Below are 72,089 nucleotides of genomic sequence, written 5' to 3'. Positions count from 1 at the left end.
CCGAAGTTCAAATGAAACCTTTTAAATCTTAAGTTCTTCAATTTCAACACCTTTTAAAAATATTTAATAAGCAAACTCAATCTCGCTCCCTCTCAAGGAAGACAATTAACATAAATTAATAACAATATCAACAAGGCATGATGTGAGCCTAAAACTACCCGTACATAGGGAAGCACACAATAATTTAGTTCACCTATGGGTTAGTTCCCTCTTACAAGGTTAGAAAGGAGACTTACGTCGCTCCGAAGTTCCATAACCGGTTTCCAAGCTCTTCAAACAACTTGAATCGATGCACAACGCTCCAAAACTAGCCAATGATTATGCAAACTCATTAATATATACTCAAATACTCAATATATACAAATTTATAACAATTTCTAACCTTGATCGAAAAGTCGATGAAAATTACCCTCAGGCCTACGTGCCCGGATTCCAAAAATTTTCGAAGATAAACTTTACCCATAACCTCACGAACTCAAATATATAGTTTATTCTCAATTCCATGCCCAATTTCGTGGTCCAAATCCAAAAATACCGAATTCTAGGTCTTCTACCCAAAACCCCACAATATATACTAATTTCCATGTTTAAATCCTTATACAAACCATGTATTCAACTTATAATAAGTGGGAATCACTTATCTTGGCATTGATGACGAAGAATGAGCTCCAAACTCGCTCGAAGACCGACTCTCATGGAGAAAATGGGGTGAAAATTAGCCAAGCCCTCATTTTTTAAAGAACACACTGCCCAGCCCCGACGTTCGTACCTGCGGTGCCTTGACCGCATCTGCGGTCCCGCACCTACGGAAATCCCATAGCAGGTGCGGCTCCACCTCGGCCCAACATTCTCGCACCTGCGCTACTCTCTTCGCATCTGCGCCTTCGCAGGTGCGGACATACCCTCACACCTGTGCTCCCAGACTCTTCTCTCACTCTCGCACCTATGACACACCTCCGCATCTGCGACCTCGCAGGTGCGGACAACCCTTCGCACCTGCGGTCATGCCCAGCTTTGCCCAAACCGCACCTGCGACCATGGGCTCGCACATGTGACCTCACACCTGCGGCCCTTTTTGTGCAGGTGCGATTACATCGGATATCAGCTGTCTAATCTTTCCTTCCAAGTCCAAACTCGATCCGTTAACCATTTGAAATCCACCTGAGGCCCTCGGGACCTTAACCAATTATACCAAAACGTCCCAAAACACATTACGAACTTAGTCGAGCCTTTAAATCACATCTAACAATATCAAAACTACGAATCACCTTCCAATTCAAACTCAATGAACTTTTAGAACTTCAAACTTTTACATTCGATGCCGAAATCCATCAAATCACGTCCGATTGACCTCAAATTTTGCACACAAGTCACATTCGACATTACGGACCTACTCCAACTTACAAAATCAGAATCTGACCCCGATATCAAAAAGTCCATTCCCGGTCAAACTCTCCAATAACCTTCAAATTTCTAACCTTCACCAAATGACCCCGAAATGACTTACGGACCTCCAAATCCATTTTCGGACGCGCTCCCAATACCGGAATCACCATACGGAGCTATTCCCAAACTCGGAATCCCAAACGGACGTTGATAACATTGAAAGGCACTTCAACTCAAATTAATGAAATTCTTCCAAAATGCCAACTTCCATAATAGGCGCCGAAACGCTCTCGGGTCCTCCAAAACCCGATCCGAACATACGCCCAAATCCGAAATCATCATACGAACCTGCTGGAACCTTCAAATCCCGATTCTGAGATCGTTTATGCAAAATTCATACCTTAGCCAATTCCTCTAACTTAAGGCTTCCAAAATTAGAATTTTCTCTCCAAATCAGCTCTGAACTTCCCGGAATTTAATTTCGACCATACGCACAAGTCATAATACTTGAAGTGAAGCTGCTCATGGCCTCAAACTGCTGAACGATGCGCTAGAGTTCAAAACGATCGGTCGGGTTGTTACACTTGAGTTGTAATCCATTCGGTTAAACTAAGTTATAGGGATTTAGAGATTTTAGCTTTAGGCAATTCAGTTAGGCTTAAATTTAGAAAATGATAAGGATTTCATTAAATATGCTAAAATTTTGGGATCCTCATTCACTGATTTCCGTACAGAGAGAGAAGAGAAAGGAGATTTTTTAGGGATACTACCATATTTGTAGGGTGGCTTAACAAAGCTGGATACTCATTGATTTTTTAAAACATAAATACAGTTGTAAAAAACGTAAATCAAATAATAGTTGTAGATAATGTAATATACTCTTATAGAAGTTGTAGTTATGAAAATTTCCCCTAAAAATAACGACGACAAGAATTAAAAAACTAGCAAATCAATAAAAAGACCATATGAAGTTTTTTACACGCTTGATCATTTTTTAACTATTATTTTTAAAAAATAGCATCATTTATTGTTTATTCCATAAAGAGCACTTTATTTTCATTATTAGCACATTATAAAAGATAAGTTCAACATTTAATAAATTAACTGACTCACTAATCACGGAAAGCACTTTTTTGTCGATGTCCATTCTCCCTTTCTAACATTCATCTTCTTCACTCCACTTTTGAAAATCTAATGCATATGTGAATGCCACCTAAATTCAAGATGTATTGATTTATACATCTTTTATACTTTGTATATCAAGTATCACTTTAATTCAGAATGTATTTTTATGTATATAATTTTTGTATATCTATTTGTGAAGTACCATCTTATTTTAAGATGTATTGTTTTATGTATATTTCAAATCTATATCTACATATTATTAAAAGGAGAGGAAAATCCCTCTGCTTAAGCCAAGTGACAGCCTAGAAAAAAGGCACATGGCATAACTAGTTAATAATTAGTTATTGGTTATTATTTTTGAATTTAAATATTTATAAAATAATAAAATAAAATATTTTATAATAAAAAACGAAAATTAAAAAAAAATTGTTCATTTAAATTGGAGGGTAGTTTCAAGTTAAAGTTTTTAAATTATTTTTTTTTTAAATCTAAAATTACAAAAACAAAGAAAAAATGCCAATTCAAAACTTCTTTGGTTTTCTTAATAATTTTTGTTTTTCTTTTAAAACTAAAAAGTTTATTTATTCAAAAAATATTATTGAGAATAATAGAATAAAATATAAAATATATATCTTCTATTATATTATTAAAATAAAGTAGCATACAAAAATTTAAATAAAGTAATATGCTAATAAAATTTTCTATTAACAATGCAATAACACTAAACATGGATAATATAATAAAGAAAAATACAAAACAAAAAAGTTATTTGATTCCTATATAAGTCTCTTTAATTTAATAAAAATTTTATTCATTAAAATTAAGATAATATTATTGAGAACAATAGGATAAAATTTAAAATAAAAAATATTTCAAGAGTAATAAAATATATATCTTCTATTATATTACAAAAAGAAAGTATAGTAGACAAAACTATTAAGAAAAGTAATATGCTAATAAAAATTTCTATTACCAATGTAAAAATACTAAATATTGGATAAGTATAACAAAGAAAAATATAGAACAAAAAAGATATTAATGACTATACAAGTCTCTTTAATTTAATAGAGATTTTATTCATTAAAATTCAGACAATATTATTGAGAACTTTAGAATAAAATTTAAAATAAAAACAGTATTTCAAGAGTAATTAAATATATATCTTCTATTATATTACAAAATAAAGTAGTAGACTAAAATATTAAACAAAGTAGTATGCTAATAAAAATTTCTATTAACAGTACAATTATATTAAATATTGGATAATATAATAAAGAAAAATACATAACAAAAAATAACTAATTGACTATATAAGTCCCTTTAATTTAATAGATATTTTATTCATTAAAATTCATATAATATTATTGACAACAATAGAATAAAATTTAAAATAAAGAATATTTCAACATTAAAAAAATATGTATCTTCTCATATATTACAAAATGAAAGTGTGCAGACAAAAATATTAAACAAAGTAGTTCGCTAATAAAAATTTCTTGTAACAATGTAAAAATACTAAACATTGGATAATAGAGTAAACAAAAATATTTAAAAAAAGAGTTAATCAATGACTATATAAGTACCTTTAATTTAATAGAGATTTTATTATTGGGTATATCATATTGATAAATAAGATGACAATCAAAATTTATTAAAGTAATATGATCTAATATGTTCAAACAAGTCCGATCATAATTTAATTTAATTAATATTAACCACGCATCGCGCGGGTACGACTACTAGTATATTTTATATGTCAAGTGCCATTTTAATTCAGGATGTATTTTTTATATATACTTTTTTTTGTATATTTATATGCCATCTTAATTAAATTTAAGATATATTCTTTTATGTATATTTCACATATCTAAGTGTCATCTTAATTGAAGATGTATTTTTTATTTATATTTTATGTGATAATTTGTAATGACCCGCCCGGGCGTTTTGAGTATCACAGTCCTGTTCCCCCATTTACTGCTCAATTTATGCCTTACAGTTGATTTATGACTTATCGGGTTAGTTGGTTCGGGTCCGGAAGGATTTCTGAGTGAAATGAGACACTTAGTCTCATAATTAAAAATTTAAGTTGAAAAAGTTGATCGGATATTCACTTATGTGTAAACGACCTCGTAATTGAATTATGATAATTCCAATAGTCCCGTATGGTTATTTTGGACTAAGGAGCGTGTCCGAAAAATTATTTGGAGGTCCGTAGTAGAATTAAACTTGAAATGACGAAAGTTGAATTTTTGGAAAGTTTGACCGGGGGGTTGACTTTTTGATATCGGGGTCGGAATCCGATTCCGGAAATTTGAATAGGTCCGTTATGTCATTTATGACTTGTGTGCAAAATTTGAGATCAATCGGACTTGATTCGATAGGTTTTGGCATCGAATGTAGAAGTTGGAAATTTCATAATAGACTAAAGTTTCAAGTGAGTTCGCATAAGATCTAACTTCAAATGAGCATAACTCTCATGATACGAAGTGTTATATGGTTTATTACTTATTAAATGAAAGATCTTTAAGTCTAGTTTCTAACGCTTCAAACCGTTTGTCATTTGGATATTCCTACAAGAAGTAATGACCAAATTACCAAAGGCTGAAAAAAATGATATTCTGCGGCAATTCTGCGACCATTATGTGATCGCAGAAGTGGTTATGCGACCGCAAACTGGTCGCAGAATGGACCAGAACAGCCCAGTTCTGGGCACCAATTTTTGCGACCATTTTGCGACCCGCATACCCATTATGCGGTCCATTATGCGACCGCAGACTTGCTTTCGGAAGGTTAAATTTTCTATTTTCATAACCCGACCCCATTTTGATAAATAGGCTTTGGGACTCATTTTGTAACGACTCGGCCGGTCGTTTTGAGAATTTAAGTCCCGTTCGGTGGCATAAGGCTCTGAGCAGCTTCGTATTATGTGTATTAACTTGCGTGCGTGGTTGATATTAGTTATCGGCTGATTCAGAGTGATTTGGGACACTTAGTCCCTAAAACAGAAGCTTAAATCTTAGGATTTTGACCGTAGTCGGAACTGTGTGAAAACGACTTCGGAATGGAGTTTTGTTGGTTCTGTTAGCACCATTGGGTGATTTTGGACTTAGGGGCATGTTCGGATTGTGTTTTGGAGGTCTGTAGCTCATTTAGGCTTAAAATGGCAAAAGTCGAATTTTTAGAGATTTTGACCGGTAGTGGACTTTTTGATATCGGGGTCGGAATCTGATTCCGGAAGTTGGAGTAGGTCTGAAATATTGAATATGACTTGTGTGCAAAATTTAAAGTCATTCAGACGTGGTTTGGTAGGTTTCGGCATCGGTTGTAGGAATGTGAAGTTTCAAGTTCTTTAAGTTTGAATTGGAGGGTGATTCGTGATTTTAGCATTAGATGATATGATTTGAGGGCTCGACTAAGTTCGTATGGTGTTTAGGATTGGTTGGTATGTTTGGTTGAGGTCCCGGGGGCCTCGGGTGAGTTTCGGGTGCTTAACGGATTAAAAGTTGGATTTGTGTTGCTGCTGAAGTCTTCAGGCATCAGGTATTTTCGCACCTGCGGTGGAGAGACCGCAGGTGCGAGATCGCACGTGCGGAGAGGCAAGCGCAGAAGTGAAAAAGTGGAGGAGTGCCAGGGGTCGCAGGTGCGAGGTAAATTCCGCATCTGCGATGCCTGCAAATGCGATGGAGCAATCGCAGGAGTGGTGAAGGAGCGCCGATGCGGACATGGGTTCGCAGGTGCGCACACGCAGGTGCGACCCTTGGATCGCAGAAGCGGATGCTGAGTTTTGAGTGGAATCCACACCTGCGATGGGAATTCTGCAGGTGCGGTGACGCATGTGCGAAGGCAGGTCCGCAGATGCGGTTTAGCTGGCAGAAAAGGGGGCAAAATCAAGTGTTTGATTCATTTCTTTATTTTTGGACTTGAGAGCTTTGGGGTAACGATTTCTAAGTCGTTTTTGGTTGTATTTCATTAATCTATAGTTGTTTTCTTCATTAAATTTCGGGATTGGATTGAAAATTTAGGAAAAATGGGAAGAAGTTCTTCAACTAAGATTTTTGAGTTTTGATTGGGATTTAAATATCGGATTTGGATAATTTTGGTACGAGTGAACTCGTGAGTGAATGGGTGTTCGTATTTTGTGACTTTTACCCGATTCCGAGACATGCGCCCAGGTCGACCTTTTAGGATGGATTTCGGAATTTTTAATAAAACCTTGATTTCATTAATTTGATTAGCCTAAAACCCGATTCCGAGATGTGCGCCCGGAGTCGGATATTGGTGGGAAAGGCATTGTGACCGATTGTTTGAGCTTGGTTCGAGGTAAGTATCTTTCCTAACCTTGTGTGGGGGATTTTCCCCTTAGGATTTGAGTTTTCTATGCTGATTGTAGTCTATGTACGCGAGGTGACGAGTGCATGCTCGGACTTATTTGTGAAAAGTTGGCCTTTTAGGATTCTTAGGTCCTTATATTAACTGAGTATGAAGTTGTTCTTGATATGATTAAGTTCCTATTTACTAGTTTCACCTCTACATGCTTTAATTAGAATTAATTGTTTTCAGGATTCACTCTTATTGCCTATTTGACTCTTATTTGACTTAAATGAAGATTTTACCTCCTCTATTGTCATGCTATCTTTTCATAACTGCTTATCTTTATTTGGAATTATTATTATCTCATCCTATAATTTGTTCAGTCTTTATTGAGGTTATGATTATCTTTCCGCTGCTTATCCTTAATTGAATTATTGAATATCCTACCACATTTCCTCAACCTTAAAAGAAGTTTTAGATATCCCACATCTTAGTCGACTTATTTTATTTAGATTTATTTGACTCATGTTAGCTTCCCTGTTGTTGAAATGTATATTGTGGGACCGTTGCTACATATTAGTTTTTCCCTTGTTGAGCTGATAACTTTATGCCTAGCATTCTTTACTGTGGTTATTCCTTGCGAATTGGTTCTACCGTTTCTTGTGATTTAAAGTTCTTGAGTTGATTTACTTGTCGTACTTTGTATTATTGCCATTGTTGATATTGTACTTGTTGTGGTGATGCACGAGGTTTCTTCCGTGCGGTTATTGTATAGGGTTGCACGAGGTTTCTGCCGTGCTATTGTTACTATTGATATTTGCACATGCGGCGTGACAAGACGGGATATGTATATATATATATATATATATATATATATATATGGGTTGCGCATGTGGCAAGACAAGGTAGGAACATTGTTATGCACGTGTGGCAAGACAAGGAGGGCACTTACTTTATTACTGCACATGTGGCGAGACAAGGTGGGATGTGTCAGGGATTGATTTGTGGTGATTTATGGACTGGGGGCATTCTTGTTGTTGATATTTGTGTAGTGGTATACGTACCTATGTGAGTTTTATCTTGTGAAAGCTGTGAGAAAATATTCTACGTGCTATCCGTTCTTTTCCCTTATGCTTATTTACTGATATGGACTAGGTAGGACACTTGCACAAGCATACACGTAGTTAAGCACTCTTATCGGATAAGAGGTGTTCTTGATATTGTTGAGCATAGATGCTCACCCTTGTTTACTTGCCTTCTATGTGAGAATGGCTCTATTGGCACGTGAGTCGTCAGTGCGGTTATGAGGTGTTATGAGGGCACATGATGCCAAGTGTTAGGGTTCAGGTATTGAGACCCATGAGTTGTGATTTGTTCGAGGTTCGGTACCTCGTGGAGTTGTTGACTAAAACCTGATGTAAAAGTGGTTGTAGTTGCTGAGTTATTACTTGTCCTTGCTGTATTTGTGATTCCGGATTTAGGTTGTGTTCCATTCACTTTGTCTGTGTCAATTTCATGATATTCCGCTGATACTTGTTGTTTCCTTCCTTATTGCCATTACTGTATTGTGAGCCATACTGCATAGTCTTTATGTAGACATCATACTTCTGTTGTTTATATACTTATACATGTTCAGTTTATTATACCAGTGGGTGTCTTGACTGTTCCTCGTCACTACTCCACCGAGGTTAGTCTTGATACTTACTGGACACCGCTGTGGTGTGCTCATTCTACACTTCTGCATATTTTTGTGCAAATCCAGGTACTTGTTCGTTAGCTAGCTGTGTGAACTGTTGTTGTGGAGACTCAAGGTAAACCTGTTACTGCGTTCGCAGGCCTTGGAGTCACCTTCAAGTTTTTGTTTTGCATTGTTTATTCTTATTTCTGGACAGTTGTATTTAGAGGTTTTCTATCAAACACTCTGTAGAGCTTATGACTTGTACTACCGGTTTTGAGAATTGTAAGAGATTTCTATTTAACTTGTTAGATGTTATTTAAATAATGTTGTTTCAATTAATGTTACGATTACCTAGTCCCTAAGACTAGGTGCCATCACGATACCAAACGGAGGGAAAATTGGGTCGTGACACATTTTAGAGCAAAAATCTGACATTTTTAGAGAGAAGGGAGAGTGTTCTAGAAAGAGGAAGAAGCTCAAGTGCTTTGTTCAGCAAGATCTTGTTCAAGCTTTGAAATCTAACAAGGAAATATCACAAGATCTTCACCCAAGAGGTAAGGTTCTAATCCCTAATCTTCAATTTCGAGTTTGGGTAAATATGAGTGATTAAGAATATGATTCTTGGATGTAATAGTATTATTTATACATATCAATAAGGTTTATGGAAAGATTGTTGAGTTCAAATGGGTAAAGATTGGGTTGAAAATGGTAAAAATCTTCAATGATTTTAATTGAAGATTTGAGGGTCGAGTTGATATCGGAATTTGGTAAAATTTATATGGTTAGACTCGTGGTTGGATGGGCGTTCAGATTTTTATAACTTTTGTCGGGTTCCGAGATGTGGGCCCCACAGGTAAATTTTTAGTGTAATTTCGGATTTTGTGGAAAAATTAGTATTTTGATATGGAATAAATTCCTATAATTTGGGTTGACTGAATCAAATTAATTGTGACTAGATTCGAGCCGTTCGGAAGTTGTTATGTGCAAAATGGAATTTCTGGAGCATTGTTTAGCTTGCTCGACATCGGATTCGGCTTGTTCTAGGTAAGTAACTCTTCTAATCTTGGAGTTGAGGGTATGAACCTTGAATATACATATTATGTGAATTGTTTGGAGGTGACGCACATGCTAGGTGACGGGCGTGTGGGCGTGCACCATAGAAATTGTGACGTAATTGTTTCGTGGAATTTTGTAGTCAAATAATCTTGGCATTTTCCATGCAATTTTATGTGTTAATTGAGCTGAGAATCATATTAAAAATCATGTTGAGGCTATGTGCCAGTATTATTAGGACCCACAGAGGTCATATTGCTGGGAATTATTTGTTTTAAATTGAAAATTCATACTCAGTCATATTCATTTCATTGTATATCATATCTCAATCTCTGTTGTTATTTATTGATACATCATATCATCATTTTCAGGCTATTTTCATGACATTGTGAGCCTGAGAGACTGGAGAGATTAATGACTGAGTGAGGCCGAGGGCCTGATTGTGAGGATAATTATGGGATCGGGTTTCACGACGCAGCAGGCCATATTGGCTTTATTATAGCACATGAATTGTCCGTGCGGATACAAATATTGATACTATAGCACGTGAGTTGTCCGTGCAGCACGTGAGTTGTCCGTGCAGATTATAGCGCTTGGGCTGAAGGAGCCCCTCCGGAGTCTGTACACACCTCCAGTGAGTGCAGGTTCCTACTGAGTGTGAGTGCCGAGTGCCGAGCGATTGGGAGGAATGAGTGACTGTGAGGACTAAGTGACTGGGAGGACTGAGTGACTGTGAGGACTGAGTGACTGGGAGGACTGAGTGACTGGGAGGACTAAGTGAAATTATACTCTGAGAGTATGCATATGGTTTTATCACTGAGTTGCATCACATTGACATGCACATTTGACATACAGGCATAGAGATGCAATTTTCTCATGTTGTACGGTATCAAGTCATTCATGACTTATCACACATATTGGCATAGTGATGCATTTTTCACTGGCTATCTGGAAAGGAAATGAAACATCTTACTTATTGTTGAAGGTATTTTTGGGGAAAATCACAGTTTTCAGACTTACTCATATTTTGGTGATTTCAGTGAAAAGAATTGAGTTTTACTATTATACTTGAAAAGAAAATGTTTATTTTCTGGAACTGTGAACGAACTGAGCATTTTATTATTGAGTTATTCTTTGTGTTGCCTCAATTTTATTGTTATGAGATTTTTTTTCTGGATATTGGTGTGGACCCGTCCTTTGTGTTAGCTCATCACTACTTTCAACCTAAGGTTATGTTTGTTACTTATTGAGTACATGGGGTCGGTTGTACTCATACTACACTTCTGCACCTTGTGTGCAGATTTATTTTTTATGTTGATGCTACTGTACATGGCGGGAGCTGGATCTGAAGATGTACCTGCGTTCCAGTCATTGCTGCCTTTTATTCATGGTAGCTTTAGAATTTTAATCTGTTTATGTATATTTCGAACAGATGATGTATTTTTATTTTATACTAGCTTTGTAAATTTTAATCTTAGAAGCTCATGATTTGTACTACCAGTCCTTGGGGAGTGTATTAGAGTCAGTTATATATTAATGAAATTGGATAGTTTTTAATTGGCTTACCTGACGGGTTGGGTTAGGTGCCATCACGACTAGGTGGATTTTGGGTTGTGACAAGTTGGTATCAGAGCTCTAGGTTCATAGGTTCTACAAATCATGAGCAAATATCTAGTAGAGTCTTGCGGATCAGTATGATGACGTCCATACTTATCTTCAAGAGGCTACAAGACATTTAGGATAATTTCCCATCTTCTTTTCCTTATCGGGCGAAATTGATTCGGCTTGAGACATAACTCTTTGAATTCCTTCCACGAATTCGTGTGCGCGTGTGAGCTCTCGGTATCAGCTGTCCATCGCCGGCTTGTTATTCCATGAACGAGGTTCGAAATGTGTATTCTGTATTTTGCTGATGGGCCAGTCTAGAGGACTTGAGTCCAGGATTAGACTGCAGCTTAGGCTCGGTAGTTTCAGTTGTGTGAACTTGTACAATTAGACTCATATATCCGGTAGTGTCTCGATGAGTGGAATTTGTGGCTCGATGAATGGCTGGATGACCATATGATGAATATAGTGTGACCGCGGGATGTGTTCAAATGGTTTGAAAGTGAAAAATAAATGCTTGCTTGAGATGTAAAAAGTTCTATTGGGTATTTGACTTCTGTCTCGATTTGACATAGAGTCTCAAATTATGAATGTGTTGAAGGATCTTTTATGTGGTGTAATTGTGGAACAAATTAAATTTTTGTGTCTTGTTGATGAGTTCAAACTTATGAAGGTTAAGTGATTACGTAGGAGTTGTGGCAGTAAAAAAAGGCATAGAAAGATGCCAGTTTGAGGCTAAACATGCGAGTTATCACCTGCGGAATAAACTACAGAAGTGTGATCTTTATAATGTTGTGTGGAGAATCTTCTTTTCTACCAGTAGGGTAGATATATTGGGATTTGAATTTGAATTGGTCAAGAAAGTTGACTTTACCGTCACGAGAATTAAGGCGAGCTTAGTAGACGATTTGAGGTATCATATAGGTTGTGATGCAGGAGTGTAATGACCCAACCGGCCATTTTGACTTATAGAACCCCATTCCCCTAAATAAAAACTCCCTATATGTGCTTATAATAAATTATGACTTGCGGGGAAGGTTGGTTCGGGACTTGAAAGTGTTCGGGTTGAAATCGGAACACTTGGTTCCTTAAGTTGGCCTTAAAGTGCTAAGTTTGACTTCGGTCAACATTTTGAGAAAACGACCCCAGAATCGGGATTTGACGGTTTCAATAGCTCCGTATGGTGATTTTGGACTTAGGAGCATGTTTGGAATTTTATTTGGAAGTCCGTAGTTAAATTAGGCTTGAAATGGCTAAAACAAGAATTTAAGTTTGGAAGTTTGACCAGGGAGTTGACTTTTTGATATCGGGGTCAGAATCCAGTTCTAAAAATTTTCATAGCTCCGTTATGTCATTTATGACTTGTGTGCAAAATTTGAGGTCAATCGGACTTGATTTGATAGGTTTTGACATCGAATGTAGAAGTTGGAAATTTTAAGTTTTATTTAGCTTGAATTGGAGCATAATTCGCGGTTTTAGCGTCGTTTTATGTGATTTGAGGTTTCAAATAAGTTTGTATGATATTTTAGGACTTGTTGGTATATTTGGTTGAGGTCCCGAGGGCCTCAGATGAGTTTCGGATGGTTAACGGATCAAAAATTGGACTTAAAAGAGCTGCTGCAATTTTTCCTTTCTGCTGAAAATTCTGGGCTGTGATCGAGCCCAAGATCGAGGCCCAGGATCGAGACCCAAAATTGAGGCCATGATCGAGGGTCATGATCGAAGGTGCGCACGTCCAAACTGCACCTATGCTTCCTCTCACATCTGCGCACCAAAATCCACTTCTGCGGAGCCGCTGATGCGCACAAACTCTCCGCACCTATGGAGACTGTCAAGTCCAGCTCTTCTCGCACCTGCGCCTCAACCTTCGCATCTGCGGGGCATCGCAGATGCAGAATTTTCCTTGCACCTGCGACCCCTGGCACTCCTCCATTTTTCCACTTCTGCGCTTGCCTCTCCGCATGTGCGCTCTCGCACCTGCGGTCTCTTCACCGCAAGTGCGAAAATACCAGAAGCCTGAAGACTTAGCAGTAACACAAATCAAACTTTTAGTCCGTTAAGTACTCGAAACTCACCCGAGGCCCCCGGGACCTCAACCAAACATACCAACCAATCCTAAAACATCATACAAACTTAGTCGAGCCCTCAAATCACATCAACTAACATTGAAACTACGCATCGCACCATGAATCGAACTTATAAATTTTTAAATCTTTCAACTTCTAAAACCCGTGCGGAAACCTATCAAATCAACCCGGAATGACGTCAAATTTTGCAGGCAAGTCCCAAATAACATAACGGAGCTGTTCAAACTCTCTAAATTGCATTCCAACCCCGATATCAAAAAGTCCTCTTCCGTTCCAAATCTTCAAAAATTTGACTTTCGCCATTTCAAGCCTAAATCAGCTACAGACCTCGAATTTACAGTCCGGACACGCTCCTAAGTCCAACATCACCCAACGGAGCTAATTGAACTGACAGAACTCCATTCCGGAGTCGTCTTCACATAGTTCCGACTACGGTCAAAATCCTAAGACTTAAGCTTTCGTTATATGGACTAAGTGTCCCAAATCACTTCAAAATAACCGGTAACCGAATTCAACCACGCACGTAAGTCAATACACATAATATGAAGTTGCTAAGGTCCTTATGCCGTTGAACGAGACTTAAATTCTCAAAATGACCGGCCGGGTCATTACAGTTTAGCAGGTTATTATCGTCGGTTTGTGGAAGGTTTTTCATCTATTGCAGCACCCTTGACCAAATTAACCTAGAAGGGTGCTCCGTTCCGATGGTCCGATGATTGTGAGGTGAGCTTTCAGAAGCTCAAGACAGCATTGACTACAACACCAGTGTTAGTGTTGCCTTCTGGTTCGGGTATGTATACAGTGTATTGTGACGCTTCACGCGTTGTCTTGGGTTGTGTATTGATGCAGGAAGAGCGAGTTATTGCATATGCTTCACGTCAACTGAAGCTCCACGAGAAGAATTATCCGGTACATGATTTGGAGTTAGCTGCGATTGTTCACGCCCTTAAGATTTGGAGGCATTATCTTTATGGGGTGTCTTGTGAAGTTTAAACTGATCATCGCAGTTTGTAGCAATTGTTCAAGCAGATGGACCTAAGTCTGAGACAATGCAGATGGCTTGAGTTACTAAAAGATTATGATATTACTATCATGTATCATCCGGGCAAAGCAAATATGATTGCAGACGCCTTGAGTAGAAAGGCGGAGAGTATGGGTAGTTTGGCTTTCATTTTAGCAGAGGAAAGGACACTAGCTTCAGATATTCAGTCCTTGGCCAATAGACTTGTGCGGATGGATATTTCAGAGCCCAGCCGAGTTCTTGCATATGTTGTAGCTCAGTCTTCACTATTTGAACAGATCAAGGCTCGCTAGTATGATGATCCACACTTAATGGTTCTTCGAGAAACAGTATTACGGGGTGGTGCCAAGGAAGTTACTATTGGAGCGGATGGTGTTCTGCGACTCCAGGATCGTCTATGTATTCCTAATGTGGATGGACTGAAGAAAAAGATCCTAGAGAAAGCACACAGTTCCCGGTATTCTATTCATCCAGGTGCTACGAAGATGTATCGTGATTTAAGACAGCATTATTGGTGGAGGCGAATGAAAAAGGACATAGTTGAGTATGTAGCTAGGTGTCTAAATTGCCAGCAAGTCAAATATGAGCAGCAGAGGCCAGTTGGCCTACTTTAGCAGATGACTATACTAGAGTGGAAATGGGAACGCATCACTATGGACTTTGTAGTTGGGTTTCCGCGGACCTTGCGGAAGTTTGATACAGTTTGGGTCATTGTCAACAGGTTGACCAACTCAGCACACTTTATTATTATTGTGACTACGTATACTTCAGTGAGGTTGGCCCAGATATATATTCAGGAGATAGTTCGGTTGCACGGTGTGCCAATTTCCATCATATCAGATAGAGGTCCTCAGTTTACTTCACATTTTTGGAGAGCAGTACAGAGTGAGTTGGGGACCCGTGTAGAGCTCAGCACAACCTTTCATCCACAGACCGACGGGCAGTCAGAGCGGATAATTCAAATTTTGGAGGATATGCTCAAGGCATGTGTGATTGACTTTGGAGGTCAGTGGGAGCGTTTCTTGCCTTTTACCGAGTTTGCTTATAATAATAGTTACCAATCTAGCATCGAGATGGCTCCATTTGAGGTTTTATATGGTTGGCAATGTCATTCGCCTATCGGATAGTTTGAGCCCGGTGAGGCTAAATTATATGGTACTAATTTGGAGAAAGATGCCTTGGAAAAGGTAAAGTTGATTCAGGAGTGACTTCGTACAGCACGGTCCAAACAGAAGAGTTACGCAGATCAGAAAGCGCGAGACTAATCATTTATGATGGGTGAAAAAGTTCTCTTGAAGGTTTTGCCGATGAAGGGAATCATGAGATTCGGAAAGAAGGGCAAGTTGAGCCCAAGGTTTATAGGCCCATTTGAGGTATTAAGACGGGTTGGGGAGGTTGCTTATGAGCTTGCATTGCCTCCCAATCTGTCAGGAGTTCATCCGGTGTTCCATGTATCTATGATCTGGAAGTATCATGCCGACCTATCACATATTTTAGACTTCAGCACAGTTCAACTAAATAATAGTTTGGGCTATGAAGAAGAACCAGTTGCCATTGTTGATAAACAGGTTCGCCAGTTGAGGTCCAAGAGGATTTCTGCAGTAAAAGTCCAGCGGAGGGGCCAACCAGTCAAGGAAGTAACTTGGGAGGCTGAGGAAAACATGCGGAGCAGATATCCACACTTATTCAACACTCCAAGTACAATTCTAAACCCGTTCGAGGACGAACGTTTGTTTAAAAGGTGGAGAATGTAATAACCCAACCGGTCATTTTGACTTTTAGAACCATGTTCCCTTAAATAAAAACTCCCTATATGTGCTTATAATAAATTATGACTTACGAGGATGGTTGGTTCGGGACTTGGAAGTGTTCGAGTTGAAATCGGAATACTTGGTTCCTTAAGTTGGCCTTAAAGTGCTAAGTTTGACTTCGGTCAACATTTTGAGAAAATGACCCCGGAATTGATATTTGACTGTTACAATAGCTCCGTATGGTGATTTTGGACTTAGGAGCGTGTTCGGAATTTTATTTGGAAGTACATAGTTAAATTAGGCTTGAAATGGCTAAAACAAGAATTTAAGTTTGGAAGTTTAACCGGGGAGTTGACTTTTTGATATCGGGGTAGAAATCCAGTTCCGAAAATTTTCATAGCTCTGTTATGTCATTTATGACTTGTGTGCAAAATTTGAGGTCAATCGGACTTGATTTGATAGGTTTCGACATCGAATGTAGAAGTTGGAAATTTTAAGTTTTATTAAGCTTGAATTGGAGCATAATTCGTGGTTTTAGCATCGTTTTATGTGATTTGAGGTTTCAAACAAGTTTGTATGATGCTTTAGGACTTGTTGGTATATTTGGTTGAGGTCCCGAGGGCCTCGGGTGAGTTTTGGATGGTTAACGGATCAAAGGTTGGACTTAAAACAGTTGCTGCAATTTTTCCTTTCTGCTGGAAATTCTGGGATGTGATCGAGCCCAAGATCGAGCCCAAGATTGAGGCCCAAGATTGAGGCCCAGGATTGAGACCCAAGATAAGGCCCAAGATCGAGGCCCAAGATTGAGGCCCAACATCGAGGCCCAAGATTGAGGCCCAGGATCGAGACCCAAGACGAGGCCATGATCGAGGGTCATGATCGAAGGCCCATGCTCGAGAGCCATGATCGAAGACAAAGGCTTGAGGGCTATGATCGAAGCCACGATCGAGGCCGAGGATCGAGGTCATGATCGAGGGCTGCCTGGGCGGAATTATAAAGGAGGGCATTCGTTCCATTCGCCATTTTTAACAAATTAGAGCTTGAGGAGTGGCGATTTTTGATAGATTTTCAAGGAAAAGACATAGGGGTAAGTGATTCTAATTCGGATTGGGTCAATATACACGAATATCCTTGTTTTCACTATTTAATTAGTGTTTTGAGATTTAAATTTAGGAAATTTTTAGAAATCTCAAAGAAACGAATTTTTGAAATTTCGGTATCGATTCGGAGTCGGATTTGAGTGAAACTGGTATGGTTGGACTCGTAATTGAATGGGTTGTCAGATTTCGTAACTTTCGCCGGATTTCGAGATGTGGGCCCCACAGACGAATTTTTAATTAATTTCGGAATTTTTATTGAAAATGTAGTATTTTCTTATGAAATTAATTCTATAATTTTTGGTGACTGTATCGAATTATTTTTGGTTAGATTCGAGCCATTCAGAGTTGGATAATCGAGGAAAGGGTCTACTAGTAGATTAAATTGGAGCAAGACGAGGTAAGTCTCTTGTCTAATCTTGTGAGGGGGAAATTAACCCATAGGTAATTAAAGTAATAATTGTTGCTAATTGTGGGGGCTACGTACGCACGAGGTGACGAGAGTCCGTGCGTAGCTACTATTAATGTTAAAGTCCGGGTAGTTTAGGACTCAAAGCATGAATTACTTGTGTAAATTATATTTTTTGTTTGATTATTATTATTATTATTATTATTATTATTATTATTATTATTATTATTATTATTATTATTATTATTATTATTATTATTATTATTATTATTATTATTATTATTATTATTATTATTATTATTATATAACTTGATTTTCTATTTTAATTAATTAATTGTTAAGAGAAATTGTTCTTCCTCCCGAATTTATCTTATAACAAATATATTCTCCTTCCGGAGGTACATAAGAAAATGTCCTCCTTACTTGTAGAGCGGGCCGAACGCCTCGGCAGGATAGATGCATCTATGGATCGCGCCGCACGTCCCTCGATAGTGTACACAACACTCTGGATTGGGTCGTACAATCTCGGCAGAAATCGTACTTAATAATAATAATTACACGATATTTGAATAGTTTATTGCAGCTTGTGAAGCTAATTGATAAAACGAAAATCTTTGGAATTTAAAGAATTAATCATCTCTGCATGTTAAGGAATTATTATCCCTGTAAATGAGGCTAATTAATAGTTTGGAAATTATTGCATTTGAAGGAATTTAATTATTTCTGCTAGTTAAATAAATTATTGTTAACTTTGTGAATCATGTTGATTTAGATATTCTAGTTTTATTTCAATTATTATTATTGACCCATAGTGAGTGTCAAAGTCAGTCATCTCGTCTCTACCACTTCGAGATTAGGCTTGATACTTACTGGGTATACATTGTTTACGTACTCATGCTATGCTTGCTGCACTTTTTGTGCAGGATTTGAGGTAGGTACTAGTGGAAGACCTATCATCGCACATCCACGTTATCGAGAGGCATAGTGGTGAGCTGCCTTTCTGAGCAATTCTACAGCTACTAGTGTCTCTTCTTGTATTTACATTCTGCCTATTTTATTTCAGACAGTATTTGGAGTTTTGTATAATCCACTATATGCTCATACACTTGTGATACCAGGTCTTGGCACACACATTGGTAGAATTGGGAGTTGATTATTTATCTTGGATTTAAATTAATCGGTATCTTTTCTATTTTCATTAATATTGCTAGGAAAAAGAACAGAATTACTTGGAAATTTTTTAAAGAATGATAGATGTATGTTTAATTTATTAGTTGGCTTGCCTAGCTGTAATGTTGGGCGCCATTATGACCTATAGGTGAAATTGGGCCGTGACAACAAGCTTGGGAAGAATTTAGTTAAATCTCACTACGGTGTTATGACAGTAATTAAATATGGGTATTGTGAATTATTGAATGTCTTGATCTATGGATTTTAGCGAAGTGGGGGAGCCTACTATTGACAATTCAATTTCATGGTTATAGGTTAAATTAAGTTTTGGGCCGAGAGATACTTGTGGAGCAGTTATGACTGCTGAGGCTGAGATCGAGTGGTGTTAAGGCATGGTTATTTCTTTGAGTGCATTATATCATATTCGATTTCATGCATTATATCATATTCGTAGTGCGCATGGAATATGAATTTGGCCAGTGGTGTTAAGGCATGGTTATTTCTTTGAGTGTTGTTGTGCTAATGAAACGTGTGTCTTTTGGCCCGTTTGGGCGGTGCAATTCAATTTTGAGCCGAGTGGGTGACTCCTGAGAAGGTTCTAATGGGTCCAAGATTTATATATAGCAATTGAATTTTTCCGGACTTGTTTATGGATAGAATCTGAGATTTGCGTTTGATGGTGCCGGGACTCGGGGTAATTCTGTATGACTATGGATTCTACATTCCAGTATAAGAAAGGTAAAAGAACAATTTTAAGTTCACATGAGGTCTTTTCAGAGTGGGTGTTTCGGTTGTGGTATTTATAGGGGTAATTATGATGTGGTGAGACTATACAGATGTTTTGGTGGCAATATTCTTTGGTTTGGTGACCTACGTGGTTTGGTCGAGTTATAGGAATTTAGTTCTAATAGCTTGGTTATGTGCAGATGGATTTCAAAGTATTCTTGATGGTTTCTACCATGGTTTGAATCGGATATTTTCTACTGGTGTGGGAAACGTGTTGTGTATTGTGATTTCCTCCTGGAAGGAAGCAAGAGGAAGGTTTCTAATTAACCAGGTATGTAATTTTCTGGTGACTCAAAGTTGATAATGGAATTCTTGTGCTTGTCACATGATGGCATAATAGATGTGGTGTGTTGTGCGGGATTAGGATTTACATGTACATAGTGACAGTTCAGTCTTGAAGAGAAGATAACGAATGTTGGACAGCATGGTCAGTTTCAAATATTTCGATGAATGTTATAACTTCTCGGTAATTCCTGATAAGGGTGCGCATTTCAGAAAGCGCATTGTGTTTTGACTTACGGATGTTCATCGGTATTGCAGTACTCACCTGGTTGATAGACTACTGATATTCAAATTATTGCTATATGGCACAAAAGAATTATGAAAGTATTCCTCATGGGATTATCGTGAATGGAAGATGTGTTAGTCATTTTAGTGCTGGAGTTGGGATCAATTATGGTAATTTATGTGTTCGATGAATTTGAAGACTGGGAGTTCTCAGAAGTATATTGTTTCGGGGTTGCGACATATTTAAGGTGACTATTTTATTTAAAACTCGGTGGAGGCACTAGTTGCGTTAATTATTTGTGATAGCTATGCGCTATGAGTGCGCATATATGCGAGGTTTGAGCCCATGTGCGGTCATTAGAGCAAGTATTCATACTCGGAAGAATGCTTAGGCTATTATATGCCTAGAGTTGACTGTTAAGCGTTAAGTTATAATGTTTCCCGTCTTCATACCTTTGTTGAGAACTATCTGGGCTATACTTGAGGTTACATAGAAGATGATTCCCTAAATAAACAGGATAGTTACTAATTTTGCATTTAAAAAACAATCGATTTGAAGTGTGATAGAAGACTTTGCACGTGCTTACACTATGGCGTGCTATTTCTACCATTCCAGGAGCATGAGAATCTTATTTCATTATCATATACAAGTGTACTTGTTTAATTGCTCATGTATGATATGCTGGGACTGGAGGCCTATGACCATGCCGGGCGATTCATATTATTGGCACGTGAGTTGTCCGTGCCGTGTGTGGAAATTATATTTCTATAATAATTTATCTGATCTATTAATTTCCTTCCTATACAATTATGCACATGCACCTACGATTATCCTTTTCACAAAATTTGAGGAGTTGGTTGTAACATTGCGGTTGTGGTGGTGCTTGATGAACTTGCAATACGGTTCTCTTCCTTGAGACATCTCCCATATTTGGGTACACAGATTGCGCAGTTGTGGCTTGAATTATATTGATGTGGCGTGTATGTGGGATAGTTGTGTTTAATAATATAAGGTCATTGGACCTAAAATGGGTACTATCAGGCTTGATTATGGTATATTCGGGAGGATAATATTGAAAGTCAGCTTAAGAGAGGATTATGGTTCTGGTTGGGGCGAGAGAGCTCCATGGCTAGTTGATCTGATGAGTGGTTATGAGTTTTTGATGGGTTCTTTCATCAGTGGCAGTGTACGAAGGTTTCAAAATGAGGTTTTGTTGAATGCGGGATTTTATACTAGTACTTGGTTGGTTTTGAGTAGTTACTGTGATCATAAATGGTGCTACGAGTATGCGAGTTGTGTAGTATGTTATGTGATTATATCTGGGATTATGGTTATGGCTGGATACAGCTTATTCAGGCTTATACAGTGGGTAGATGTGAGATTCGGGTCTTGAAAAGAATTCTGAATGTTAGAAATTTGGCTCCATGATTTTTGGGCTAAGGTTAAATTAATGATTTTCAGTTATGTTGTGTGGTCAGGCCTATATAGAATAGGGTGATGTAAGATCACCCCCGGGTATGTGCGTGGTAAGGTGGAATAGAGATTTGAAGGTTAAAGAACAACTCTTGGCACGTTCAAGGACGAACGTATGTTTAAGTGGGGGAGAATGTAACGACCCGACCGATCATTTTGAGTATCACAGCCCTGTTCTCCCATTTACTACTCAATTTATGCCTTACGGTTTATTTATGACTTATCGGGTTAGTCGGTTCGAGCCCGAAAGGATTTCGGAGTGAAACGAGACACTTAGTCTCATAATTAAAAACTTAAGTTGGAAAAGTTGACAGGATATTCACTTATGTGTAAACGACCTCGGAATTGAATTCTGATGATTCCAATAGCCCTGTATGATTATTTTGGACTTAGGACCGTATCTGGAAAATTATTTGGAGGTTCGTAGTAGAATTAGTCTTGAAATGGCAAAAGTTGAATTTTTGAAAAGTTTAACCGGGGGGTTGACTTTTTGATATCGGGGTCAGAATCCGATTTCGGAAATTTGAATAGGTCCGTTATATCATTTATGACTTGTGTGCAAAATTTGAGGTCAATCGGACTTGATTCGATAGGTTTCGGCATCGAATGTAGAAGTTGGAAATTTCATAATAGACTAAAGTTTCAAGTGAGTTCGCACAAGATCTAACTTCAAATGAGCATAACTCTTGTGATACGAAGTGTTATATGGTGTATTACCTATCACATGAAATATCTTTGAGTCTAGTTTCTAACGCTTCAAACCGTTTGTCATTTGGACATTCCTACAAGCAGTTATGACCAAATTACCAAAGGCTGAAAAAATGAGATTCTGTGGCAATTCTGCGACCATTATGCGATCGCAGAAGTGGTTATGTGACCGCAAACTGGTCGCAAAATGGACCAGAACAGCCCAGTTCTGGGCACCAATTTTTGTGACCATTTTGCGACCCGCATACCCATTCTGCGGTCCATTATGCGACCGCAGACCTGCTTTCGGAGGGTTAAATTATCTATTTTTATAACCCGACCCCATTTTGATAAATAGGCTTTGGGACTCATTTTGGAGCAAAAATCTGACATTTTTAGAGAGAAGGGAGAGTGTTATAGAGAGAGGAAGAAGCTCAAGTGCTTTGTTCATCAAGATCTTATTCAAGCTTTGAAATCCAACAAGGAAATATCACAAGATCTTCACCCAAGAGGTAAGGTTCTAACCCCTAATCTTCAATTTCGAGTTTGGGTAAAGATGGGTGATTAAGAATATGATTCTTGGGTGTAATAGTATTATTTATACATATCAATAAGGTTTATGGAAAGATTGTTGAGTTCAAATGAGTAAAGATTGGGTTGAAAATGGTAAAAATCTTCAATAAATTTAATTGAAGATTTGAGGGTCGAGTTGATGTCGGAATTTGGTAAAATTTATATGGATGGACTCGTGGTTGGATGGGCATTCAGATTTTTGTAACTTTTGTCAGGTTTCGAGATGTGGGCCCCACGGGCGATTTTAGAGTGTAATTTTGAATTTTATGGAAAACTTAGTATTTTGATATGGAATAAATTCCTATAATTTGGGTTGACTGAATCAAATTAATTGTGACTAGATTCGAGCCGTTCGGAAGTTGTTACGTGCAGAATGGAATTTATGGAGCATTGTTTAGCTTGCTCGATATTGGATTTGGCTTGTTCGAGGTAAGTAACTCTTCTAATCTTGAGCTGAGGGTATGAACCCTGAATATACATATTATGTGAATTGTTTGGAGGTGACGCACATGCTAGGTGACGGGCGTGTGGGCGTGCACCATAGAAATTATGATGTAATTGTTTCGTAGAATTTTGTAGTCAAATAATCTTGGCATTTTCCATACAGTTTTATGTGTTAAAGAAATTGAGCTGAGAATCATATTAAAAATCATGTTGAGGCTATATGCTAGTATTATTGGGACCCAGAGAGATCATATTGTTGTGAATTATTTGTTTTAAATTGAAAATTCATACTCAGTCATATTCATTTCATTGCATATCATATCTCAGTCTCTGTTATTATTTATTTATACATCATATCATCATTTTCAGGCTATTTTCATGACATTGTGAGCACGAGAGACTTGAGAGATTGATGACTGAGTGAGGCCGAGGGCCTGATTATGAGAATAATTATGGGATCGGGCTGCACACCATAGTAGGCCATATTGGTATTATTATAGCATGTGAGTTATCCCTGCGGATACAGATATTAAAACTATAGCACGTGAGTTATCCGTACAGATTATAGCACTTGGGCTGAAGGAGCCCCTCCGGAGTCTGTACACACCCCTAATGAGCGCAGGTACCTACTGAGTGCGAGTGTCGAGTGCCGAGCGATTGGGAGGACTGAGTGACTGGGAGGACTGAGTCAAATGATACTCTGAGAGGATGCATATAGTTTTATCACTGAGTTGCATCGCATTGACATGCGCATTTGACATACAGGCATAGAGATGCATTTTTCTCATGATGTACGGTATTAAGTCATTCATGACTTATCACACATATTGGCATAGTGATGCATTTTTCACTGGCTATCTGTAAAGGAAATGAAACATCTTACTTATTATTGAAAGGAGTTTTGGGAAAAATCATAGTTTTCAGACTTACTCATATTTTGGTGATTTCAGTGAAAAAAATTGAGTTTTACTATTATACTTGAAAAGAAAATGTTTATTTTCCGGAACTGTGAACGAACTGAGCATTTTATTATTAAGTTATTCTTTGTGTTGCCTCAATTTTATTGTTATGAGATTTTTTTTGGATATTGGTGTGGACCCGACCTTTGTGTTAGCTCGTCACTACTTTCAACCTAAGGTTAGGTTTGATATTTATTGAGTACATGGGGTCGGTTGTACTCATACTACACTTCTGCACCTTGCGTGTATATGTTTTTTATGTTGATGCTGTTGTACATGGCGGGAGCTGGATCTGAAAATGTACCTGCATTCCAGTCATTGCTGCCTCTTATTCATGGTAGCTTTAGAATTTTAATCTGTTTATGTATATTTCGAATAGATGATGTATTTTTATTTCATATCAGCTTAGTAAATTCTAATCTTAGAAGCTCATGATTTGTACTACCAGTCCTTGGGGAGTGTATTAGAGTCAGTTATATATTAATGAAATTAGATAGTTTTTAATTGGCTTACCTGACGGGTTGGGTTATGTGCCATCACGACTAGGTAAATTTTGGGTCGTGACATAATTCAATGTATATTTTTTATATATATTTTTTGTATATATTAACGTATATTATTATCGAAATAAGATCTTTATGTTAAGAATGGAAGAAAGAAGGAAGAGAAAAACTTAAGAAAAATAATTAAAAAGAAAATGAATGAAATAAATTTAGAAAATATATTGGCTTCGACAGAAAACAAAATTAATGTGATGAATAAAAAGATGGAAAGCTAATAGATAAAGAGGAAAAAAAAAAAGGGCATGATTTTTGTACAAAGAATTATTGATTTTTGTACAAATATTGTAGAACATAATAGGATCAAGATTGAGACAGTAGCTTGCAACCTAAACAGAAGTTATAAACATATGTTATGCAACACTAAATTTTCTGCCATTAGATGTCATAGTAATAGAAAATTAAGTGTTACATAAATTATGTTTGTACCTTCTATTTATGTTAAAAGCACAATTTCCTCAACAAAATTGCAAAAATTTTATTTAGTTGGTATCATGTATACAATATGATCAAATTAAATATCTAAAGCAAAAACAATTAGTCTTTCATAATTCAATTAATATCCTTGGTAGAAGGCCAAAATAAAAACCTTTTTATTACAAAGAGAAATCCCATAAACAATTAGCAAAATAATAGCATAGAGAATATTTCAAGCAGCCTACTTGGCCATTGGTATAGGCAATTATTTATACACTTTGAGACTATAGTTGTACTCTGTACCTAAGTCAAGTTGTTTTTTGGATCTGAGATTTCTATTGGTGGCTAGGTTTTGGCATCATTCCAAAACTTGGAATAGAGTCATAGATGTTATAAGAAAAATTAAATTATGGTGGATGTCTACTCTTCCTCCATGATCTTCTCAAATGCTTAATGACATATTTCTATGCTTAATGACATATTCAATGACATATTTTTCTTCACTTTTCATGCCTATATAAAGGCCTTGTAATAGATAGGAAAATATACACAATTAAAGAAGAAATAAGAATCTCTCCTCTCTTTCTCTCTATATCTCTTAGCTTATTTTTCTTTGTTCTATATTGTTACTTTGAGTTATATTTTATAACACGTTATCAGCACGAAGTCTCTAACCTCAAAGTTGAATTCCACTTCTAGTAAGGTATATCTCGATGATCTATTGTCAAAATTATCCAGATTTTATTCAGAAAGGTATGTAGTGTTACAGACACGTCTTTCTGCTACAGCAACAAGTCCGAGCTTTAAACCAGATAAGTTTGTACCACTATTTAGAATAAGCAATAGTCTGGTTATTAGAAAATTAGTATTTATGTGGCTGCTAAGGATGTCACCTTGTTAAATTTTCATGAACTAAATAATAGGTGGCATGCGGTATACTAAATAATCTACAAAATTAAAATTATATTTTATTATGTATGCTTATGGTTTTACCTTATAATATGGTTTTAGTATGCCTAGTATAATGATTATACATTAGTTTACTATCAAATATAATAATAATAATAATAATAATAATAATAATAATAATAATAATAATAATAATAATAATAATAATAATAATAATAATATTCGTAACTATTTTATTTTGATAAGATAAAATATTAGTACAAGAAGTATGTACTACACCAAATTTTTCATTGATGATAGTTCTTATCAAATTAATATGTTGAATCATTTCTATATGGAAAGCATATAGTAGTAGATAGTAGATAGAGATTTGTCCACTATTTTTTTGATTCCCTGATTGATTTAAAGGTTCTGCTATATCTTTTTATTTTTCTAGAGAGCATAATATTTAGTTTCCACAAAAGTGCATGGTAACTAGTAGTACTATTATTCTGTTTGATACATAATTTTTCCTTAATATTCTGGTCATATCACTTTCATCTTGAAGTAAGCTTATTGCAGCAAAGACCACATGTAAATTTTTAATATTATTTTATATTTTCATATATTTGTTTGACACTAATTACTTAGCTGATTTGAGTAAACGAAAGTCTATTATTGAGAATTATATCCAAATGACATTATGAAGAGTTTAACTCAAGAGGTAAGCATTTCCTTCGTATTTGAAATTGTTTTTGTCCTTTGCTATTAATGATATCAACTTCAATGAGTTCAAGTCGCAATACACCATGAGGGTAAGACATCAGGATCAAGTCCCGATGCTCCATGATGATAAGAGTTGGGTTTGAGTCCCAATTCATTATGGCCTAACATGCCTTTATATTGGTAAGACATTGGGTTTGAGTCCCACTGTCACGACCTAATTTCACCTATAGGTCGTGATGGCGCCCAACACTACAGCTAGGCAAGCCAACTAATAAGTCAATCGTACATTGGTTAAACTTTTATTCCAAGAAAATAATAAAATACCAACTTCTACCAATGTGTGTGCCAAGACCCGGTGTCACAAGTGCATGAGCATCTAGTAGATTATACAAAACTCCAAATACTGTCTGAAATGAAATAGACAGAATATAAATATAAGAAGAAACATTGGTAACTGCAGAACGGCTCAGAAAGGCAGCTCACCACTATGCCTCGGGATGACGTGGGTATGTGATGATAGGTCCTCCACTAGTACCTATCTCAGATCCTGCACAAAAAGTGTAACAAGTGTAGTATGAGTAAGTAAACAACGTGTACCCAGTAAGTATCAAGCCTAATCTCGAAGTGATAGAGACGAGATGGCCAACTTTGACACTCAATAATAATTGAAATAAAATTAGGATATTTAAATCAGCATGATTTACAGAATTTATAAATAATTTATTTAATCAGCGAAAATAATCAAATTCCTTCAAATGTAACAATTCTCAATATATTAATTAAATTCCTTCAATTTAAATAAATTCTAATTTATCAATTAAATCTCATTTACTGGAGTAACAATTAATTCCTAAATAAGCAAGAATAATAATTCATTAAATTTCAAGGATTTTCTAATTTCTTAATTAGCTTCACAAGCTGAAATAAATTATTAAAGTATCGTGTAATTATTATTATTAAGCACGATTTCTGCCGAGGACGTACGGCCCGATCTAGAGTGTCGTGTACACTGCCGAGGGACGTGCGGAGCGATCCATAGATGCATCTATCCTGCCGAGGCGTTCGGCCCGCTCCACAAGAAAGGAGGACATTCTCTTATGTGCCTCCGGAAGGAGAGTATGTTTATTATAAGATAAATTTGGGAGGAGAATAATTTCTTTTAATAATTAATTGATTTAAATAAAAATTAAGCATATGAGATTTCCATCCTTTAATATCTTTATCTAACAATTCACAATATATTCATATAGATATCAATTAATATAAATAAATCAAAGAATATAATTTACACAAGTAAGGCATGCTTTGAGTCCTAAACTACCTGAACTTTAGCATTTAATAGTAGCTATGCACGGACTCTCGTCACCTCATGCATATGTAGACCCCGCAATTAGCAACAATTATTTAATTTTAATCACCTATGAGGTAATTTCCCCCTCACAAGATTAGAAAAGAGACTTACCTCGTCTTGCTCCAATTTAATCCACAATTTTACCTTTTCCACGATTATCCAACTCTGTCTGGCTCGAATCTAGCCAAAATAATTCGATACAATCACTAAAAATTATAGGAAATAAATTCTATAAGGAAATACTACATTTTTAATAAAAATCCCGAAATTAATTAAAAATTCGCCCGCGGGGCCCACATCTCGGAATCCGGCGAAAGTTATGAAATCCGACAACCCATTCAATTATGAGTCCAACCATACCAGTTTCACTCAATTCCGACTCTGAATCGATACCGAAATCTCAAAATTTCGTTTCTATGAGATTTCTAAACTTTTCCAAATCTCAAATCTCAAAACATTAATTAAATTGTGAAAACAATGATATACTTGTATATGTAGGCCAAATCCGAGTTAGAATCACTTACTCCAATATTTTTCCCTTGAAAATCTGCCAAAAGTCGTGTCTGCTCAAGCTCTAGTTCGTCAAAAATGGCAATGGGACGAATGTCCTCTTTTTATAAAACTGCCCAGCAGCCTTCGGAACTGGGCCTCGATCGCAGCTTCTATCACAGGCTCGAGCCTGGACCTTGGTCATGGCCTCGATCAGGGCATCGAACATGTGCCTTCGATCAGGGCATCGAGGTTGTGCCTTCGATCAGGGCATCGAGCATGGGCCTTCGATCAGGGCATTGAGGTTGGGCCTTCGATCAGGGCATCGAGCTTGGGTCTCGATCCTAGACCTCGAGCCTTACCTTCGATCATGGCCTCGAGCCTTGCTTTCGATCGAGGCTTCGATATTGAGCCTCGTCCCTGGCTTCGACTCAGGGCTCGATCGTGGGCACGATATCTGGCTCGATATCTGGGCTCGATCACAGCCCAGAATGTCCAACAAAAGAGGAAAAATTGCAGCAGCTTTTTAACTCAAATTTTTGATCCGTTAACCATCCGAAACTCACCCGAGGCCCTCGGGACCTCAACCAAATATACCAACAAGTCCTAAAACATCATACGAACTTAGTCGAACCTCTAAATCACATCAAACAATGCTAAAACCACGAATCATACCCCAATTCAAGCTTAATAAAACTAAAAGTTTTCAACTTCTACATTCAATGTTGGAACCTATCAAATCAACTCCGATTGACCTCAAATTTTACACACAAGTCATAAATTATATAACAGAGTTATGAAAATTTTTGGAACTAGATTCCGACTCCGGTATCAAAAAGTCAACTCATCGGTCAAACTTTCAAACTTAAATTCTTGTTTTTAGCCATTTCAAGCCTAATTTAACTACGGACTTCCAAATAAAATTCCGAACACGCTCCTAAGTCCAAAATCATCATACGGAGCTGTTGGAATCATCAAAATTCTATTCCAGGGTAGTTTTCATAAAAAGTTGACCGAAGTCAAACTTAGCACTTTAAGGCCAACTTAAGGAACCAAGTGTTCCGGTTTCACCTCAAACACTTCCAAATCCCGAACCAACCATCCCCGCAAGTTATAAATCATTACAAGCACCTACGGGAAGCTTTATTTTAGGGAACGGGGTTCTAAAAGTTAAAAATGACCGGTTGTCTGAAATCTTAAAGATAATGCCTCCAAATCTTAAGAGCGTGAACAATCGCAGCTAACTCCAAATCATGTACCGGATAATTCTTTTCGTGGGGCTTTAGTTGACGTGAAGCATATGCAATAACTTTCCCTTCCTGCATCAATTCACATAAGTAATTCATGCTTTGAGTCTTAAACTACCCGGACTTTAGCATTAATAGTAGCTACGCACAGACTCTCGTCACCTCGTGCGTACGTAGCCCCCGCAATTAGCAACAATTATTTAATTTTAATCACCTATGAGGTAATTTCCCCCTCACAAGATTAGACAAGAGACTTACCTCGTCTTGCTCCAATTTAATCCACAATTTTGCCTTTTCCATGATTATCCAACTCTGTCTGTCTTGAATCTAGCCAAAATAATTCGATACAATCACTAAAAATTATAGGAAATAAATTCTATAAGGAAATACTACATTTTTAATAAAAATCCCGAAATTAATTAAAAATTTGCCCGCGGGGCCCACATCTCGGAATTCGGCGAAAGTTATGAAATCCGACAACCTATTCAATTACGAGTCCAACCATACCAGTTTCACTCAATTCCGACTCCGAATCAATACCGAAATCTCAAAATTTCGTTTTTATGAGATTTCTAAACTTTTCCAAATCTCAAATCTCAAAACACTAATTAAATTGTGAAAACAATGATATACTTGTATATGTAGACCAAATCCGAGTTAGAATCACTTACCCCAATGTTTTTCCCTTGAAATTCTGCCAAAAGTCGTCTCTGGTCAAGCTCAAGTTCGTCAAAAATGGCAAATGGGACGAATGTCCTCTTTTTATAAAACTGCCCAGCAGCCTTCGGAACTGGGTCTCGATCGCAGCTTCTATCACAGGCTCGAGCCTGGACCTCGGTCATGGCCTCGATCAGGTCATTGAACATGTGCCTTCGATCAGGGCATCGAGGCTGTGCCTTCGATTAGGGCATCGAGCATGGGCCTTCGATCAGGGCATCGAGGTTGGGCCTTCGATCAGGGCATCGAGCTTGGGTCTCGATCCTAGCCCTCGAGCCTTACCTTCGATCATGCCCTCGAGCCTTGCCTTCGATCGAGGCTTCGATACTGAGCCTCATCCCTGGCTTCGACTCAGGGCTCGATCGTGGGCTCGATATCTGGCTCGATATCTGGGCTCGATCACAACCCAGAATGTCCAACAGAAGAGGAAAAATTGCAGCAGCTTTTTAACTCAGATTTTTGATTCGTTAACCATCCGAAACTCACCCGAGGCCCTCGAGACCTCAACCAAATATACCAACAAGTCCTAAAACATCATACGAACTTAGTCGAACCTCTAAATCACATCAAACAATGCTAAAACCATGAATCATACCCCAATTAAAGCTTAATGAAACTAAGAGTTTTCAAGAATTACATTGGCATATATTGACGAAATAGAAGATTCTTCAAGAATTCTCTTGTGCTGCTTATTCACATGATATACCCATTAAGGTTGGGATTTGTAACGACCCAGCCGGTCTTTTTGAGAGTAATGGCCATGATCCCCTATTTACTGCTTCTCCCATATCTATTTCTGCTATTGTGACTTGCCGGGAGATTTCGTTTTGATTTTTGGAGTGTTTTGGGACACTTAGTTCCTAAATGGAGGTTTAAGCCTTAGGATTTGGACCGTAGTCGGAACTGTGTGAAGACGACTCCGAAATAGAATTTTTTTGGTTCCGTTAGCTCTGTTAGGTGATTTTGGACTTAGGGGCGTGTCCGGATTGTGTTTTGGAAGTCCATAGCTTATTTAGGCTTGAAATGGCGAAAGTCGAATTTTTGGAGATTTTGACCGGTAGTGGACTTTTTTATATCGGGGTCGGATTCTGATTCCGGAAGTTGGAGTAGGTCTGTAAGGTTGAATATGACTTGTGTGCAAAATTTGAGGTCATTCGGACGTGGCTTGATAGGTTTCGGTGCCGGTTGTAGAAGTTTGAAAGTTTCAAGTTCTTTAAGTTTGAATTGGAGGGTGATTCGTGATTTTAGCATTGTTTGATGTGGTTTGAAGGCTCGACTAAGTTCGTATGGTGTTTTAGGACTTGTTGGTATATTTGGTTGAGGTCCCGGGGGCCTCGGGTGTGTTTCGGATGCTTAACAGGTTGAAATTTGGACTTAGGCCATTGCTGAAGTTTCAGACATCTGGTGTTTTCGCACCTGCGGTGGGGATACCGCATGTGCGGGCTCATAAATATGAAGAAGCAAGCGCAGAAGCTGATTTGGGCAGCTCAGGCTGGGATCGCATGTGCGAGGTTAGTTCCGCATCTGCGATTCCTGCAGATGCGAGAGGGGAATTGCAGATGCGGTGAAGGACCACAGAAGCGGGTGGGTATCCGCAGGCGCGCTCACGCAGGTGCGGCCCCATTGCCACAGATGCGAACCCAGCCTTCATAAGTGACTTTCGCACCTGCGATGCTTTTCCCGCATGTGCGGTGCCGCAGGTGCGATGATGAGGTCGCAGGAGCGGGTTCGCTGGGCAGAAAAGAGAGAGTTTCGAAGGTTTGATTCATTTCTCCATTTTTGGACTTGGGATATCGGAAATTAGCGATTCTTTGAGGGATTTGCAGATAGAGCTTTGGGGTAACGATTCCTTACTCATTTTTGGTTGTTTTTGATTAATCTATAGTTGTTTTCTCCATATAATTTCGGATTTGGATTGAAAAGTTGGGAAAATGGTGGGAAAGTTCCCTAACTGAATTTCTGAGTTTTGATTGGGCTTTAGACATCGGATTTGGATAATTTTGGTACGAGTGAACTCATGAGTGAATGGGTGTTCGTATTTTGTGAGTTTTATCCGATTCCGTGACGTGGGCCCGTGTCAACCTTTTACGGCGAATCTCGGAATATTTGTTAAAATCTTGATTTCATTAATTAGATTAGTCTATTATAGTTGTATTTATGATATGTAATTGTTTTTGGCTAAATTTGGGGCATTCGGAGCCGGATATTCGTGGGAAAGGCATTGTAACCGATTGATTGAGCTTGGCTCGAGGTAAGTGGCTTGCCTAACTTTGTTGGGGGGGGAGGGGGGAACTCCCCGTAGGATTTGTACTGTTTTTGATATATGAGCGTCGTGTACGTGAGGTGACGAGTATGTACACGGGCTAGTTGTGGAAAAACTGGATTTTCTTATTGAGCAGTAACTTGTTTTCCCTTTAATTGAGTTATTCCAATATGTCTAGCTATCTTGTTTAGTCTAATACAACGTGTCTACGTGTCTTAATTGCTTATGTGAATTCTGTGCAGCATGCTTAATGAATTTCCTGCTTTTTCCTTGACTAGTGCTTAGTCTAAATCATAAGATTTCGCGATGTAGTTGTATTTCTATTGTTTGTGCTGCATATTTACTTTGGGACTACGGAACGGTATTCCGGGAGATCCCCATGTACTGCATATTTACTTTGGGAATACAGAACGGTATTCCGGGAGATCCCCATGTACTGTACATTTACGTTTGGGACTACGAGACGGTATCTCGGGAGATCCCCTGTTGTTATATCTGTGTATTGAGTTGTTGTCTTCTATGATTTCATTCTTGTTAAACTTCAGTCTTTATTTTACTGCGGTATTTCATTCTATCTTGTTTTATTATATATATACCAGTAGGGCTCTGACCTGGCCTTGTCACTACTCGACCGAGATTAGGCTTGGCACTTACTAGGTACCGATTGTGGTGTACTCATGCTACTCTTCTGCACATGCTTTTCGTGTGCGGATCTAGGTGCTCCTTATCAGCCACACTATCAGTGAGCCGGGACCGCTTTGGAGACTTCAAGGTATATCTGCCGCGTTCGCAGACCTCGGAGTCCCCTTCTACTCTTTCTCATATCCATTATCTTCTGTATTTTTCCTTTGTTAGACTCTGATGTATAGAGACACTAGATTTTCCTTCTGTAGTTTGTGATTCACGATGTTCCGAGTTTTGGGATTTGTTGTGTATTTTTGAATAGTTGGTTAAATTTATACTTTTATTTTATTATTCTGCAAAATGTTAGGCTTGCCTAGTTGTAGAGACTAGGTGTCGTCACGACGTCACACGGAGGGCAAATTGGGTCGTAACAGGATTAAATCCCTTGATTTCTGGAACAAATAAAAGGTGATAAATATATGAGCCCAGTCACCTGCCATGTGGATCGTTTACTATTATATGATTTTAATAGATGCATCTATTTTATGGTCACCTGTGCATTTGTTATCAACTTGCAGTTTGGCTTTTGCAAGATTGATTGCTCAAATTATTAGAGCACAATTGTAATGACCCAACCGGTCATTTTAACTTTTAGAACCCCGTTTCCCTAAATAAAACTCCCCGTATGTGCTTTTATAAATTTATGACTTGCGGGGATGGTTGGTTTGGGATTTGGAAGTGTTCGGGTTGAAATCGGAACACTTGGTTCCTTAAGTTGGCCTTAAAATGCTAAGTTTGACTTCGGTCAACATTTTGAGAAAATGACCCCGGAATAGAATTTTGATGATTTCAATAGCTCCGTATGGTGATTTTGGGCCTAGGAGCGTGTTCGAAATTTTATTTGGAAGTCCGTAGTTAAATTAGGCTTGAAATGGCTAAAATAGGAATTTAAGTTTGGAAGTTTGACCGGGGAGTTGACTTTTTGATATCGGGGTCGGAATCTAGTTACGAAAATTTTTATAGCTCCGTTATGTCATTTATAGCTTGCATGCAAAATTTGAGGTCAATCGGACTTGATTTGATATGTTCCGGTGTCGTTTGTAGAAATTGAAAGTTTCAAAGTTCATTAGGCTTGAATCTATATGTGATTCGTGTATTTAGTATTGTTGGATGTGATTTGAGGACTCGACTAAGTTCATATAATGTATTAGGACTTGTTGGTATATTTGGTTGAGGTCCCGAGGAGCTCGGGTGAGTTTCGGATGCTTAACATATCATTTTTGAACTTGGCTTGATAGTTGAAGTTTTGGTTTCTGCAGGTTATGGTTTCCTTCTACGCGATCGCGTGAGAAGGTATGCGATCGTGTAGGGTTAATAGGGTGGCTGAAATTTTTTGCTATGCGATCGCGTGGGCGATTCCGCGATCACGTAGGTTTGACAAGCTGTGCTATACGAACGCGTGGCTAAGACCGCGTTCGCGAAGAGGAAACGAGGAAGAACCTGGTCCACGCGCTTAACCCTTCGCGATCACGTGGATGAGTCTACGATCGCGTAGGTCTAGGAATGATGTGTTTTGCGATCACGTGGAGTTATCTGCGATCGCATAAGCTTAATTCTGGGCAACCTTATTTTGTTCTTCGCGATCGCGTGCCTTTGGCCGCGATCGCATAGAAGCAAAAGCCTGTGCCGAATGTTTAAGTTCTGAAAATGGGACTTCGTCCCATTTTCCCTTTTTAATGATTTGGAGCTCGGATTGAGGCAATTTTTGGGAGATTTTCAGAGAAAATATCGGGGTAAGTGTTCTTAACTCAATCTTGGTTAGATTACCCGAATCCATCACTGTTTTTAACAATTAATTGGTGATTTAAGTTGGAAAAATTTGAAAACCCTCTTGGATAGATTTGAGGATTTGAGGGTCGAATTGTTATCAAAATTTAGTCATTTTGGTATGGTTAGACTCATTGTTGAATGGGCGTTCATATTTCGTAACTTTCGCCGGATTCCGAGACGTGGCCCCCATAGGCAATTTTTGAGTTAATTTCGGATTTTTATTGAAAAATATAGTACTTTCTTATGGAATTGATTCTATAATTTTTGTTGACTGTGTCGAATTAACTATGACTAGATTTGAGTCGATCGGAGTCGAAAAATCGAGGAAAAGGCATACTACTTGGTTAAATTGGAGCAAGTCGAGGTAAGTGACTTGTCTAACCTTGTGTGGGGGAAATTTTCCCTAGGATTGGTATTGAAGTGATAAATTGAAATGTGTTGAAAGTCATGTATACAAGGTGACGAGTGTGTACACGGGCTAAATGTGAAAGATTATGTCTTTAAATTGTGTAAATCGCCGTTGCATATTAATTAAATAATTTTACCTTGTTATATTCTTCATCATTGATTTAAATGTTTATACTTTAAATTTACTTGACCTTTTCTTACTAATTGTTTTGCATGTTTAGTTGAAACTTGATTTCTTTTATTCTATGCATTATTTGAAGGGTGATTTTTTTTAAATTAAATATTATTAATATGAATTATTTAACATTTTAAATTTGGTATTTAAGCAACGTATTAAAATTTTGAAATATTATTTTATTGAGTTATTTGTTCCCGAATATTTTGTGAGAGTTTTCGTGCTCATTGTTATGGAGTCGTGAGCTCTTTATTGTGGAAAAATATTATTGTTGATTTATTTTGGCAAATTGAAATATTGGGAACTTGAGGTGCAAATTGTGATATATTGTGATATTGATACGCATGCGGTGGTATAAGGACTGGGTAGTGAAACGCATGCGGTGAGATAAGGGTGGTTTGATACACGTGTCTAGTAGGGGAAACTACTAGAAGTCATGCGGTGTGATAAGGGTGGCTAAAACACGGGGTGCTATTTCGGGAAAAATATTGTCTTTAAATAAATTGTGAAGGATCCCGCGGTGATATAAGAAAATGAGATATTGTGAATTTATTTATGATTTGGGACTATGAGGTGGTACCTCGGGAGTGCCCTTGTTGATATTGATTTATGGCTGCAGTTGCCTTTGATTACTGTGGTGATTTTCTTGAAGTTAAAAAGAATTCTGTTTTGTTTCCGCAAGGTATTAATTGCCATTATTTGATGTAATTAAATGGTGACATACTACTTGACTCATTTCCATTGTCATTTTATCTTATTATATTGTTAAATATTTTTCCATGCCATTATTTATTTTTTCAGTAGGGCCTGACCTGACCTCGTCACTACTCTACCGAGGTTAGGCTTGGCACTTACTGGGTACCGCTGTGGTGTACTCATACTTCGCTTCTACACATCTTTTTGTGCAGATCCAGGTACATCTTACCAGCCCAGACATCAGTGAGTTACCGGTGTACAGAGACTTCGAGGTATATCTGCCAGCGTTCGCAGACTCCGGAGTCCCCTTCTATCATTATCATGTTGCTTCCTTATTTTCTTTAGACCTTGATATATATAGAGACATTGAGGATAAATTCTTAGAAGCTTGTGACTTATTTCTACCGGGTTTTGGGAGTTGTAATTGTTTGATTTATAGTTTATTTATTTCGGATATCTATTATTATTCCGCATTGATAGGCTTACCTACTAACTGTTCTTCTTCTTCTTCTTAAAACGGTAACCTTCAGTAGCACCCCAGTAGCGACACTTTGGCATCTGCTGCTTTGCCGTTGCTGTCGCCGCCGCAGGTACTGTTACAGGTAAGTCCACTTCTCTCTTTCCAGCCTCTCTCTCTCTCTCCCTCTCCCACTCTCTTTCTCTTTCTCTCTCCTTCTTCTTCTTTTCTCCTTTTCTCTCTCTCTCTCTCTCTCTCTCTCTCTCTCTCTCTCTCTCTCTCTCTCTTCTTTCTCTTCTTTTTCGTTCTCGCCGCCGGACTCGGGACGTGCGTGTTCCGGGCGAGTTGGTGCAATTCTGGCGACCCTTGATTTCTGGTGACCCTTCTGGTTTTGCTTTTTCCGGCGACCCCCGCTCCATCTTCTTCTTCCTCTCTCTCTCTTTCCCTTTCTCTCTCCCACTCCCTTGTGTGTGTGTGGGTGCGTCTGTTTCTTAGGACAGGTGCAGCTTCTTTTCGGCGAGGACAAACTATTTCTCGGTGTGTTCAGATTGCCGGCAAGTTTCGTAAATTCTGGCGACTTCCGAACAGCTTTCCGGCGGGACACAGCAGGACTTGCCAGTGCTCTTGAGCAGATCCGACACGCTTCAGGAAAACTTGCTCCAGGTGCTTTCGTTCTATATCTGGTACTCGTGGTATCGGTATTTTTATTGTATTTTTTCTGCTCGCGGGAGTTGGTACCTCCTATTTTTCGGTTTCCCTTTGTTGTGTGAGTTAAATTGCTGACATCTTACCTCGTACTAGTTTATTTACCGTATTAGTGTGCCTGTTGTTGCAACTTCTATTCTTCTGGTTTGGTTTGTTGCCTTGTATGATAGTGATTCCCCTTACTCTACCGTAGGTATAGTGGCTGTGGTCTGCGATGGTCGAGTGAGGTCATGTCCTCGGGGGAACGGGGGTGGGGCGGGAGGTAGGGCAGGGTTTAGGGGGTGGGGTGGGAGGCAAGGGAGGTCAAGGGAACAAGGGTGTCTGTAGGTTGAGAATTGGGTCATGGAACGTAGGTACATTGACGGGTAAATCTATAGAGATGGTGAAGATCCTCCAGAAGAGGAAGGTCAATATAGCGTGTGTCTAGGAGACAAGATGGGTAGGGTCGAGGGCGAGAGACGTGGACGCGTATAAACTTTGGTACTTAGAAGTCTAGAAAGGTAAAAATGGAGTGGGCATCTTGGTAGATAGGGAACTTAGAGAGTATGTGGTTGAGGTTAGACGAGTAAATGATAGATTGATGACTATTAAGTTGGTGGTTGGAGAGTGCACCCTAAACATTGTTAGCGCCTATGCACCGCATGTGGGCCTAGATGAGGGGGTTAAACGGCGCTTCTGGTAAGGGTTAGATGAGATTGTGCGCCAGGTTCCGCCTGCTAAGAAGCTATTCATAGGAGGGGATTTCAATGGGCATATTGGGTCGACCACAGATGGTTATGGCGAGGTGCATGGAAGCTTCGATTTTGGGGAGAGGAACGGAGGAGGTACATCATTGTTGGACTTTTCTAAGGCTTTTGGGTTGGTGATTGCGAACTCTAGCTTTCGGAAGAGGGACGGGCATTTGGTTACTTTTCAAAATATGGTGGCAAAGACCCAGATTGACTATCTCCTCCTCAGGAGGTGTGACAGAGTGTTGTGCAAGGATTGCAAGGTGATTCCGGGTGAGATACTCGCGACGCAGCATAGGCTTTTGGTGATGGACGTTGGTATTATGTTAAAGAGGAGGAAAAGGTCTACTCGAGGAAGACCGAGAATCAGGTGGGGGGCCTTAACTAAGGATAAAGCCCAAGCGTTGGAGGGGCAGTTGTGTTATGGGAGCTTGGAGGAGCAGTGGTGACGCGAGCATTATGTGGTCAGCGACAGCAGACTGTATTAGGGAGGCTGCGAGAGAGGTATTAGGGGTCTCGACGGGTGTCTCTGGTGGGCACAAAGGAGATTGGTGGTGGAATGAAGTGGTCCATGGTAAAGTGGAAGCAAAGAAGGCGGCGTACCTGAAGTTAGTGGGGAGCATAGGTAAGGAGGAGAGGCGAGTATACATGGAGAGGTATAAGGCAGCTAGGAAGGAGGCTAAGTTGGTGGTCACAGAGGCTAAGACTGCGGCTTATGGTCGTATGTACGAGGAATTGAGTGAAAAAGGTGGGGAGAAGAAGTTATTCTGGCTGGCCAAGTTGAGAGAGAGAGGAAGGCTCGGGATTTGGACCAAGTGAGATGCATCAAGGACGAAGATGGTAGAGTATTGATGGAAGATGCCCAGATTAAGAGGAGATGGAAGACTTACTTTCATAAACTTCTGAATGAAGAAGGGGATCGGGATATTGTGCTAGGCAAATTAGAGCATTCCGAGAGTCACCGTGACTTTGGGTACTACAGGCGTATCAAGGTTGAGGAGGTCGTGGGAGCTATGCGTAAGATGAGTAGGGGCAGAGCGACCAGGCCAGATGAGATTCCGGTGGAATTTTGGAAGTGTGTGGGGAGAGCAGATTTGGAGTGTTTGACTAGGTTGTTTAATATTATTTTTAAGGGGAAAAGGATGCCGGATGAGTGGAGGTGGAGTACGGTGGTTCCATTGTATAAGAACAAAGGTGATATCCAGAATTGTAACAATTATAGGGGTATCAAATTACTGAGTCATACCATGAAAGTGTGGGAGAGGGTGGTTGAAGCGAGGGTGAGGATGACAGTGTCTGTATCCGACAACCAGTTCGGGTTCATGCCGGGTCGTTCGACTACAGAAGCTATACACCTTGTTAGAAGGTTGGTGGAACTATATAGAGAGAGAGGAAGAAGGATCCGCACATGGTGTTTATTGACCTAGAGAAAGCGTATGACAAGGTTCCTAGAGAAATTCTCTGGAGATGCCTGGAGGCAAAAGGTGTGTCAGTTCCCTACATTATGGCGATTAAGGACATGTATGATGGGGCTAAGACTCGGGTTAGGACAGTAAGAGGCGACTCTGAGCATTTTTCGGTTGTAATGGGGTTACACCAAGGTTCTGCGCTCAGTCTGTTCTTAATCGCCCTGGTGATGGACGCATTAACACACCATATTCAAGGGGATGTGTCATGGTGCATGCTATTCACCGATAAAATAGTTCTGATTGATGAGTCGCGAGCCGGTGTTAACGAGAGGCTGGAGGTTTGGAGATAGGCTTTTGAGTCTAAGGGTTTCAAGCTGAGCAGGACGAAGACGGAATAACTAGAGTGTAAGTTCAGCGCTGAGCCAGGGGAAGTGGGCATGGATGTGAGGCTTGATTCGCAGGTCATCCCGAGTAGAGGCAGCTTCAAGTACCTTGGTTCGGTTATCCAGGGGGAAGGGGAGATCGACGAGGATGTCACACACCGTATTGGGGTAGGATGGATGAAGTGGAGGTTAGCATCTGGAGTCCTGTGTGACAAGAGACTGCCACCGATACTCAAAGGTAATTTTTATAAAGTGGTGGTTAGACAGGCCATGATGTATGGGGCTGAGACCCGTTAAGAACTCACATATCCAGAAGATGAAAGTAGCAGAAATAAGAATGTTTCGGTGGATGTGCGGGCACACTAGGATAGATAAGATTAGGAATGATGATATTCGGGAGAAGGTGCATGTAGCTCCCATTAATGACAAGATGCGGGAAGCGGGGCTTAGATGATTCGGACATGTTCAGAGGAGAAGCCCATACGCTCCGGTATAGAGGTGTGAGCAGCTGGTTGCGGAGGGCACGAGAAGAGGTAGAGGGCGGCCTAAGAAGTATTGGGGAGAGGTGATCAGGCAGGATATGGCGAGGCTCCATATTTTCGAGGACATGACACTTGATAGGAAGATGTGGAGGTCGAGTATTAGGGTTATAGGTTAGGAGGTAGTTGAGTCGTGCCTTACTTCGTACCATGGTGGGACAAGCCATGTAGGGTTTTTATCTAAGATAACTAGTGGGAATGTTGTGGCTTACTATTTTGCTTTTCAGTGCAAGTCCTATTTACTAGCTATCGCTTTTGCTTTGCATCTTTCTTCTAGATTTCATGGTGCTCCTATTTTTCTTATGACTGTTGTGGTGATACTAATATTTACTAATATTGTCTCCATTTGCTTTGCATATTTCTTCTGGATTTCATGGTGTTACTATTTATCATATGATTGTTGTTGTGATACTAATATTGTCTCCCTTTTTGTCCTTTTGTCTTTTTGTTTTTTGAGCCTAGGGTCTTTCGAAAATAGCCTCTCTACTCCTTCGGGGTAGGGGTAAGATCTGCGTACACACTACCCTCCCCAGACCCCATTAGTGGGATTTTACTGGGTTGTTGTTGTTGTATTGATAGGCTTACCTAGTCTTAGAGACTAGGTGCCATCACGACCTCCTACGGAGGGAATTTGGGGTCGTGAAAAGTTTGTATCAGAGCTCTAGGTTTATAGGTGTTATGAGTCACAAGCAGGTTTAGCAGAGTCTTGCGGATCGGTACGAAGACGTCTGTACTTATCTTCGGGAGGCTATGGAACTGTTAGGAAAATATTCACTTCTTTGATTCCTTATCGTGCGCACTGTTGACTTCAAAGTTCTAAACCATTATCTTTCTATTCTCTCACAGATGGTGAGGACATGCACAACTGGATCCGATGATCAGATACCTGCGCTCCCTGTTGGAGCAGCAGAGGCCGGGGTCGAGGTAGAGGCCGATCCAGAGGTCGAGGAAGACCACGCGGTGCAGCCAGAGCACATGCACGAGATGCTGCACCAGAGCCACCAGTAGCTCCAGTTGGAGAGCAGGCACCTGATACACCTGTTACTACTCCTGCACTTCAAGAGACTCTTGCCCAGCTTTTTAGCATGTTTGGCATTCTAGCTCAGGCAGGGTTGATTCCACTTGCTCCTGCCACATCTCAGGTCGGGGGAGGAGCACAGACTCCCGCCGCCCGTACTCCAGAGCCACGGGCCCAAGTTGACCATGCCTCAGAGGTTATACCAGTACAGCTAGCTGTCCCAGTTTGGTTTGAGATTAGGACAGCAGTTTCAGAGGGGGAGCAGCTCAGACTCGAGAGGTACAAGAAGTACCACCCTCCCACTTTCAGCGGTTTAGCTTCAGAGGATGCTAAGGGTTTTCTAGAGGAATGTCACTGTATCCTTCGTACTATGGGTATTGTGGATTCCAATGGGGTTTCTTTCACGGTATTCCAATTTAGAGGAGCAGCCTACCATTGGTGGCGGGCATATGATTTGGATAGTCCCACTGAGGCATCTTCACTCACTTAGACTCAATTTTCAGATATGTTCCTCAAAGTCTTAAAGATGCATGGGGCGCAGAGTTTGAGCAGTTGCGCCAGGGTTCTATGACCGTGTCAGAGTATGCGGTCCGATTTAGCGAGTTGGCTAGGCATGCACCAGCCTTAGTTGCTACCGTTCGAGAGTGGGTTTGCAGATTTATTGAGGGTCTCCACCCTAGTATCAGATTCAGTATGGACCGAGAGCTAGAGATGGACATCACATACCAATAGGTGGTATCAATTTCTAGGAGATTAGAAGGTATGCGGACTCGAGAGAGGAAAGAGAGGGAAGCTAAGAGACCCCGAGATTCTGGCACATATAATAATTCTCGTGCCCCAGTTGTGGCCCGTCATGGTAGAGGTTATGTGAGCCGTCCTATTTATTCAGCACTTCCAGCTTTTAGTGGTATTCCGGCTACCCCCAGACCTCAGGTTCCATATTATTCACCGCCAGTGTCTACTGTACCTCCTGTACGGGGTGCTTTCAGCGGGCAGTCTAGTCGATTAGGCCCGAGCCAGTCCCAACAACCACGTCCTCTGAGGGCTTGTTTTGAGTGTGGTGACACTCGCCATATCATGAGAGATTACCCCAGATTTAGGAGGGGTGCACCTCCACAGATTTCTCAGGCCCCACCTATTCCACAGGGCCCTCAGGCTTCTCAAGCCATGATTACTGCACCAGTTGCCACTCCACCTGCACAGCCAGCTAGAGGTGGAGGTCGGACAGGTAGAGGTCACCCTAAAGGGGGAGGCCAGGCCAGATATTATGCCCTTCCTGTTAGGACAGAGACCAATACATCCGATTATGTTATCACAGGTATTATTCTGGTCTGTCATAGAGAAGCATCAGTCTTATTTGATCCAGGCTCCACTTATTCTTATGTGTCATCTTATTTTGCCCCATATTTGGGCATATCACATAATTTCTTGAGTTCTTCTGTTTATGTATCTATACCCGTAGGTGAATCTATTATTGTAGACCGTGTGTATCGGTCGTGTTTAATTGTTATCAGTGGTTTTGAGACCAGAGCTGATTTATTATCGCTCGGTACGGTGGATTTTGATATTATTTTGGGCATGAACTGGTTGTCGCCCTATCATGCTATTCTTGATTATTACACCAAGACGGTGACGTTGGCTATGCCAGGTCTACCGCGGCTAGAGTGGAGAGGTACCTCGGATCATGTTCCTAGTAGGATTGTTTCATTTCTTAAAGCTCAACGAATGGTTGAGAAAGGGTGTGATGCGTATATGGCCTATGTGAGAAATGTTAGTATTTATACTCCTACCATGGAGTCAGTTCCTGTAGTAAGGAATTTTCCTGATGTATCTCTAGTGGATCTTCCGGGTATACCACCAGATAGGGATATTGACTTTGGCAGTGATTTGTTATCGGGTACTCAGTCCATTTTTATTCCACCATATCGTATGGCCCCAGCAGAGTTGAAAGAATTAAAAGAACAGTTACAGGAATTGCTTGATAAGGGCTTCATTTGGCCCAGTGTATCGCCTTTGGGTGCTCCTATCTTATTTGTGAAGAAGAAGGATGGTTCTATGCGGATGTGTATTGATTACCGTCAGCTGAACAAGGTTACAGTGAAGAACAGTTGTCCATTGCCACGTATTGATGACCTATTTGATCAGCTTCAGGGTGTCAAGGTATTCTCTAAAATTGACTTGCGTTCAGGCTATCATCAGTTGAAGATTCGGGAACACGATATTCCGAAGAATGCTTTCAGGACTCGGTATGGTCATTACGAGTTCCTTGTGATGTCTTTTGGGCTGACCAACGCCCCGGCAGAATTTATGCATCTGATGAACAGTGTATTTCAGCCTTATCTTGACTCCTTCTTCATTGTATTAATTGACGACATTCTGGTGTATTCTTGGAGTCGGGAGGATCATGAGCAGCACTTGAAAATTGTGCTTCAGACTTTGAGAGAAAAGAAGTTATATACAAATTTTTAAAGTGTGAATTTTGGCTTGATTCAGTGGGATTTTTGGGTCATATAGTTTCGTGCGAGGGGATCAAGGTAGATCCGAAGAAGATTGAGGCAGTGCAGAGTTGGTCCAGACCGTCCTCAGCTACGGAGATCCGGAGTTTCCTTGGTTTGGCAGGATATTATCGCCGATTTGTAGAGGGTTTCTCTTTTATTGCTGTACCTATGACCAGATTGACCCAGAAGGGTGCTCCATTCAAGTGGACCGAGGAATGTAAGGAGAGCTTCCAAAAGCTCAAGACAGCTTTGACTACAGCCCCAGTGTTGGTATTACCTACAGGTTCAAGGTCTCATATTGTGTATTGTGATGCGTCGCATATTGGTCTCGGTGTAGTGTTGATGCAAGACGGTAGGGTGATTTCCTACGCGTCCAGATAGTTAAAGGTACATGAGAAGAACTATTCGGTCCATGACCTTGAGTTAGCAGCTATTATTCATGCCTTGAAGATTTGGCGGCATTATTTGTACGATGTCTATTGTGAGGTCTACACCGATCATCGGAGTCTACAACATCTGTTTAAACAGAAGGATCTTAATTTGCGGTATCGGAGATGGTTTGAGTTGCTTAAGGATTATGATATCACCATTCTCTATCATCCCGGGAACGCCAATGTAGTGGCCGATGCCTTGAGTCATAAGGCGGAGAGTTTGGGCAGCTTAGCATATTTACCGGTAGTAGAGAGGCCTTTAGCCTTGGATGTTCAAGTCTTAGCCAACCAGTTTGTCAGGTTGGATATTTTCGAGCCGAGCTGAGTTTTGGCTTGTGTGATTTCTCAGTCTTCTCTTTATGATCGTATCAGAGAGCGTTAGTACGATGACCCCCATCTGTTTGTCCTTAGGGACATAGTTCAATACGGTGATGCCACAAAAGTCACTATTAGAGATGACGGTGTATTACGGATGCAGGGCAGGCTATGTGTGCCTAATGTAGATAGTTTGCGTGAGTTGATTCTCCAAGAGGCTTACAGTTCGCGGTACTCCATTCATCCGGGTGCTACAAAGATGTATCAGGACCTGAGACAGCACTATTGGTGGAGACGGATGAAGAAAGACATAATGGAGTATGCAGCTCGGTGTCTCAGTTGTCAGCAAGTAAAATATGAGCATCAGCGGCTAGGTAGATTGCTTAAGAAGTTAAAAATTCCATACTGGAAATGGGAGCGGATCACTATGGATTTCGTTGTTGGGCTTCCACGGACTCAACGGAAGTTTGATGCAGTTTGGGTGATTGTGGATTGGCTGACCAAGTCAGCTAATTTCATTCATGTGATGACTACCTATTCTTTCGAGCAGTTGGCTCGAGTCTATATTCGCGAGATTGTCAGACTTTATGGCGTACCGGTATCTATTATCTCTGACCGGGGTACCGGGTACGTAGTTTACCTCACCGTTTTGGAGGGCTGTACAGCGAGAGTTGGGTACTCGTGTGGAGTTTAGTATAGCATTTCACCCTCAGATAGACGGGCAATTCGAGCGCACTATTCAGATATTAGAGGATATGATTCGTGCGTGTGTGATAGATTTTGGAGGTGCTTGAAATCAGTTCTTACCACTTGCAGAGTTTGCTTATAACAACAGTTACCAGTCGAGCATTCAGATGGCTCCGTATGAGTCCTTGTATGGTAGGCGGTGCCGGTCTCTAGTGGGTTGGTTCGAACCGGGCGAGGCGAGGCTATTGGGTACAGACTTAGTTCAGGATGCCTTGGAAAAGGTTAAATTGATTCAGGATCGACTTCGTATAGCCCAATCTAGACAGAAGAGTTATGCGGATCGGAAGGTTCGTGATGTTGCATTCATGGTTAGTGAGCGAGGTCCTGCTCTGGGTTTCGCCTATGAAGGGTGTGATGAGATTCAGGAAGAAGGCCAAGTTGATCCCTAGGTATATTGGGCCTTTTGAGATTCTTGAGAGAGTTGGAGAGGTGGCTTACAGACTTGCACTACCACCTAGTCTCTCTGCAGTTCATTCGGTATTCCATGTTTCTTAGCTTCGAAAATATCATGGCGATCCATATCATGTGTTAGACTTCAGTTCAGTTCAGTTGGACAAGGATCTATCTTATGTTGAGGAACCAATGGCTATTTTAGATAGACAGGTTCGAAAGTTGAGGTCAGAGACCATTGCTTTCGTGAAGGTTCAGTGGAGGGGTCATCTGGTCGAAGAGGCGACTTGGGAGACCGAGCATGATATGAGCAGCTGTTATCCTCATCTTTTCACCACTCCGGGTATAATTCTAAACGCGTTCGAGGACGAACGTTTGTTTAGGAGGTGGAGAATGTAATGACCCAACTGGTTATTTTGACTTTTAGAACCCTGTTCCCCTAAATACAACTCCCCATCTGTGCTTTTATAAATTTATGACTTGCGGGGATGGTTGGTTTGGGATTTGGAAGTGTTCGGGTTAAAATCGGAACACTTGGTTCCTTAAGTTGGCCTTAAAATGCTAAGTTTGACTTCGATCAATATTTTGAAAAGAAAAACCCCAAAATAGAATTTTTATGATTCCAATAGCTCTGTATGGTGATTTTGGGCCTAGGAGCGTATTTGGAATTTTATTTGGAAGTCCGTAGTTAAATTAGGCTTGAAATTGCTAAAATAGGAATTTAAGTTTGAAAGTTTGACCGGGGAGTTGACTTTTTGATATCGGGGTCGGAATCCAGTTTCGAAAATTTTCATAGCTCCGTTATATCATTTATGACTTGCATAGTAGGGAAAGGGTGAGAGAAGGGTGGCTTGATACGCGTGGCTAGTAGGGAAAACTACTAGAAGTCATGCGGTGTGATATGGGTGGCTAAAATGCGGGATGTTATTTCGAAAAAAATATTTTCTTTAAATAAATTGTGAAGGCTCCCGCGATGATATAAGAAAATGAGATATTGTGAATTTATTTATGATTTGGGACTACGAGGCGGTACCTCGGGAGTGCCTTTGTTGATATTGATTTATGGCCGCAATTGCCTTTGATTATTGTTGTGATTTTCTTAAAATTGAAAAGAATTCTGTTTTGTTTTCGCAAGGTATTAATTGCCATTATTTGGTGTAATTAAATGATGACATACTACTTGACTTATTTCTATTATAATTTTATCTTATTATATTGTTAAATATTTTTTCATGCCATTATTTATTTTTTCAGTAGGGCCTGACCTGACCTCGTCACTACTCTACCGAGGTTAGGCTTGGCACTTACTCGATACCGCTGTGGTGTACTCATACTATGCTTATGCACATCATTTTGTGCAGATCCAGGTACATCTTACCATCCCAGACATCAGTGAGTTACCGGTGTACGGAGACTTCAAGGTATATCTGCCAGCGTTCGCAGACTCCGGAGTCCCCTTCTATCATTATCATGTTGCTTCCTTATTTTCTTTAGACCTTGATATAGATAGAGACACTGAGGATAAATTCTTAGAAGCTTGTGACTTATTTCTACCGATTTTTGGGAGTTGTAATTATTTAATTTGTAGTTTATTTATTTCAGATGTCTATTATTATTCCGCATTGATAGGCTTACCTAGTCTTAGAGACTAGGTGCCATCACGACCTCCTACGGAGGGAATTTGGGGTCGTGACAATAGTACTAGAATATAAATTATGATGATTTATCTTGATAATACTGGTTTAAATCCAAGTTGGTTTCGCAAAAATTGTATGCCTCCAATTATATCTAAACAATTGGTTATGAGAACAAAACTGCCAAAATAAAATTTGGTATGTGATGTATTATTTAATATACAACAGCACTTGTACGTATCTAGCCAAGTTATGATAAGTTCTCCCTATCAAAATCGGTTCAGGGTCAGAAACCAAATAATTTCCATCTAGAAATATGAATGTGCTAAATGATTTAATTGTTCCACCACAATGCACAAAGATGGATCCCCAAATAAGGCTAGGGATATGTGTTGGTGATCCCAATAATAGGGGGAGAAAATGGGCAGCTGAAAAAGTAATGCATGTAATGAATTATTATGAGTACATCTAGATCCTCGTACGAGAAAATGTGAACTTGAAGTTCAAGTGATAATTCATGTACAAAATATTGCCAAGCGTATTTGCTGACCCAAAGCTAAATGTCATATTCAACTGTTAATGCTCCAAATAAAATAAAGTTCATAATAAATAGAGTCTATGGTATGCATGAAGCATAATAGTCTAATTGGTTCCAAAGATAAAAGTCCTTGAAGAAGGAGAGGAGCAAATGTTCAAGATGGTCATAATAAGGAGGCAGGTGCTCTAGAAGAGCACCACAACATAACACTTCAGAAGACCTCATGGGAGGGGCTCAGGTACCTGAAAATAATAAGATTAAGAGATCTCAATAAGTTATGTCTTTATTGGGTAATAGTAGAACCGATATAAAATGATCGTCGACGATATTGTTAATATAATGTAGCGCTAAATATTATTAATATTGACGAAGATCTTGAGCTCAAATCTGTCATGAAATTTGAACAGATAAATGATTGGCCAAATGAAAAATACGCAATAAAAATTGATTTCACCTGAAAATATGAAGTTGGACGGATAGTCCCAATACCTGAAAGTATAAAGCCAGTGGAGGTATAAATGTGTTCTTGTGCGAAAAAAAAGGTCAAGTCGATAGACATAAAGACGACTTGTATCACAAGAAGATTTGTAAATATCCTGGCATTGATTATATAGAGACATGTTCTCCTTTGGTGGATGTCGCCATTTGAGGTTTTTAATCTGGTAATACAAAAAAAACGTGATATACGTATAATAGAAATCATTGAAGGATTTAAATTGTTCTGAAGTATATTAAGGTTTCCAAAAAAATTATTAAATAAAGCTTCAAAAATTCTTATACGGATTGAAACAATCAGGGCGCATGTGGTATAATCGACCTGAGTGAGTACCTGTTGAAAGAAGGGTACAAGAATGATTCAATTTGTCCTTGTGTCTTTATAAAAAGATCTGGATCTAAATTTATTATAATCACCGTATATGTTGATGATTTAAATATCATTAGAACTCCTATTGAGTTTCCTAAAGCAGTAGACTATTTAAAGAAAGAATTTTAAATGAAAGATCTTGGAAAGACAAAATTTTGTCTTGGTCTACAAATTGAGTATATGAAAGATGGAATTTTTGTCCATCAATCAGCATACACTAAAAAGATTTTAAAGGGTTTCTATATGGATAAAGCACATACATTGAGTACCTCGATGATTGTGAGATCACTCAATATAAATAAAGATCCATTCTGACCTCATGAAAATAATAAAGAGCCTCTTGGTCCCGAAATACCATATCTTAGTGCAATTGATGCACTAATGTATCTTTCTAATGTTGCAAGGTCTGACAGAACTTTTTCAGTTAGTGTCTTAACAAGATATAGCGTTGCTCCTACAAGAAGACATTGGAATGGAATCAAACACATATTGCGATATCTAAAAGGGACTACCGATATAGGATTATTTTATGGCAATGATTGCAGTCCCGATCTTGTTGGATTTGCCAATGCTAGGTATTTATCTGACCCACACAATGTTCGATCTCAAACAAGCTATGTGTTTACATATGGAGACCTGTCATATCTTGGCGATCGACTAAGCAATCAATCGTGCATGCTGAGATAATTGCTATTCATGAAGCAAGTCGAGAATGTTTATGGTTGAGGTCTATAATACACCTTATTTGAGATAAATGTGGTTTGAAGTGTAACAAATTACCCACAATTTTGTATGAAGACAATGCAGCATGCATAACCCAATTGAAAGAAGGATTCATAAAAGGGGATATGACAAATCACATTTTGCCAAAGTTATTTTTCACACATGATCTTCAAAAGAATGGTGATATCAATGTGCAACAGATCCGTTCAAGTGATAATATGGCGGATTTGTTCACGAAATCTCTACCGACGCCAACTTTCAAAAAACAAGTGTACATATTTCTATGCTTAATGACATATTCAATGACATATTTTTTTTCACTTTCCATACATATATAAAGGTCTTATAATAAATAGAAAAATATACACAATTGAAGAAAAAATAAGAATCTCTCCTATCTTTCTCTATATATCTCTTAACTTATTTTTTCTTGTTCTATATTGTTATTTTTAGTTATATTTTATAACAATAAAGAATTTATTGATTTTGTTGATACCTTTTTTCATCCCTTTTGTGATCTCAAAGCTTTTTGTTGTAAAGAGTTTCTAGTATTAAGTTGTCTCGTCTTTAAAAATAGTGTAAAAATAATTCTTTAAAAAACGGTACTTTTAAATTCAATTGCGAGCTTGTTGTTTATTAATATTGATCTAAGATGAGTTATTCTTAAAAAATTAATTGCAGTAAACAAGTTTCACATGTTTCGATCTTGAGGTGTTTGACAAAACTTTTTAAAGAGAAAAAAAGTGTGTTTGGCCAGAAGCAAAAGCAGTTTTGAAAAAGCAATAAAAATAACTTATACTTGTTCTATATCTCTTAGTTTATTTTTTCTTATTCTATATTGTTACTTTGAGCTATATTTTATAACAATAGAGAATTTATTGATTTTGTTGATACCTTTTTTCATCCCTTTTGTGATGTCAAAGCTTTTTGTTGTAAAGAGTTTCTAGTATTAAGTTGTTTAAAAACAATAGAGAATTTATTAAAGAGAAAAAAAAAGTGTTTGGCCAGAACAAAAGAAGTTTTAGAAAAGTAAAAAAAATAACTTCTCCCCAAAAATAAAAACAGTTTTATATTTTTGTCATACCAAAAATATCTTTAATAAAATATTATAAATACCAAAATAACCTTAATACTTTAAGCCTAATATTTAGGATATTAGACCTTCTGCAAGCAAGTCACGTTTCTCTCCAACAATAGCTTTACAATATCTTTAGGATAACTTTCTATTATGTTTGTGAATTTTTAGGTGAATATTTTTATATTTGTTAAATGACTCTTGATATATTTAAATTATCTTGAAAGAATAAAGTACTTTTTAATTTTTTTTTATATTTTACTTAAATAAAATAAAAAAACTTAATTGTTGTCTTGATAATAAATATTTATGATTATTTATCTACTTATATAATATTAAATGCTAAACAAATCTATTTACCTGTAATTTGACACTTAAAAGTTTTTGAAAAGTTTGCCAAATACAAATTATCGCTCAAAAATACTTTTCAAATTAATTAGTCAAACACAAACGGCTTCTCTCCAAAAATAATCTAAAAAAAGTACTTATGAGAAAAAACACTGATTTTTCCAGCTTGGCCAACGGGCTATAAGTCTAATAACTCTGATTATTGAAACAATAATATTTGGAAAATGATTTTTGTAAAATTTCTGGGTAAATAAAAAATAGCTAAACAGTTAAGTAAAATCGTCGTCAAATATCAGAAACAAAAAATCTTTCTCATACACAGCATTTGGCGTACCGTGTCAGAAGGTGTCCTAAGATTTTCTGATTTCATCACATAATATTGACGATGCATCAAATAATAAAAGGAAAAAAAACAAAATATTTTATTAAAAAAAAGAGGAAAAAACAATAAATAATCCAATAGAGAATGAATCAGAAAGAACGTAGCGAATAAGGATATATTTATGGATCATTTGAAAAATTATCATCACTCATCCTTAGTTCATCACTTTCATTCTCTATATATAGAAATACAGAAGAAAAAAAAATACTTACAAAAGGAATATATCAGCGGCGGCAAAGAGAGTAGAAGTGAGAATACCGTAATACATCAGATTTTGATAAATTTATAGAAGGCAGGGAATGGAATATGGAGCCCTAATTATAAAGATTTAACTAAATCAGAGCCCATGTCATTTGACAGCTCCATAACAATTCCATATATCAACTAGCCCAATTACTCCTAGTAAGTCTAAAGCCCAATATAAAGTGCTGCTAGTAATACTAGTTTTAATACATTTGGTCGGTCGATCGAAAATAATTATAATTTCTAGCCATGAAGAAATAACCCAAATAGCCACTCACCCAACCGCTTGAACTAAAAATAGTTGATGGAGATAAAATATATGCATAATTTATGTATTATATGTGTATAATTATGTATAATATATGTATATGGCTAGAAAAGATAAATGATGAATATGGAGGCTATTTGTATAAAGATCCCAAATATACATACATACATACATACATACATACATACATACATGGTTGAAGCATAACTTGATAAAAATTATGTTGCTTAGTCTTATATCTACAAAAAATTTAATATTCGGGAAAAACTTTTGAATATCAAACTTCGTGGTTCCTATTTCATAATTTGTTGTCCGTAATCATTACATATTATTTTAGCAGGAAATTACATTCAATAATCTTGAAAATAGATGATCCTGCTTGCCCTATGGGCAAAGCTTCAAGGTCAAAAAGTCAAAAGTGTTGCTTGTGGAGGTAAGCGAGGAGCAACACTTCTTAAATTTGAAGTTCTGCCCATAAGACAAGCACGGCAAAAACCAGAATCACCCACTTTCAACGTCGTTCTTGCAAATCACCCTTATTTTAGTGTACATGACTAATGGAAGTTGTGGTCATCAAACAAAGGCTATATATTGCATAATCTAATATACATTAGATATTTGGAAAATTATTTACATTATGCACTCTCATTTCCCTTCAATCCGAAAAGAATGTAGTATTCATATTTCGTAGGGAAAGTTAGATATTTGGCCGGTCAGTCAAAAATAATTAAATTCGCAAGTCAAATATATATATATATATATATATATATATATATATATATATATATATATATATATATATATATATATATATATATATATATATATATATATATATATAATACACTGATTATTAATATTATATGTATATTATATATTAATATACAGAAAATATATATTTTTCGGCTATTATTTTTTAGAATCGTTGTACAATGTAGTTCTCCCTATTTCTTCTTTCTTCATAGTAGGAATGTGTCCTCAAAATTAATGGCCTATTCAGTTGGGCCATTAAGCTTCCAATTTAATGAAGAAGAATTAACCTAAATAGTCGCCACCCAACCTTTTGATCTAAAAATAGATGGCGAATGTATAATATATATAATTCATATATAATATGTATATAATGAATGTATAATTTATGTATACCCTTTTAAAAAAGTAAACAGTAAAACTTACAACGATTTGTATAAAGATCCCTTTAATAAACATGAATCGTTCTTAATCGTGTTGTCATGGGGGATTGTTACACAAATAGCCGACCAGATTCAATATTTACTTTTTTTAGCCGGTATACATAAGTTTTGCATTCATTATATACATATTATACATGAATTATATATGTTATACATTCGCCAGGTGTTTTTAGTTTAAAAAATTAGGTGAGCGGCTATTTCGGTTAATTCTTCATTTTAAAGCACTAGGCCTTTAATAAATAAATAAAATTGTTGATAAAAGGACACTGGTCACTCTTTGTCATAATGGTTGAGGAAGTTTCTTCCACACCGTTAGATCAAGAGTTCAAGGCTGGTAAGTTAGAAAGAACAATGATAAGAGCGAGGTATTCTAAAATACCTCTTTTTCTCTAAAATAATTTTCTGTATAATTTTCCAAATCCTTTATAATAAAAATGTTTACAACTCGTAATCAAAGAAAGAAAATTTTTAACTCCCAAAATAGTACTATAAAATGGGACAAATGAAGAGTGACATAAATTATTGTTAAGGATTAATCAAAGGGCGAAAGCATCGTCAAGAAACTTTAAGGTATTGCACTGAATAAGAGATAAATTATACGAATTTGGTTTAAGTTGATTTGGCATTGATTTAAAAACCCTGAAATACTTAAAATACGATAATTGATTGTGTACTTGCTCCTATATCTCCACAGTTGATGACTTAAGTACTGCTGCATTGAAAATGGTATCAAAGGAATATTCAATGCAAGACTTTAACTTGTTTGGATCTATAAAGCCTTTCTCCACTACAATTGCAACTCTAAGCTTGTCCACATAACTCACCATTGTCACTGATAGACTCTGCAAATTAAACACATTATCAAAAAAGACGGGTTTAGTGAGTTCAACTGAATTTATTATTTCAGCTCGAATTATATATATATATATATATATATATATATATATATATATATATATATATATATATTAATATTGGCGGATTTATAGGTGTAGTTATGGGGCACGTGAACTCATGGTCTTTCCGTAAAACTAGTTATTTTATGTACATATTTTCTAAATTTGGTATAATATTAACTGTTGGTACCCTTGCTCCAAAAGGTTTGAATGGTGCACTTGGTTGAAGGTTGAGTTATTTAACAAGAGGTATAAGAATCAATTCTCACTTGATTTATTTTTTTCATCCTTTTTTTAGTAGTGCACTCATGCACTAGAAATCCTAGATCCGCCTCTTTCTATATATTTAGCAAATTTAAAGTTCATTCATATCCTTCTGAATTCACGGACTCTAGATTTTGTCTTCACCAGTAATACATAAGCGGAGCTAGAGTATCACGAACAGGTTCGGACGAATCTAGTAGCTTTTGGTTAGACCATATATTTATATTAGAAAATTTATTAAATATGTATATATAAATATTTAATTACGAACTCAATAATTAAGACGAGCTATGAGTTCGTTGATAAATATAGAACTCATAACTGGTTTCTCGTAATCGTAATAGTGACAAGTCTTTACACAAAATGTACCTGAGGAGCACCAACAACAGCAAAGTAAAGTCCTTTTATAGGGTGGTTTGCCAAAGCCATCTCTTCCAATGGTCCAATCAGATTTGTAATTCCCATGCTCGTGTGTTTCAACGTTGCATGAATATATTTAGCTGTTGTCTGAAATTATAGAAAAATAGAAATTAGCGACGGACAAATTATGTAGCTAAATAACAAAATTCGTCGCTAATCATATTTAGTGACGGATTAGCTATAAATTATTAAAAAAATATGTTAGCTACAAGCGATTTAACAACAAATTAACTACGAAGTTCGTTGCTAATTCTAGTTTATTTTTTAGTAGTAACTAGACATACCTCAGGACCTTCAACTTTTCTCAAGATTTCAAGCAGCCTACCGGTGAGAAAAACAGATGCAGAATTCCTTTGCCTCTTAATAACACGACGGGCTTTTTGAACAAATCCAAGAGGATTAAGTGAATCAGTGGAAGTTAACTTTGGCAGTGAAACAGGCAAGAAAGTGAAATGATTTCCCCATGGCATTTCTGAATTAGGTTTAATCATTTCACTTACTGATTTGTAACCTCCAACAGCTCTAGTGTTGAATAAAACAAGTGCAGTGCATTTTCCATTGCTAGTTTCTTTGTTTATTCCTTGCATGTAAAGTCTTGTGCCATATATTACTACTCCAGTAATCACGTCGTTTATTGTCTGCAAACATTCAGAAAACAAGCAAAAAAAATTATGCTAGTAATTAAAATGACGAAATCTTGCTGTAACTGTTGGACGCGGAGCCAAAATTTGAAATTTATGGATTCGGAATTCTAGTCTTTTTAAGCTACCGAGTTCTAAATTAATATAATTTGTATAATTCAATAAATATTTTAAGACAAATACATGATTTGGATTAAAGCTACTGGGTTCGACGGGACCTGCAGCGGAAAGACTAGCTTCGGCCTGTAACTGTTACTCATTCCGTTTCGTTCCAGGAGGAAGTGCATAGTTAGCCACTAATTAGAGATGTCTTTACTCTTTAGCCACTGTTTAAAATGTATTTACTCTTTAGCCAGTGCTTAATAAATTTTACCAACCCGAACAAAAATACCCCTATGCTAGATATGAGTATTGTGTAAATATTAAGGATATGGTGTCCTTAACTTCATGAATGTTTTGTAAATATTAAGGACAAAGTTTCATGTATTTGCACCTTCTGTTGTTAAACTTTAGGACATCATGTCCTTAACTTCATATGTGCAGCGTAAATGTTAAGGACTTGTTATCCTTAACTTCATGTGTACAGTGTAAATGTTAAGGACATAATGTCCTTAACTTGTATTTGCACCTTCTGTTGTTAAACTTTAGGACCTCATGTCCTTAACTTCATGTGTGCAATGTAAATATTAAGGACACGGTGTCCTTAACTTCATGTGTGCAATGTAAATATTAAGGACATATTGTCCTTAATTTTATGAGTGTTGTATAAATATTAAGGATATGGTGTCCTTAACTTCATGAATGTTGTATAAATATTAAAGACAAAGTATCATGTATTTGCACCTTCCATTATTAAACTTTAGGATATCATGTCCTTAACTTCATATGTGCAGTGTAAATGTTATTGTCCTTAATTTTATGAGTGTTGTGTAAATATTAAGGATATGGTATCCTTAACTTCATGAATGCTGTATAAATATTAAAGATAGAGTGTCATGTATTTGCACCTTCCGTTGTTAAACTTTAGGATATCATGTCCTTAACTTCATATGTGCAGTGTAAATGTTAAGGACATGGCATCCTTAACTTCATGTGTGTTGTATAAATGTTAAGGACACCATGTCCTTAATATTTACACAGCACTCATGAAAAGAGGGTAAAAACGTCTTTTCGTATTAACTTTAATAGAGTAGTGCTATTTTTGTTCAACATTAAAAATACTTAATAAGTGGTTTTCCCATGCCATTTCTACTACGTTCTACGTGGCACTATTTTCTTATTACACTAGTTCATTTCCTGGCCAAAAAAAAAAAATGAAAACCCAAAAAGTAAATATCCATTTGCATTATCACTAAATATAAGTTAAATTCCTCAAATTAATGTCTACGATACCATTAGGCCTGCAAAGGACGGCCGATAAAATCTTAGGGTTAATTTCTCACCGAAGATTTTCTTTTAATGCCAAAATTTAGCATAATCTGTAATAAAATGTTTTCAATGTGGCATAATATAGTAGGTTTGTTATTAATGCCTGCAATTATTACTTGTCTAAGCAAGCGACATGTCATAGATCATACCCCTTAATTAGCTGCACCAACTAATTTGCCGTTCAACTCCTATATGTACTGACAACGTAAAAAAAATATTTATGTAATGAAATTGATTATCAAAAATTGTAATAAAATTTTAATATAACAACAACAACCCAGTATAATCTTACTAGTGGGGTCTAGGGAGGGTAATTTGTACGCAGACCTTACCCATACCTTAGGGTATAGAGACTTTTTCCGATAGACCCTCGGCTCCCTCCCTCCAAGAATTCCCCACTTTGCTCTTGGGGTGACTCGAACTCACAACTCTTGGTTGGAAGTGGAGGGTGCTTACCACTAGAGCAACCCACTCTTGTAATAAAATTTTAATGATAAACATTAATTGGTAACTTGATAAAAATAATACTAACATGATATAATAGATTTTTTAAGGCAACAAATATTATTAAACAACCAAGCCAAAACAGGCCATGGCGGATGTAGCTTTCAGACACCAAGTTCATCATAACCCAGTACTTTCGATGCATAACATAAATTTATATATAAAAATCCAGAAAAATTACAATAAATAATAGGTCTGAACCCATAATTTTGAGATTGAACCAATAAAACTTAAACCCTAAATTCGCCTCTGAAAACAGAGGCATATCAGAGAAATATCTCTGTTCCGTAAATGAGAAGTATCATAACAAAGAATAGAAGCTAAACATAATATATTGGAATCCCAAGTTACACAAGTTGCATACAACAAATCTACCTAGTAAGAGAGTGATTAAACTACAATGATCCGTGCAAAATTTTAACACTACATATGTATAAGTTAAATCTTTCATTCAAACTATCACAGATTTCCAACTGTGCATATATAAGTGTTAGATGTCTTTTTCTTAATTTACCATTTCATTCCTGCAAACTATTAGAAATACCATATAAATCAAGAATATGTTTAGAAACTTACCACTTTGAGATTGGCTTTGATCTGTTTAATGCTCTCTAAAGAAAACGTTGTAGTAGCAATCTCAATCGGCCGGAACTCAACTCCGTCATCGCCCGATCTGATCGGCGTCCGATCGTCTTCGATCAACGTACTTTTCAGAACACTCAACCCAAAATCTTGAACACTATTCACAAGTTTCATAAAAACATTAGGTACACATTTCACAATATTAATAGCTCTATTTTTCGTACTCAAAATTGTGCTTTGACGTGAAGGAAATGTTAAAGGAAGTGATGGATTGTCAACTCTTTGTAAACAAGAAAGTAGTGCTCCCATTAATGAATATCCATCTCCAAGTGAATGGTGTAACTTGAAAATTAAATTTCCAGCTGCGTTACTTGTTGGGTATTTTAATAAGTGAATTTCCCACAATGGTTTATTTTGTTGGAATGGATCCATAGCTAATTTTGATAGGTAATTGGAAAAACATTCGTCGTAGAAAATAAGTGATTGTTCAGCTGGAAGTACTGGGGTTTTTACATGGTCTTCAATGTTTACTTCAACTTGCTTCCATTTCCTTGCACCTTTCTTTTCTGTGATCTATTAGAGAAGATAGTATAATTAGTAGAAGCTTATATATATGAAGCATAAGAAATACATTATCACACCATTTAAAAGGTATAAGAAGTAAGATTAATAACCTGAAAAATAAAATACGTAAATGTTTATAGTAGAGTTGTTGGAATATTGTTATTGGGTCGGCTTCACCCATAAGGGATGCTAATTAGCCCATTAGCTTGTCCTCTTACTAAACCCTACTTATATATATATATATATATATATATATATATATATATATATATATATATATATATATATATATATATCTCCCCCTCCCCCGATTAAAGGTGTAGGAAAAGATATGTTTTTCCCATCAATATATGACGGCTAGGGTATCTGTGAGAAAATTTTCTCTGCATCTTAAAACGGATTAGTAGGTTGTGGATAAAGGGAGTTCATCCACTTCGTCCTGACGGCTTGTGACACAAGTCATGGTTGCGGCAGATTATGCTAATTAATATGAAAGAACAATATGCATGCAAGCCTAAGGCATAACAAGTACATTATCATGTCATTAAAAGGTATAATAAATAGAATTAGTAATCTAAAAAATAAAACACGTAAATTTTTATAGTAAATTAAATTTAGCTGATGGTATAAAGTGGAGATGGCAAATCAAGCCGCCTATATTTGTGTTGACAGTAATATACAATGAAAGGGAATAGACGGGCGAAGTAACTTAAACAAGTTCAATAAGCAAGCCAATAAGATCAAATTGCTCTTGTTAAACTATCATAAGATAAAGCTCCATAAATCAAGATGTGATGGTAAAATACTATAATGCGGAGCCAAGGCGCTCCGCCTTCGAAGCAGTTAATTGAGTTCTGAACGAATTAGCTTTTTGGTAATGGCTTAAGCTATAGATAGAAAGTCCTATGATGGTAAACTACCACGTTAGGCTTAGAGAGACTCATGGATTCCATCCGCAAACTCAAAGTTTATGGCTGACTGATATTGCCCATATCCATTTAGATGTTGTATTTATTTTTCTCCTTGCCGATCATATACCAAATCTTCGAATTGGGTCTCTTACTGGTGAAACCGAATACTTGAAATTCAATTGATCCACTCTTTTCTTCTTGTGAAATAACTAAAATGACAAAAAAAATTACCATAAAAGACATTGAACGAGTGAGTGATAAATGATCCACTGATATTAATCTAATCCAATAAGATATTGCTAGTAATTTAAATATTTAAGAAGAAACAAATTTGAAGGAATAATATATGCAAGCATAAGTCATATTAAGGGAAAGGTAGTGCATCATACCATGATTGAGGAAAAACGTGGATTAATAGGCAAGAAGACATCCTTGAGTAAGGAAAAGACCTTAGAATCTTCAATTTCAATTGGAATTTTTGATTCTAAAACAACAATAACAGAGAGAGACAAGTTTGAGCTGTTCAAATATTGAGAGATTGGACTTGCTGGCCTTTCACAATATGTTTCTTCCATTTTTATGTCCATTTTCTCACTCAATGGTATATATAATGAATATTTGGCATGCAAGTCACTATAAATAGATGATATAGACTAGAGAGATAGAAAAGGAATTGTACTCATACTTGTGTGGTCGAAATGAATGACACTAATGTTTTTTAATTGTGGTGTAGATATTTATTACTTTGATCGGCTGAACATAAAACTGTCTACTCAATAATGAAGTGCTTTGATTCTTCCTCAAAATAATTTTCAATAATTAACAAGGAAAAAAAGAGAGCGGCTTTAATATGTTATATTTGCGGATTAAAATAGTTCATTCAGTGGGCTAAAAGAATTTCTTGATTTTCTTCCTTCTTTGCTTTCCAAAAATAAAAACATAGTTCGAAAATGTTTTCTTTTTAAAATCACAATGTTTTTCAACATTATTTTGTAAACAAATGCCACCAATTATTATTCTTAGTTGTAAAAATAACTTTTGCCGATGTTTCATTGTTAATGTTAAAGAAAATGAGGAGTGCTATTTGACATTCACTATAGGCTTGTCGAACTGTCCTCCTAGATTTTCCGAAAGTAATGCCAGCTCCTTTTCAGACGACTCTTGATATCAAGGAAACCGATTTTAATTGCTGGCAAATTCAACATATTGAATTTCAATAAAAATAAAAATAAAGACAAAAACTCAATAGCTCCACCTATACTTGCAATTATTTGTTTCCTTTAATTTCTTTGTGTCCCTTCCCCTAAAGCCCTAGCTAGAATCCTAATGAGCTCTATAACCGACGCTAACCAGTCTGCCAAACCCTCGTGTCATTTAGGGTGGAGCTGGTCAGATTATGTAGGGTAACGGTGGCATAGTTAAAATTTTCACCGAGGGAGTTTAAAAAATAAAAATAAAAAGTAACAGGGATTTAACATCTCATATATATATATATATATATATATATATATATATATATATATATATATACCTTACATGTATAATGCAATTTTCCGTCGAATAGGATACAAATGAACTCTCTTCCGCCCCTAGCTCTTGTAACGACCTGACTTGTCGTTTTAAGAATTTAAGCCCCGTCTGGCAGCATAAGGCCCTGAGCAGCTTCTTATTATGTGTATTGACTTGCGTGCGTGGTTGAATTCAGTTACCAGATGATTTGGAGTGATTTGGGATACTTGGTCCCCAAAACGGAAGCTTAAGTCTTAGGATTTTTATCGTAGTCGGAACTGTGTGAAGACGACTCCGGAATAGAATTTTGATGATGTCAATAGCTCCGTATGGTGATTATGGACTTAGGAGCATGTCCGAAAAATTATTTGGAGGTCCGTAGAGGAATTTGGTTTGAAAATGACGAAAGATGAATTTTTAGGAAGTTTGACCGGGGTTGACTTTTTGATATCGAGGCCGAAATTCGATTCTGAAAATCGGAATAGCTTCGTTATGTCAATTATGTCTTGTGTGCAAAATTTGAAGTTATTCCAGATTGATTTGATGTATTTCGGCACAAGATATAGAGTTTGAAATTTTAAAGTTCATTAGGCTTGAATTAGGGTATGATTCGTGGCTTTGATGTTGTCTGATGTGATTTGAGACCTCGAGCAGGTTCGTGTTATGGATTGGGACTGGTTGGTACGATTGAACGGGGTCCCAGGGGCATCGGGTTTGATTCGGGGTGGTTCCGGACTAAGTTTGGTTGTTTTGATGCTGATGGTTTCTGGTTCTGGTGTTGTTCTTCGCGTTCGCGAGGAGCCTCTCGCGTTCGCGAAGAAGGATTTTGTTGGTAGGACTTTGTTCTTCGCGTTCGCGAAGAAATTTTTTTTGTTGTTCGTCGTTTAATTTTAGAGGTTCATACTCGCAATCTATAAGGAATTCGGAGATGATCTAAAAATTAAATTTGTAGCCCTTTGTGTCTAGTTTTCAGAAAGGTAAACTATTTGTCATTTGAAGTTGTGTACAAAAAGTTATGGTAGATACACTATAGGCTGTCCGGGAAGAGTTTGGAAATCTCTGTTGCACAGAGCTAATTTTGGAAGCTTATATCTCATAATCTATAAGGAATTAGGAGATGAGCAACAAATGAAAGTTATAGTTCTTGGAGTCTAGTTTTCAGAAAGTCAAACCATTCATCATTAGGAGTTTTGTACAAAACGTTATGATTATTATACTAAAGGCTGTCTAAGAAGAGTTTGAAAATCACTTTTGAAGAATTTGTTCTAACGCGAAGAACAAACCCCTAGGCAGCAGAATAAAGTCCAAACTCGTGTCATTCTTCCATTTTTGGACCAAGGAAGCTCGGGTGAGGTGAGTTTTTGAGAGTTTTTCATGAAAAACATTGGGGTAAGAATTCCTAACTTGATTTTGGTTAAATTACATGAATCTATTGTTGTTTTTATCACTAAATTAGTGAATTGGGTTAAAAAAAAAATTAGAAAACCTTCTTGGATTAAATTTAAGACTTGGAGGTCGATTTGTTATTGGAATTCGATAAAATTAGTATGGTTGAACTCGTATCGGAATGGGTGTACGGATTTCATAAAAATTATGTCGGGTTCCAAGAGGCGAGTCCCGCGTTGACTTTTGTTGTCTTTTTGGAATAAAATTTTAAGTTGACGTATTATTATCCGGAATTATTTTTGATGAATTTTAATGAAGTTATACAATTAATTTGGATAGATTTGAGCTGTCCGGAGGTCAATTCAAGCAAGAAGGCTATTTTGAAATATCGGCCTAACTTCAAAAAGGTAAGTGTCTTGCTTAACCTCGAGTGGGGGAATTATCCCTTAGGCATCGAGTCTTATGTGCCATTTGTGAAATATAAAAAGCCGTGTACGCGAGGTGACGAGTACGTACTCGGCTTATATGTGTAAATTTTATTGAGTTAAAGTCCTGAGCATATTGTGTGGTAAATTGGGTAATTGTTGGTATATATCTAATCATCTAATTGTCGTGCCTAAATCCTTGTTGTTGTTGAATCTGTTGTTATATGACAATTTGATGTGATTGTTACTTGATTATTTATGTAATTCCGTGATTTTGTTGGTTTGATAATTATTGGAATTTAATTTCATTATGGATTTTCCCTCTGCAAATAATTAATTAAATGAGCTTAAGAAGATGTGTTTATATAATTATTGAAAATTTGAATTTAATGAAGACTTTGCTTTATGTTGAGTATTTTCTATCTCTATTGATTGTTTTTGGGTGTTGTACACATTGTGTGGAGCTTTTCGCTATTTGTTGTGAAATTAATTGACTTGTTTGTAGCTTTGGAATTTGGTTATGGCCATTGAAAAAATTGTGGTATGAATTGATTTTGTTATGTTGTTTTGATAATTTCCCGTGTAAATTGTTGTGTTGTGTGAGTTATTATTTTAGGGAGATAAGGGTGATATTTCACCGTTGATATTATGTGATTATAAGAGTGGCATTTCACTGTTGTGTTTGTTAGAATATTGTCTGGGCGGAGCGATAAGGGTAGCAATAGGAGCGATAAGGGTGGCTATTGGTATTTTCTGGGCGGAGCAATAAGGGTGGCTATAGGAGTGATAAGGGTGGCAATATGAGCGATAAGGGTGGCTATTGTCAGGGATGATATGTGATGATGTGGGGTTGTGGTGTTGATAATTTTCATGTGATATTATGATTTTCTTGTGTTTACTTTTATACCTTGTGCAATTTATTTTATTGTTGGTAATTGATAACAATCTGATTTATGTTGAAATTGAGAGCCTGTGGCTATTGTCAGGCAGTTTAAAAAATAAAATGTGGGCACGAGGTGCCGTGAGTAAATAATGAGGATATTTGGCACGTGAATTATCCGTGTATTTGTGATATGAAATGTCCGGGAAGAGTTTGAAAATCTCTGTTGCACAGGGCTGACTTTGGAAGCTTATATCTCGTAATCTATAAGGAATTGGGAGATGAACAACAAATGCAAATTATAGCCCTTGGAGTCTAGTTTTCAGAAAGTCAAACCATTCATCATTTGGAGTTTTGTACAAAACGTTATGACCATTATATTAAAGGTTGTCTGAGAAGAGCTTGAAAATGACTTTTGAAGAATTTGTTCATCGCGAACACGAAGAACAAACCCCTGGGCAGCAGAATAAAATCCAAATTCATGTCATTCTTCCATTTTTGGACCAAGGAAGCTCGGGTGAGGAGATTTTTCGAGAGTTTTTCAAGAAAAATATTGGGGTAAGAATTCCTAACTTGATTTTGGTTAAATTACATGAATCTATTGTTGTTTTTATCACTAAATTAATGAATTGGGTTGAAAAATTTAGAAAACCCTCTTGGTTTAAATTTAAGATTTGGAGGTCGATTTATTATTGAAATTCGATAAAACTGGTATGGTTGAACTCGCATCGAAATTGGTGTTCGGATTTCATAAAAATTTTGTCGGGTTCCGAGAGGCGGTCCCGCGTTGACTTTTGTTGACTTTTTAGAATAAAATTTTAAGTCGACGTAGTATTATCCGGAATTATTTTCGATGAATTTTAATGAAGTTATACAATTAATTTGGATAGATTTGAGCTGTCCGGAGGTTAATTCAAGCAAGAAGGCTGTTTTCGAATATCGGCCTAACTTCAAAAAGGTAAGTGTCTTGCTTAACCTCGAGTGGGAGAATTACCCCTTAGGCATCGAGTCTTATGTGCCATTTGTGAAATATGAAAAGCCGTGTACGCGAGGTGACGAGTACGTACTCGGCTTATATGTGTAAATTTTATTGAGTTAAAGTCCTGAGCATATTGTGTGGTAAATTGGGTAATTGTTGGTATATATTTAATCATCTAATTGTCGTGCCTAAATCCTTGTTATTGTTGAATCTGTTGTTATATGACAATTTGATGTGATTGTTACTTGATTATTTATGTAATTCCGTGAATTTGTTGGTTTGATAATTATTGAAATTTAATTTCATTATGAATTTTCCCTCTATAAATAATTAATTAAATGATCTTAAGAAGAGGTGTTTATATAATTATTGAAAATTTGAATTTAATGAAGACTTTGCTTTATGTTGAGTAATTTCTATCTCTACTGATTGTTTTTGGGTGTTGTACACATTATGTAGAGTTTTTGGCTATTTGTTGTAAAATTAATTGACTTGGTTGTAGCTTTGAAATTTGGTTGTGGCCATTGGGCAAATTGTGATATGAATTGATTTTGTTATGTTGCTGTGATAATTTTCCGTGTAAATTGTTGTATTGTGTGAGTTGTTATTTTGGGGAGATAAGGATGGCATTTCACCGTTGATATTATATGGTTATAAGAGTGGCATTTCACTATTCTGTTTATTGGAATATTGTTTGGGTGGAGCGATAAGGGTGGCTATTGGTATTGTCTGGGCAGAGCGATAAGGGTAGCTATAGGAGTGATAAGGGTGGCAATAGGAGCGATAAAGGGTGGCTATTGTCAAGGATGATATGTGATGATATGGGGTTGTGGTATTGATAATTTTCATGTGATGTTGTGATTTTTTTGTGTTTACTTTTATACCTTGTGCAATTTGTCTTGTTGTTGGTAAATTGATAACAATCTGATTTATGTTGAAATTGAGAGCCCGTGGCTATTGTCAGGCGGTTTATAAAATGAAATGTGGGCATGAGGTACCGTGAGTAAATAATGAGGATATTTGGCCCGTGAATTATCCGTGCAGTTGTGATATAAAACGTGGGCACGAGGTGCTGTGATGAAATGATAATGATAATTGGCACGTGAATTGTTCGTGCAGTTGTGATATGAAATGAGGGCACGAGGTGCCAGAGAAATATGATGATTTAATTATGGGCACGAGGTGCCGTATATGAAAAATGGCCGAGACCCGTATTTGTATGATTATGAAATAAGGTGTCACATGGTGACTTTTTAATTGAAAGAATTATATTCAAAATATTTATTTGGAAGGATTTTTACTTAGAAAGTATTATATGAAAGAATTATATTTGAAAAATAATTATTTGAGAAAATTATATTTGAAAGAGAGTTATCTGGAAGAATTATATGTGAAAGACATTTATTTGAAGGACTTGATTTAATTGGGTGTAATTGTGTTTATTAATTGTTGAGTGATATTAATGGTATTCTTGTTGTATGTTGTGCATAATACTGGTTATTTTATCCTACCCTTATTATTATTATTTGTTTCCTATTATTTTGTATATTATATTGCACAGTTTATTAGACTAGTGAGTGTCTTGACTGTACCTCGTCTCTACTCCATTGAGGTTAGTCTTGATACTTACTGGGTACCGACCGTGGTATACTCATACTATACTTCTGCACATTTTTGTGCAGAGCCAGGTATTGGAGACATCGGACTTGAGAAGAGTTAAAGAGGGATCGTAAGGATTCAAGGTAGAGCTGATTGGTCTTCGCAGTCCCTTGGGGTCTTTTTATTTCATTGTACTGTTAATTTAATCAAACAGTATTGTGTATTCGGTCCTCGTGATCATTCCATGTATTCAGTTAGAGTTCGTGACTCAGTACTACCAGTCTTGGGAGGTTGTATATTGTAATTATTTCCGTTGTTAGTTTCTAAAACAAAATGGCTCCAAAAATGTAATTGAAATCGGCTTACCTAGTCTTAGAGACTAGGTGCCATCACGACACCTGTGGTGGGATTTTGGGTCGTGACAGGTTGGTATCAGAGCTCTAGGTTCATAGGTTCTACGAGTCATGAACAAGTCTAGTAGAGTCTTACGTATCGGTACGGAGACGTCTATACTTATCTTCGAGAGGCTACAGAATTGTTAGGAAATTTTCATTTCTTTCATTTTTGTCGTGCGGAATTTGTTGAATTTGGAATTTGAACCTTTGTATCTCCATTCTCTCACAGATGGTGAGGACACGTGCTACTGGGTTAGCTGAGCAGGCATCCGCACATACTGCTAGGGCTGCAAGAGACCACGTGTCATGACCCAATTTTCCCTCCGTGTGACGTCGTGACGGCACCTAGTCTCTACAACTAGGTAAGCCTAACATTTTGCAGAATAATGAAATAAAAATATAAATTTAACCAACTATTCAAAAATACACAACAAATCCCAAAACCCGAAACATCGTGAATCATAAACTAAAGAAGGAAAAATACAGAAAATGATGGACATGAGAAAGAGTGGAAGGAGACTCCGAGGTCTGCAGACGCGGCAGATATACCTTGAAGTCTCCAAAGTTATCCCGGCTCACTGATAGTGCGGCTGATAAGGTGCACATGGATCTGCACACGAAAAATATGTGCAGAGAGTAGCATGAGTACACCACAATTGGTACCCAGTAAGTGCCAAGCCTAACCTCGGTCGAGTAATGACGAGGTCAGGTCAGGGCCCTACTGGTAAATATATAATAAAATAATATAGAGTGTAATACCACAATAAAATAAAGGCTGAAATTTAACAACAATGGAATCATAGAAGGTAACAACTCAGTACATAGAAACACAACAGGGGATCTCCCGAGATGCTGTCTCGTAGTCCCAAACATAAATGAGCAGGGGGATCTCCCGAAATACCGTTCCGTAGTCCCAAAGTAAATATGCAAGGGGATCTCCCGGAATACCATTCCCTAGTCCCAAAGTAAATATGCAAGACAGGGGGATCTCCCGGAATACCGTTCCATAGTCCCAAAGTAAATATGAAGCGCGAATGATAGAAATACAACTACATCACGAAATTCTTACAATTTAGACTAAGTACCAATCAGGGAAGAAACAGGAAATTCACTAAGCATGCTGCACAAAATTTACATAAACAATTAAGATACGTAGACATGTTGTATTAGACTAAACATGATAGTTACACATATTGGAATAACTCAATTAATAATGAAAATAGATTAGTACTCATAAAAATGGTATAACTCAAAATAACAGGAAAACATATTGTTGCTCGGTAAGAAAATCGGGTTTTACCACAACTAGCTCGTGTACGTACTCGTCACCTCACGTACACGGCGCTCACATAGCACAATAATTCCAAATCTTTAGGGGATTTCCCCTACACAAAGTTAGGCAAGCCACTTACCTCGAATCAAGCTCAATCAATCGGTCACAATGCCTTTCCCACGAATATCCGGCTTTGAATGGCCCAAATCTAGCCAAAAGCAATTACACAATGTAAATATAACTACAAGTAACTAATTTAACTAATTAGTTCGAAGCTAAAACGTGAAATTAGAAAAAAGCCCTAAAAGTCTTCCCGGGCCCACATCTTGGAATCGGGTAAAAATTACAAATTACGAACATTCATTCACTCACGAGTCCAACCATACCAAATTTATCAAAATCCGACTTCGAATCGACATTCAACTCTCAAAACCCATTTTATGAAGTTTCTACTATTTTCTCTAATTTTCCACCCCAAAGTACGAATCAAATGATGAAATCAGTGATATAATCATGTATTTTAGCCAAATCTGAATTAGAATCACTTACCCCATTGGTTTTCTTGAAACCTCTCGAAAAATTGTCAAAACCTGAGCTCTCTAGGTCAAAATATGAAAATAAAACCCTGAATCTCGTATTTATAGTGCACTCCTCGGATTCCAATTTCGCTGACCGCAAAAAACTCACCGCCCCCCGCGAACGCCTCACCGCAGTCCGCAGAATTTCCACCGCGGTCGCGAAAAGCATTCTGCTAACCGTGGAACTTTTCCGCCCCCGCGGAATTCCATCGTTGTCCGTGGAATTTTTGCCGCCCCCGCGAACTTCCACTGCTGACGCAAAATTCTGCCGCGGTCCGCGTTCCCAACTTCAGAGACCAATACCTGAACACCACCAGTGTTTTCAACGGTGTTTTCAACAGTGTTTTCAACAGCTAATTTCATCCGATAACCATTCTAAACATACCCAAGGCTCTCGGGACCTCAACCAAACATACCAACCATTCCTAAAACATCATTCAAGCTTAGTCGAATCTTTTAATGACTCAAAACTACATCAAAACACCAAATTACCCTCGGATTCAAACTCAAAGAACTTGAAACTTCTAAATTCGACAACCGATGCCGAAACCAACCAAACCACGTCCGATTGATTCCAAATTTTGCACACAAGTTATATTAAACATTACGGACCTACTCCAACTTTCGGAATCGGATTCCAACTCCGATATCAAAATTTTCAATACCGGTCCAAAACTCCAAAAATTTTACTTTCGCCAATTTAAGCCTAAATAAGCTACGGACCTCCAAAACACAATCTGGACACACCCCTAAGTCCAAAATCACCTATTCCATTTCGGGACCGTCTTCACACAGTTCCGACTACGGTCCAAATTCTAAGACTTAAGTTCTTATTTAGGGACAAAGTATCCCAAAACACTCCGAAACTCAAAACCAATCATCTCGGCAGGTCACAATAACAGAAATAGATATGGGGAAAGCAGTTAATAAGGGTTCGGGGCTCTAACTCTCAACACGACTAGCCGGGTTGTTACATCCTCCCCCTCTTAAAACAATCGTTCGTCCTCGAACGAGTATAAAGACATACCTAAAACCGTGAAAAGATGAGGGTACTGGCTGCGCATATACTGCTCGGCCTCCCAAGTTGCCTCCTCGACCGGTTGTCCCCTCCATTGAACCTTCACGGAAGAAATGTTCTTTGACCTTAGCCTTCTGACCTGTCTGTCTAAAATAGCCACTGGCTCCTCAATATAGGATAGATCCTTGTCCAATTGAACTGAGCTGAAATCCAACACATGGGACGGATCGCCGTGATACTTTCGAAACATAGAAACATGGAATACCGGATGAACTCCTGCTAGATTGGGAGGCAGGGCAAGCTCATAAGAAACCTCCCCAACTCAACACAACACCTCAAATGGACCAATGAACCTTGGGCTCAGCTTTCCCTTCTTTCCAAACCTCATAACGCCCTTCATAGGCGAAACCCGGAGCAAGACTCGCTCTCCAACCATGAATGCCACATCGCGAACATTCCGGTTCCCATAACTCTTCTGTCTGGACTGGGCTGTGCGAAGTCTATCCTGAATCACCATCACTTTTACTAAGGCATCCTGAACCAAGTCCGTACCCAATAATCTGGCCTCACCGGGTTCGAACCAACCCACTGGGGACCGACACCGCCTACCGTATAGAGCCTCATACGGTGCCATCTGAATACTAGACTGATAACTATTATTGTAAGCAAACTCCGCAAGTAGCAAGAACTGGTCCCAAGCACCCCCAAAATCTATCACACACGCACGGAGCATATCCTCTAATACCTGAATAGTGCGCTCGGACTACCCGTCCGTCTGAGGGTGAAATGTTGTGCTCACCTCAACCCTAGTACCCAACTCATGTTGTACAGCTCTCCAGAACCGTAATGTAAACTGCGTACCCTGGTCAGAGATAATAGATACCGGTACGCCATGAAGCCTGATAATCTCACGGATGTAGATTCGAGCTAGCTGCTTGGAAGAATAGGTAGTCATCACAGGAATTAAATGAGCCTACTTGATCAACCTATCCACAATCACCCAAACTGCATCAAACCTCCGCTGAGTCCGTAGGAGTCCAACAACGAAATCCATAGTGATCCGCTCCCATTTCCACTCCGGAATCTCTAACTTCTGAAGCAATCCACCTGGTCACTGATGCTCATATTTTACCTGCTGGCAATTCAGATATTGAGCCACATACTCTACTATGTTCTTCTTCATTCTCCTCCACCAGTAATGATGTTTCAAGTCCTGATACATTTTTGCGACACCAGGATGAATAGAGTACCGTGAACTGTGAGCCTCCTGGAGAATCAACTCACGCAAACCATCCACATTGGGCACGCATAGCCTGCCCTGCATCCTCAATGCACCATCATCTCCAATAGTGACCTCCTTAGCATCACCGTGCTGGACCGTGTCCTTAAGGACAAACAGATGAGGGTCATCATACTGACGCTCCCTGATACGATTATAAAGAGAAGACCGAGAGACCACACAAGCCAATACTCGATTTGGCTCAAAAATATCCAATCTCACAAACTGGTTGGCTAAGGCCTGAACATCCAATGCCAATGGCCTCTCTCCTGCTGGTAGATATTCTAAACTCCCCAAACTCTTCGCCCGGCGACTCAAAGAATCGGCCACCACATTGGCCTTCCTAGGGTGGTACAAAATAGTGATATCATAATCTTTAAGTAGCTCCAACCACCTCCGCTGACGTAAGTTAATATCTTTCTGCTTAAACAGATGCTGCAAACTCCGATGATCGGTATAAATCTCACAAGGAACACCGTACAAATAATGCCGCCATAATTTCAAGGCATGAACAATAGCTGCTAACTCAAGATCGTGGACAAGATAGTTCTTTTCGTGCACCTTCAGCTGTCTATATACGTAGGCAATCACCCTAATATCCTGCATCAACACCGCGCCGAGACCAATCCGCGATGCATCACAATATACAGTATAAGACCCCGAACCTGCAGGTAATACCAATACTGGGCCTGTAGTCAAAGTTGTCTTGAGCTTCTGAAAGCTCTCCTCACATTCCTCTGTCCACCTGAACGGAGCACCCTTCTGGGTCAGCCTGGTCATAGGTGCTGCAATAGATGAGAATCCCTCTACAAAGCGATGGTAATACCACGCCAAACCAAAAAAACTCCAGATCTCTGTAGCTGAGGACGGTCTGGGCCAACTCTGCACTGCTTCAATATTCTTTGGATCCACCCGGATCCCCTCATTCGATACTATATGACCCAAGAATGCCATTGAGTCTAGCCAAAACTCATACTTTAAAATTTTTGCATATAACCTCTTTTCTCCCAAGGTCTGAAGTGCAGTCCTCAGGTGCTGCTCATGATCCTCCCGACTCCGGGAGTATATCAGAATGTCGTCAATGAACATAATGACGAATGTGTCAAGATAGGGCCGAAACACGCTGTGCATCAAGTGCATAAAAGCTGCTGGGGC

The 72,089-nt window shown here is 38.0% G+C and overlaps 1 protein-coding gene, 1 long non-coding RNA gene and 2 other non-coding genes across 4 annotated transcripts; all 4 read right to left on the bottom strand.

Annotated features, from left to right (window-relative positions):
- Nucleotides 1–48,197: 48,197 nt before the first annotated feature.
- Nucleotides 48,198–52,282, bottom strand: LOC138896766 (uncharacterized). The gene is made up of 3 exons (XR_011410200.1): nucleotides 51,912–52,282; nucleotides 48,796–48,965; nucleotides 48,198–48,548 (listed from the first exon to the last, which is right to left on the bottom strand). It is a non-coding gene; the product is annotated as an uncharacterized lncRNA (long non-coding RNA).
- LOC117274907 (small nucleolar RNA snoR31/Z110/Z27) lies at nucleotides 51,606–51,698 on the bottom strand. The gene has a single exon (XR_004505064.1). It is a non-coding gene; the product is annotated as a small nucleolar RNA snoR31/Z110/Z27 (small nucleolar RNA).
- Nucleotides 51,782–51,873, bottom strand: LOC117274908 (small nucleolar RNA R32/R81/Z41). Its single transcript, XR_004505065.1, has one exon. It is a non-coding gene; the product is annotated as a small nucleolar RNA R32/R81/Z41 (small nucleolar RNA).
- Nucleotides 52,283–53,897: 1,615 nt separating the features above from the next.
- Nucleotides 53,898–60,222, bottom strand: LOC104086092 (wax ester synthase/diacylglycerol acyltransferase 4-like). The gene is made up of 5 exons (XM_070182073.1): nucleotides 60,003–60,222; nucleotides 58,133–58,711; nucleotides 55,268–55,621; nucleotides 54,933–55,070; nucleotides 53,898–54,245 (listed from the first exon to the last, which is right to left on the bottom strand). The coding sequence occupies exons 1-5, from the start codon at nucleotides 60,198–60,200 to the stop codon at nucleotides 54,084–54,086; spliced, it is 1,431 nt and encodes a 476-aa protein (XP_070038174.1). The 5' UTR covers nucleotides 60,201–60,222; the 3' UTR covers nucleotides 53,898–54,083.
- Nucleotides 60,223–72,089: the final 11,867 nt, after the last annotated feature.

The sequence above is a fragment of the Nicotiana tomentosiformis genome, chromosome 8 (assembly GCF_000390325.3).
Source record: "Nicotiana tomentosiformis chromosome 8, ASM39032v3, whole genome shotgun sequence".
Classification (NCBI taxonomy): Eukaryota; Viridiplantae; Streptophyta; class Magnoliopsida; order Solanales; family Solanaceae; genus Nicotiana; species Nicotiana tomentosiformis.
Note: the sequence above shows the minus strand (reverse complement) of the source record. Positions and strands in the feature narration are given on the sequence as shown.

What these genes read in the sequence shown, in the direction of transcription:
- LOC104086092 (XM_070182073.1), bottom strand. Translation starts at nt 60,200, where the DNA reads ATGGACATAAAAATGGAAGAAACATATTGTGAAAGGCCAGCAAGTCCA. An exon ending in CACGTTTTTCCTCAATCATG is followed by an intron (nt 58,712 to 60,002) that starts GTATGATGCACT and finishes CTTCTCTAATAG; the next exon opens with ATCACAGAAAAGAAAGGTGC. An exon ending in TCAAAGCCAATCTCAAAGTG is followed by an intron (nt 55,622 to 58,132) that starts GTAAGTTTCTAA and finishes GAATGTTTGCAG; the next exon opens with ACAATAAACGACGTGATTAC.